General features: G+C 41.7%; 1 protein-coding gene across 1 annotated transcript; it reads right to left on the bottom strand.

The window, feature by feature from the left end:
• Positions 1 to 19,609: 19,609 nt before the first annotated feature.
• LOC126281780 (zinc finger protein 501-like) lies at positions 19,610 to 66,068 on the bottom strand. The gene is made up of 3 exons (XM_049980986.1): positions 65,577 to 66,068; positions 27,849 to 28,235; positions 19,610 to 20,044 (listed from the first exon to the last, which is right to left on the bottom strand). The coding sequence occupies exons 1-3, from the start codon at positions 66,066 to 66,068 to the stop codon at positions 19,610 to 19,612; spliced, it is 1,314 nt and encodes a 437-aa protein (XP_049836943.1).
• Between the last annotated feature and the right edge of the window lie 6,021 nt (positions 66,069 to 72,089).

Below are 72,089 nucleotides of genomic sequence, written 5' to 3'. Positions count from 1 at the left end.
ATAAGCGTTTACCACATTTGCTAATAACGAGTACTCGATGTAAATATTAGCTGCAATTAATCAAAACTACATCCGATTGGCCAGGAATGGAGGAAAAACTCAGTTGCGATCCGGCCAGCATCCCCCCTAAGCTATTTAGTGAAAGCTGGGGAAAATAATCTAGAAAGGTAGAATTTGGGTTCCAGTACTGTCCCTACCAAATATAGGACCAGTTCCACCGACTTCATGAAGAAATTCACTGAGCTCTTTTGACAACCATAATTGAACCACAATTCGCCGAAAAACAGGATGAATTTAACGGTAATAGAATAACAGCAGACATAATTTTTGCTGAAACTTCCTGGCAGATTAAAACTGTGTACCAGACCGAGACTCGAACTCGGGACCTTTGCCTTCCGCATGCAAGTACTTTACCAACTGAGCTACCCACACACGACCCAGATCACGTCGTCACAGCTTTACTTCTGCCAGTACCTCATCTCCTATTTTCCAAAATTTACAGAAGCTCTCCTGCACACAGTTTTAATCTGCCAGGAAGCTTCATATCAACCCACACTCCGCTGCAGAGTGCAAATCTCATTCTGGATAATTTTTGCTGTTTGGATGGTAATCAAGGAGTGTGCCCCGTCACTCAGCCTCCTCTTTTAGGTAAATTTCTTTTCCCCAATTCGATAAGTATTTCCTCATTAGTTATTGAATCTAAGTAGCTAATTTTCAACATTCTTCCCTTGTACCTGGTTCAAAAATTTATATTCTCTTTCTGTCTGAACTGTTTATCATCTATGTGTCAGTTCCATACAAGACAACACTACGGACAAATACTTTCAGAAAATTAGATTCCATGTATCAGAGATTATATGAGAACTTCTAGACACGTTTATTTTCTTAATCCTCTGGTGTCTTCACTATTTCATCTCTCAGGACTACCCATTCGTCTTCTCTTGTATTCCTTACCAGTATTTCAGTCAACCGTTACTTAATACCCACTCTGGAGCTCTCATTAACCTCTTGTTGTTTCAGCTTACCTAAGTCGCATCTCCTTCATAACCTACTTTATTATAATTTCTTCAGTTTTAGTCTGCAGTTCATACCCAATAAATTATGGTCAGAGTCCACATATGAAATGGACATGTTTTTCTTTTCCCCAATTCGATAAGTATTTCCTCATTAGTTATTGAATCTAAGTAGCTAATTTTCAACATTCTTCCCTTGCACCTGGTTCAAAAATTTATATTCTCTTTCTGTCTGAACTGTTTATCATCTATGTGTCAGTTCCATACAAGACAACACTACGGACAAATACTTTCAGAAAATTAGATTCCATGTATCAGAGATTATATGAGAACTTCTAGACACGTTTATTTTCTTAATCCTCTGGTGTCTTCACTATTTCATCTCTCAGGACTACCCATTCGTCTTCTCTTGTATTCCTTACCAGTATTTCAGTCAACCGTTACTTAATACCCACTCTGGAGCTCTCATTAACCTCTTGTTGTTTCAGCTTACCTAAGTCGCATCTCCTTCATAACCTACTTTATTATAATTTCTTCAGTTTTAGTCTGCAGTTCATACCCAATAAATTATGGTCAGAGTCCACATATGAAATGGACATGTTTTGCAGTTTATAATCTCTATCTTATTATTATGTAATCAATTCAATGCCATAGGTCTATCCAGGTCTTTTATATGTGTACAACCTATTTTCATCATTTTTAAACAAAATTTTAAAAACAATGTTCTCATTGTATAATTCTACCAGGCAGTTTCCATTTTCATTCATCTCTCCCCATCCATGTTAACATACTATTTTCCCATCTCTTCGTTTTCTTTCTATCTAGTACCAATGTCCTATCACAGTTAAAAATTTCTCCCCCTTTGAAATTTTTTTTACATCATTATAAATTCTTTCATTCTCTTCATAATATGCGGACCTAGTGAAGATGTAAGATACAAGTACTTGTTGGGTGTTACCTACGTGTCTACCTTTTCTATATGTACAACCTCCTTTTATAATATTTAAACAAAATTTTAAGAAATGTTCTCGTTGTATAATTCTACCAAGCAGTTTCCAATTTCATTCATCTCTCCCCGTCCATGTTAACCTACTATTGTCCCTTCTCTTCCTTTTCTTTATATCGAGTACCAATGACCTATCACAATTAAAAACTACTCCCTTGAAAAATTCTTTCATTCTCTTCATAATATGCGGACCTAGTAGACATGTAAAGTTCAACTACTTTTTGGGTGTTACCTACGTGCCTATCTTGGATGCCATAATTCGAACACTGTACTGTTCACCGTAGCCAACCTGCACTCCTATTTTCTTTTTTGTTATTAGGTCTCCTATTGCATTAACTCTATTTGATTTTGTGGTGATAACCGTGTTCTTCTTGCCTCCATATTTCACTAATTCTCTCAACATCTATTTTCTACTTCTCCATCTCTCTTTTTATAGTCATTCAACTTCCTACAGAGGTCTTACATTCCACACTTAGCTTCATACAATACTAGCTTCTTGCTTATGGAAACGTTATCATCTGTTATTCCCATCGGAAATCCAAATGGGTGTATTTCACCCTCAAAAAATTCCCCCTGTAAGGATTTCATCATCAATAAGCCGAACTGAGTAACTGCATGTCCATGGTAACTACAACGACTGTTGTTTCGCCTTGCTTTCAGCCGTTCACATTATCAATGGATATTAGCTCAGTTACAAGGTTAGATGAATCAGTCATGCAGACCAGCTAATCTGCTTTTACCCAAATGCTGCTGCTCCTTTTCAGAAGCTATTTTATTTGCCTGGCTTCTCTACAGATACCCCTCTGGCATGGTAGCACCTGTTGTGTCTGAATCTAGAGAAGACAAAACACTCCGCCTTGGCAGTGTCTATGGCTCGTGGAGAGATGAATCCACTTAGGACATGTCCACATAGGAGATGGCCATTCTCAGCGGTGTACTGCAAGTAAGCACATGCAACAGAGCAGTACTTTGTAGTATGTAGCCACCAACACGTCTGTTGCAAAGTAAGGCACTTATTTCATCATCAGTGACATCGTTATGAGCCACCAGATTTTCCTCACCCTCCCCATATTATGTCATGTGCTGTAGACAAGTTCATTTCTGGCTTACGAACTTTGGGATAGTCAAACATTGGTGTGAAATTCTAAATAAACCAAAATGTGCTGGAGGGTGTTCTCTCACTCCTATGACATCATTGTTAAAGTAGGGCTGTTGGCATATGAATAAACTGCTGGGAAATTCAAGATGGTCTATTGACCTACTTGTGGAAATAGGTCACTTGTGCGAATTCAAGGTGGCCACTGGGTTTTCCCCGAAATCATTGAGAAAGTAGGCCACTTGTGCTGAGTACGCAATCCATGATACGACGACAAAATAAAGTATCTAGTCTACCGATCTACTTAAAACGTTTTCCAGAAAGCACTTTGTCCTCGAGGGACCAGCAAGGCTATTTATAGCAGACGGATAGTTATAGAATTCCATAGTTTTCCCTAAAAATGTCATCATTTATACAGCCGTCGCCATAAGTTTAAGTTTGATGGAAAATTCGAAAACACTAGCATGTATGCCAAAATACATAATCGCGTTATTTAATTTAAAAAATCGTAAGCTAAGTTTTCCTCGAAGTTTAAACAACTGCCCTTCTAACGTCATAGTTTAAACAAGTTGTTTGGGAACTTACTTGAAAACTACAGAAATCAAAAGAAGTTTTGTATCACCTCGGTTCCGAGAGTTTCGTAACCTGTACAGAAAATTGGAATAGAGATCAACATAAACATTATTTCCGCCGTTTTTACTGCTAATGAAAACCACACACTGCGTGTTGTACTGCCATACAGCGAGACCTTCAGAGGTGGAGGTCCAGGTTTCTGTACACACCGGTACCTCTAATACCCAGTGGCACGTCCTCTTGCATTGATACATGACCGTTTTCGTCGTGGCATACTATCCACAAGTTTATCAAGGTGCTGTTGGTCCAGATTGTCCCACTCCTCAACGGCGATTCGGCGTAGATCCCTCAGTGTGGTTGGTGGGTCACGTCGTCCATAAACATTCCCTTTCAATCGATCCCAGGCATGTTCGATAGGGTTCATGTCTGGAGAACATGCTGGCCACTTTAGTCGAGCGATGTCGTTATCCTGAAGGAAGTTATTCACAAGATGTGCACGAGAGGGCGCGAATTGTCACCCATGAAGCCGAATGTCTCGCCAATAAGCTGCCGATATGGTTGCACTATTGGTCGGTGGATGACATTCACGCATCGTGCGGCCATTACGGCGCTTTCCATGGCCACCAGCGGCGGTCGTCGGCTCACATAATGCCACCCCAAAACATCAGGGAATCTCCACTTTGCTAAACTCGCTGGACAGTGTGTCTACGGCGTTCAGCGTGACTGGGTTGCCTCTAAAGACGTCTCCGACGATAGCCTGGTTGAAGGCATATGTGACACTCATCGGTGAAGAGAGCGTGGTGCCAATCCTGAGCGGTCCATTCGGCATGTTGTTGGGCCCATCTGTACCGCCGGTGCATGGTGTCGTGTTTGCGAAGATAGACCTCGTCATGGACGTCAGGAGTGAAGCTGCGCATCATACAACCTATTGCGCACTGTTTGAGTCGTAACACGACGTCCTGGGGCTGCACGAAAGCATTATTCAATATGATGGTGTTGCTGTCAGAGTTCCTCCAAGCCATAATCCGTAGGTAGCGGTCATCTACTGCAGTAGTAGCCCTCGGGCGGCCTGAGCAAGACCTGTCATGGACCGTTCCTGTCTCCCTGTATCTCCTCGATCTCCGAACAACATCGTTTTGGTTTACTCCGAGACGCCTGGAGACTTCCCTCGTTCAGACCTCTTCCTGGCACAGAGTAGCAATGCTGACATAATCGAACAGTAGTATCGACCGTCTAGGCAAAGTTGAACTACATACAACACGAGCCGTGTACCTCCTTCCTGCTGGAATGACTGGAACTGATCCACTGTCGGACCCCGTCCGTCTAGTAGGCGTTTCCCATGCATGGTTGGGGCCGCGCGTTGTAACTGTGCCGTCTGAGACGCCTAGTCACGGTTCGCGCGGCTCCCCCCGTCTGAGGCTCGAGTGCTCCCTCGGGCATGCGTTTTTTTGTGTGTAGTCCTTAGCGTAAGTTACATTAACCAGTGTGTAATCTTACGGACCGATGACTTCAGCAGTTTGGTCCCATAGTACTTACCTCAATTTTTTCTCATGCTTGGTTGTTTACATCTTTGGGAGGGTTTAGTGACATCTCTGAACAGTGAAAGGAGCTGTGTCTGTGATACAATATCCACAGTCAACGTCTATCTTCAGTTCTGGGACCCTGGGTGATGGAAAACTTTCTTCGATGTGTGTATATGGTTGTCACTATTATGTTGTGTAGTAGGAAGAACTGTATTTTTATTTAACAGCAATGGGCGACATAGCAGCCAGCTATGCACATGACTCTTTGTTGCTCCTTTGCAAACTTTGGTGTGAATAAGCAGTTCACACAGATACTGCTGCCACTGCCGTCACGTGACTGTCATTCAGATGACTGCGTCACCAGTTCTGCCTGCTGCGAGCTGTTGTTCACCTCCGCACTGGACTACTACGATACCTGTGGTCTCCTTACGTGGCGTCACATTAACGACCACTCGCCTCCCCCTGTCTTGATCAGCTTCCTTGCTCTGCTCCCATTCGAACCACATCTGCACACAGCCACCACACAATTACCTCCATATATGTCACTAAATTCACAGGTATTCATGTAGATACAGTAAAGGTGTCACTGAGTTTCCAGCTACATAGATTCAACTACTTTTCAATGTCATGCAATCCCTTCCCTCTCCCCTCCCCCCTCCCCACCCATTCCAAAGACGTACATGTCATCATCATCATCAGCCAATTCAATCATTAAATGATGTGGCCTCTTCGAGTCGTGGGTTCAGGTAGGCTTTCAGCAGTATCCTCCAAGTGGGACGGTCTTGGGCAGTTCTCTGCCAGGTGTTACGAGCGATCTTCTTGATGTCTTTGTCCCATCTGTCTGGTGGTCTTCCTCTAGGCCTCCAGTGCTCTCTCGGACTCCACTCCAGTACTAGCTTCGTCCGTCTGTTCTCATTTCTTCTTGCGACGTGGCCAGCCCACTGCCATTTCAAGGAACCTACTGTCTCTAAGATGTCATTAACCTTCGTCACAGACCAGATGTCATCTGCCCTTTCCCTATCCTTTCTTGTATAGCCCAGCATTGATCTCTCCATGGCTCTCTGTGCTGTCCTAAGTTGCCCTTTTGTAAATGAGTTCAGTGTCCATGTCTCGCAGCCATGCGTCATCACAGGAAGAAAGCATTGATCAAATACTGCTTTCTTCGAATTTACTTGCATTTTTGATGTGAATACTTCTGAATTGTTCCCAAATGCTTGCCAACCAATGTTCATGCGTCGATAGATTTCTGGCCTTATGTCTCCCTTCATATTTATAATCTCGCCAAGGTAGACATATTCAAATGGCTCTGAGCACTATGGGACTTAACATCTATGGTCATCAGTCCTCTAGAACTTAGAACTACTTAAACCTAACTAACCTAAGGACATCACACAACACCCAGCCATCACGAGGCAGAGAAAATCCCTGGCCCCGCCGGGAATCGAACCCGGGAACCCGGGCGTGGGAAGCGAGAACGCTACCGCACGACCACGAGATGCGGGCGTAGACATATTCACTGACCTCTTCTAGAAGACTGTCCTTGACCTTCACATCTCTAGCTGGGAGCCATTTGTTGGACATTACTTTTGTTTCGGAATGGTTCATGTTCAAGCCAACCAGCTGACATTCCGATGCAAGATCTGTAACTAAGTTTTGGAGTTCTGCGAAGTCTTTGACCAGTAAGGCAATATCGTCAGCAAATCTCAAGTTGGTAAGCCTTTTTCCATTAACTCTAGTTCCCTTACCTTCCCACCTCAACTTTGACATGGACATTTGCAATACAGCAGAGAATAGTTTTGGGGAGATGGGATCGCCTTGCTTGACACCCATCATGATGCGGAATTCTTGAGTTGATTCACCGATGTTAACATAAGCTGAAGAATTCTCGTCGATTTTCCTGAGGCTTTCAATGTATGCTGCTCCCACTCCTTGCTCACTCAAAGCTTGGAGGACAGCTACATGGCTAACGGAGTCAAATGCCTTTTCAAAGTCAATAAAGGCAATGCAGAGAGGCAGTTGGTATTCATTCACTCTGCTTATCACTTCACTAACGGTCAGAATGTGGTCAATAGTGCTAAAATTGCTTCGGAATCCTGCTTGTTCTATAGGTTGGGCTGAGTCTAGGGTGGAACTAATTCGGTTTAACAAGATCTTTGTGAAAATTTTGTACAAAATTGAGAGCAAGCTGATAGGACGGTAGTTTTCAATATTGTGAACACTTCCTTTCTTGTGTATCAGTATAATCTTAGCCTGGTTCCACGATAATGGGATTGATGCATAGTGCAGGCAGGAAGTAAATACTTTTGCCAAGTGATTTATTGTTATCTCCCCTGCCAGTTTGAGGATGTCAACGCTGAGCTCATCATCACCCGGCACTGCTCTCTTCTTCATGGTATCTAGAGCACACTTGACTTCTGATGGGAGTATATCTGGAACACTAGGTACATCATTTAATCTAGATACACACAAATGTTCCCTTGGATTGCTATAAAAATTGCTATAAAAGTCTTTGATGAACTTCAAAACCTACTCCTTTTCAGTGATTCGACTGTCATTTCCATCGATTGTGAGTTTGCTTTTGGCTGACTTTAAACTTCTCTTGTTCTCCAAGCTTGCTCGTAAGGTGCCGTCAATGAATTTCTGTATGTCAGTTTTCATATCTCTTCGCACTGCCTTACATAGTTCGGAATACGCTACCATGTCACGATCGGTTTGGATTTTCATTTCCCTCCTCTGTTGTAAAAGGGTTTCAGTTTTGGCACTGAAATTCTTTGGTTGTTTATTTTTTTGGCATAGGCCACCGATTTCTTGTGCACTTGAAACAATCATTTCCACCAAATCATCATCTTTAGTTACGTGGAACTTGCTTTGGAGGACTTCTTGGAATTTCGAGGAATGTTCTTCCAGGTTTTTGAGGTTTATTAACCTTCTCTTCTCTTCCATAAGTTTATTCCTTTCGTTTCTTACATTTAGTTCGACCCTTGCTCTCACAAGACGGTGATCACCGCCAGTGTTGAAATGATTTAGCACTGATATGTCTGTTACAATCTGCAGAATGTTTGACAAAATAGACTCTATATTATTTTTAACACTGAAATTTCGGTGAGGATGCTTCGTAAAGAACGTATTCATGATAGACATACTCAGCGAACTGGACTAATATCTCACCTCTATCGTTTCGGTCGTCAATCCCATAGTTGCCACCACTGTGTCGCCTTGTTTCTTGGTGGCAACTTTTGCATTGAAATCGCCAATGACCATCTGGAAGTGACTATCACTACCTTTTTTACAGGTGCTATCCAGACTTTCATAAAATGATACAATTTCTTCATCAGGGTGACTTGAAGAGGGAGCGTACACCTGAACAATCTGTATTTTGTATCTATTCGACACCTTCAGGGCCATTCGAGCTATCCTGCAGGAAGTTCCTTATAAGACAGATAATCTATCAGCAATATTCTTGTTGATTAAGAACCCAACTCCATTGAGTTTTCCTTCTGGGTTGCCACAAAAGTAAAACAAGTTACCCGACTGCAAACGGAGACAGTCTTCCCCTTTTCGGCGTACTTCGCTTAAACCAACAATACAGTTGATTTTTGTAAGCTCTTTCTCGATCTCTTCTAGTCCGTCGTTGCCTATTAGAGAGCGACAGTTACATGTACGGACTTGAAGAGTCTGTATCTTCTTCTCAGCACCACTTGGTGTTTGGGACATCAAAGTTGCTCCCACCCGGAGATCCGACTGTGAGGCTATTACTCCGGAAAATTTAACATTAAGGTCACACAACATAACTCGAAGGAAGACGTACATGTAGATACTCATAAATATGGCTGTTAGCAGGATAGTGAACAACTTTTGTACATACACTTTTATTACCTCTCCCACCTTATATACACACTTAGAAGTCAACTCCTTTGTTTTTGTTTCATTAATGAGTTCAAGTTTTATTTTTAACATATAACCTAAATCTACATTTGAATCAGGTACATCTTTCGCCAGCCAATAGTTTGACAAATACAAGAAAGGTATATTCTTAATTCTAATATGTATCTAAATTTATGCCTGTAAAATATATGTTTAATGACTTTAAAAATTAGCTCTGTTCCTTCCTCCACATATTTTGGAAGACAACAATTGGAACTTGAAAGTCTGGCTTTTATTTCCTGCATAGCACTACTCTTAAAAGACTTCGCATCTTCCTGTATGTATGATCGCAACTCTGCTGTTCCACTTTATTCCACAATTTCTGTATATAACTTTCAGCTTACAGATTTTGCAAACGCGTGTCTATTATAACTAGTTCTTCCGTCACACTGCAAACGGCTGTTTTATTGTTGATTTTCTGTCCAGATCAGAGAAATAGGGACTATTATTGACTGCGACCGTTTCAACACTAGAAGTCCAGGGGACATATACGACAGTTTCTTGGGGCAGGTGACCGATAACAGTCCATAAAAAGATTCCAGTTCCCACCCTGTTAAAAAACTTGAAATGTTGCCTTTTAAATTATTTTATTGAAAGAAAAACACCTGGGTTCATTACATTTCTTCTTTCCCAGAAGTGTAGAGCGGGTGGCACCACAAACCCCTCCCCCAGCTCACAGCTAGGGGGCCTTCGGCCCTTTGCTAGAAATGGGAGCAAGTTTCGTATTCACTGTTTAAAATCCTATCATTTTTAAGCACAGTGAAACATCCCACAGTTCCATCTTCATCATCGTCACAAACCAGTTCCGAAGGAATTTCTAGGCGCATCGCATCAAGAAAAAAGAAAGCTCTTGTCACCTTCCCTACGAGTAACAGAAGAAAACATGATGCACATACAACATTCATAAATAATTCCATTCACATACGTACAAATTAGTAATTATTGTATTCGACCGTGTGGAACAGGAGGAAAACTTCCACTCACTTCCAGTCATGCACAATAACAACAGAATAACAACACTAGCTTCGGGTTAAGACACATTATGTTGCCGGTTGAAGGCGAGATAATAACACCGACACTGACTCCGATTGTACCATTCCAGACATGTAGACGATAAAACAAAACAATTGTTCCCTTTGCGCGCTATTCTAGGAGAAAAATGCACCCATACAACGGGGACAGGCCCAGTTCATACATAAACTCTCCAGTAGCCCACTCACTCCCAGAACTTTCAGGACGGAACGAAGAAAAAGAAAAAAAATATTTTTATAGCTCGTGCCCCAGAAAGTAGCAAGTTTTGTCGTCCCCATTTTTTATTATTTTTTTTATTTTTTTTTTTTTTTTTTGGATCGCGCGACAGCCTCTGTTGCGCGCCACTAGGCGACAGGGCGGGGGTTGGGGGACGAGACGACGGTGTCAAGCGCCAACCCTTCCCTTCCCTTTCCTTTTCCTCCCTCTTTTACTTCTTCTTCTTGGGCGAAGCCTTCGCCTTAGACGGCGTCGTCGTCGCCTTCTTCGGGCGCGGCGCCTTCGGCTTCTTCGTCGGAACCTTGGCGGCCTTCTTCGCCTTCGACGGCGACTTGGCCTTGGCCGGCTTGGCCGCAGCCGCCTTCTTCGCACCCGCGGGAGCGGCCGACGAGGCAGACGCCTTCTTGGCGGCGCCCGCCTTCCGACCGGTCGCCGCCTTCACGCCGCCAGCCTTCTTTGCGCCGGCCGCACGGGCGCCCTTCTTCTCCTTGCTGGCCGGAGCGGCGCTCTTCTTCTTCGCACCGCCACCACGAGCCTTGCCGCCCTCGGCCGCCCCGCCGCCGGCGCCGGCAAGCTTGAAAGAGCCCGACGCGCCCTTCCCCTTCGTCTGCACCAGCTCGCCAGCCACGACGGCCGACTTGAGGTACTTCTTGATAAAGGGCGCCAGCTTCTCCGCGTCCAGCTTGTAGTGCGCGGCAATGTACTTCTTGATCGCCTGCAGCGACGAGCCGCCGCGCTCCTTCAGGCTCTTGATGGCGGCCGTCACCATCTGAGAGGTGCGCGGGTGCGCAGGCTTGGCGAGCGGCTTCTTCGCAGACCGCATCTTCAGCAGCGCCGACCTCCTCCCCACCCCCTCTTGTTAAAGAACTGCAAACTGGTAGGTCTTATTTAGAGGTACTATTGAAGTTCCGACCGTGTAAGTTAATTTTGTTCAGTGCACTGTGATTCGTGCTGTCTCCTCGACAACTGATGCATCAAAATCGCCTGCCAATCAAAGTCCACTGCAATCAAATATCTAAAACTGTCTGTTTAAAGCAAGCTAGAGTGCTCTCTCAAATTATAGCAACTATTTCAAGTAAATACTGAGCGTTCATTCAGAGAATGATTTGCACGATTCTAGTTGCACTGCTTATAATTCGTTCTGCTTTTTATGATACAGGACGATCAGTGATTCCGTTGAACTACTGGCATAGCACTGTTGGTATCTGAGCAACCAAAATGTCGGTATTATAATTTTCCTCCCAAATATAGCTGTACTAATTCTTGACCATGTTCCAAGTTAGTGTCACTCCAGTTAGTGCTTCAGGATGTACAACACTTCAACAAAGATTTCCACATCGTGATATGTTAAGAGTCTGGTGGTTCAAACCCATGTAGTAACTTACAAATGAAGGATTCCTACTCACCGCTGTAATGATTGGACTAGCATCCTGTGTGTACGGCGTAGAATAGTCACCACCCATGGAAAAAAGTCAAAGTTTTCGATTTTAGTAATATTTACGTGATTGAAAAACTTACAGCGATAGAACTAGGTGCTTACATGACTCGGTAATGCTTGTAATAAACTTATGTGAAAAGATTTCTGATATTAAATTTACAAATCCTAATTCTATACTGTTATCTAACTCAGACGCTGATGATTCATATAAACACCCTCAAATCATGAATCCCCAACTCTCTGGGCTAGTAATATTTGATTCTAAACTAAGAATTTTTAATTTTTAACCATTTCTGATTGCTATTATGCCATTCGTAAGACACGCCTGATACTATAGTATCTGGATGGCTGTAGCAGAGTAACATAAGGCAACGTAACGTAAACGGTGAAATAAAAATTTTTTTTTGGCGACTTCTTTATTGAAACTATTGGTAAAATTCACATAAAAGTAAGTAAAATGAGCTGTTTCACACAAATTGTCAATAATAAATAGAAAGTGACTTGTACAAAAATGTGACCATCAATACACGCAAGCAAAATAGGAACTGGGGATGTGTTCATACCAATATCCTCACCTTTTTGTCTCATATTTTAACTCACGTAGTTAGATCACCGCAATCTAAAAGTAAAAAGTTCTTTAGGATTTCGTGATTACCTGTTTCGTAAGAATATGGTGTATAAGTCTTCATGGTAAATCAGTAGTAGTATACTAATCGTAGGTCAATGATCCACACTCATACACAATACCTATATCAATAAACCACGAATTATCAGCAATGAAAGAAATTGAAAAACAGTATCTTCTTTACCTTTTGAATTTTTCTTATATTAGACATCAACGTGTAGCAAAATTAGCAAGAAACTATTTGGAACCCTTCTGAGATCAATACAATCATTTCAAAAAGTTAATTGTAGTGAACAAGAGATTAAAACCATAAAACATGAAACAAGACTTACTGATATCTGGATAAATGTAAATCATCTTAATATTCTTCTTTATCCACAATACCTATGTCATCTAAGGAATCATCATTTTCGAACAGGAATACGTCGAAAGAGATATAATAGTTACCTTTCCAATACTGAGAAACTTAAGACACCGATTTTATTCCAATAGTTAAGATCACATCCACCAAAAAATTTAGAAAACAGTTCGGATAAATACCTTCTTTAACAAGGATACGACACATGAACTGGTTCGAAAGCATTATCGAAAATCTTGTCTTTGTTTGTAATTTTGCATCTGGGATGGAATGACTCACCTCCGCTGTAACGACAGAACTGTGGTTTCCAAGTAATATCGTGCTACAATCATACAAATGTGTATACTATAAAGCTCTACGTCTTGGTCCTCAGTTTTGCACAATTCAAACTTCTTGTATGTAGCCGTGGATGGCACTTTTCATCCACACCGTAACGTAAGAACTTAGAAGCTACTCTATAGTTTATTTGTTGATAGCCGTTTCAAAGAAACAGTCTCAATACACACGGTTCATTTCTTTGTTCAATATTACTGAGATCACCCAAAGAAACTATAAACATCATGTGTGTTACAGCACCTTCTATTCACTGATGTGAGGATTTCAGTAGGTAAAATTTTTGCTGGCAAGGTGTTTGTAGAGTTAAGCTGGTATTACGTGTACTGTGGACGGCGTAATAAGACAAATGTGAAGTTCGAAAACAAGTTTTTCAAAATAACACAAAAAATTGCTGGGGCGTTAATATTCAGAAAGCAGTCTCATGATGTGATGCTCAGTGAAAAGAAAAATAGAATAAACTCTCGAAGTACCAAATGAAGAAGAAACAGCACAACCTAAAAAAAAAAATCTATGGAGTACTTACATTGTCAGATAGATCGGTCTTCTATGGACTGTCATAAGACATTGTAATCAGGCACCCTCCTCTAACTACGCTTTTTTATAGAAATAACGGACACCATGTATAATATCGACTCTTGTATAAGTGAATATTATATCAGCTGTTTAACTAAATGAATTTCATATGATTTTGTATACGATGTATTATATTTCAGACTAAAATGTATAAAAAGAAATTAATTCGTTACTCACTCTCTGTGCAGTTAAAATTATTCTTCTTTAGGAAATATTTGAAATTACGAAATATCTGGCGTCCTTTAGATTCATATTATTCATTGCACAGTCTAACGCTAATTATTAACTTCATTTCAGGATTCATTTATAAAATAATGTTATATCTTGGAGATGATTCTTCTTTTGTCAAGAAAGTTTGTAAACTCTTTCGCTTTGTTAACTCTTTGGAATATTGTGAGTACCGCAGAATGTAAAGGAGTAGTGGGCATGCCTCTGACGTAAACGCACTTGTTTTTTTAATTTTGTCTACAACAAAGTAATTTATGGTTGTATGAAATGAAGATTGTTAAGTCAGTGTGATATACAATAATGGGAGAATTAAAAGAAAATCATAGAAACAGATAGTACTTCATCAGTTATTTAGTCATCTGGAACCCATTAAGTCGAAATTTCAGCCGAAGAACGTGTCCCTAAACGCAAGACTTGTAGCCAACAACAAGTGAAAGCTTTCAAAACTTGTGCAGAGACACAGAAATTTAATGTCGATGTGTGGGAGGGTAAAATCTGTGAATGGTCACAGGATCATAATCTGTAGGGATCACCAAGGCAGGTACATATAATAGAGATTATTGATCAAGTTCTCTGAAGCAGATATACAGGGTACAGTAAAACTGGTATCTCAGAAAACTCAATGAAATATCTGAAAACCAAGTTAACTTCATGAAAATCAAGTACCTTCCAATTTCCATTTCAGATAATTTACGAAAGGTAGTCCAACGAAAACTTGCAACCTTAAGCCCATTATCCACTCTTCCTTTAAGCATTTTTCAGTTCACAGGAACAGTAAAATATCACAGTTCCTCGAAGATTCCCTTTTTTGAACGTTCTAAATACCATCATAATGAACGCACTCCAAGAGTTGTTAACAAGAAAAGAGGAATATTCAAAGCTGTCCGTTACCTACATCAATCTCAATGTGATCATATATACACGGCTGTCTGAAGATGTGACGGGATCAGCTCATCCAGGTGGAGTACAGAGCAACTTAGTAAGCACAGGTAGAAAACATAGCGGATTTATTCTTCCTCAAAGAAAACCATTCACAGAGATACATCTGGCAAAAATAGTGTAGCTGTTGCTTGTCTGTCGTGGTATCTAGTAACCAGGCATTGAAATTACAGTTCCCGTGTTGTTAAAGCATTCCTCAAGAAATAGGATCCAGCTCATGAAGAGGGGTAGATGACTGAAAGACGGAGAAGAAGGTATGTGCGTATACATTAGGTGTTACACCTTTCGCACATACAAAGAATGGCGGTGAATACTTTTGTCGTGCTTAGTACCACTGACAAAAGTAATTAGGAAGAATATTTAAGGCAGGATGGTAGAACTAGTAAAATGAGTAAAGGAAGCAGAACATAACCATGATACCGTCGTGTCCAAAACTGTGCGAATACGGTTTGGGTATAGGGAAGTTCTGCTTGATGTTGCGAAGACAGTCTTGAGGGGCGATACAGCAGGCTTTGTCTGAGGCAGCTTCACTATTCGTCAACCTGTCTTTGTTCTGATGATCCGGTCTCAGCAAGAACTCGGATCACTGTCAAGAAATGGCCGCGGATGTGAAGAAACTTTTCATCTTGCGTAAAAAGTATTTCTTTACTCTATGTACAAGAACTACACGATGTCTATCAGTTTTACTACTACACTATATCCTGTCGTTATTATTCGCTAACGTTCCGTGGGCACATGCTTCTATAGTATAAGCAGCTACCTGCATTAGATGTTTCGTCCGCACGAGAATGAACTCATCTATTTGTGGTGCCTCTCAGTTTCAAACTCGGCGTCCATTCACAAACCTTACCTAAACCAGGTAATCTGTATCTAGTTCATCTTATAAAAACATCATTACCTATGGCTAGCCACTTTTCTGGAGTGTTCTCATAAACAGCTATCTATGCAGTTTCTTAACTATCCTGTCACAGCATGAAATCAGTCTGTTCTACTCTATAAGAGAATATAGTTCATGATACTTATATGGGCAGAAATTATATTACGATTCAGCAGTAACATCCACATTAAGAAAATTTAGAAAATGATGTTTAGTACCAAAATAATCGTTTTGTGAGGTTGGATATAGAACTGTGTGAATGGATTAATCCTATCGCTCTATTACCGAATTAATGAAAGACAAGCGGATTTATTGGGGATTATAACATTAAAAGACGATAATATACCACCTTATGAAAGCATAGGTGCACGCAGTTACTCCATACGTGACCTACTATAAGCCATAAGCTTTACGTATAGTAGAGAAAGGTCGTACAAAAATTACAGCATGCAAAAGTATACTTTGTCACTACCGACTATAGTGTCTCCTGCTCAAAAACAGACCATCACAGCCTCATTTTCACAGCAGTGCTGGGGTTCATATTTCGTTGATGACAGTGTACTTTTCGATACTTCTGCGGGTGGGTATTACTGTTCTGTATGCGCTAGACACAGTACAAGGCAATTAAATGTTTGGAAGGAAAGTTTTCATTGCCTGCATGACATAATTTTGGAATATTTCTGTTTTGTGCTCTGTTTTAGAACAGTTACAGTAAATTAAAATCTCTGGGTCATTTTCTGTTAAGCATGAGGAAAATCAGCCAGATATGTACAAGAAAGCCAAATGGAAGTGATAACAACAAAAAGTTCGTGGCAAAGAATTGTTGATCAACTCCAGTAACCAGAAAGAATCTGAAAAAGAATGGGGACTAACATACATTACTGCCAACGTTATTTTAGGCCTTCGCTTCCAAATAACATAAAATGTGCCCTGAGACTTTGGGTGTAGGTACATCCAATAAATATAAGAACTGAAAATCAATTACAGTCTAGAAAACATAAAACTTTGTTTATTTTTATGGGGCTAGAAAAGCATGAAGTAAATGGGAGATAAATATATATCAGGAAATAGAACACCATATTAGTTATAAGAAGATATGAATGGATTATGAAATACCATGCCCTTTTACAGAAACTGAATATAAGAATTGAGCAATCCCAAACAACTTGTCGACATGTACTTATAACATGAAATTTCGAATATGGAATATATGCTATCAGTCATCATCAGTACAAAGTAAATTTTCACACTTATTATTTAATTATAGATTACTGTTCTAACATGAATCCCTAATAGGTGAGTAAAAGACACGATAATGTGTAATAGCACGTTATGTAATTCTATGTGGCATTAATGAAGATTACTGAGTCACAGTTTCTGTGAAACAAGTGCTGTACATGAAAATGTAAGAAAATCATTTACTTGGTTTAGCTGGTGGGTCGCCATAGGAAGAACTGGACTAATAAACATATATTTGTATTGACTCAACGTGGTGGATCATGTATCACAATCAATACGGTGGTACAAGAGGGCTAGACTCTTAACATTATAGTTGTAGATAAATAAAGACGAGATGGATATCATTCTTTTGTATGAGTGATGAGATTTGAGGAAGCGAAAATTAGTTCCATAACGTGTTGATATTTATCATATTTCATCGATCTAAAGTGACAGTGTCTTACAGAGCACAGATTTAATGACTGGTAGTCTCTTGCTCGTTGATTTTAGAGATTTCTTTGTCTTAGGATCTATATGTAGGTCACTTAACATAATTGGAGCAATTCTCAATCACACATATGGACCATACAAATTATTTTTAGTTCTCTGTATGTCTTCCTATTCACGTCATTACTTTAGATCACTGAAGGAGCTACCTCATGCAATTAAATACATCCGTCTACTAGAAGCTTCTTAAAATATGTTGTAATATCAAACAGTGATAAAGTTACACTAGATGAAACTTCTGAAGTTATGGGAGCAGTTTCATCTGAAATAAACTCTCTATTTAGCTATTAAAGAGACTGGTTATGATGTGCGTTCGGCAAAACCACAGAAAGAAACCAATATCCACTGAAAAAAATAGTAGCAGTCATTATCACAAGCACCTGTAAAGCAGAACTGAAGACTCGAATGAGTGAAGGGACTGTGCCATTTATGTGGCGAGAATTTGCAGAAAGAGTGAAGCACAGTAGACTGACAGGAACGGAGGATTGTCCATGAAACAATTTATAATTGCTGCTGTTACATATTAACTAGGAGCCGAGAAGCAGATATCTAATTCATTCCGGTATAACTACGTCCTCGTTTGATAGGGAGGTGATCAGTAGAGAACCCAGAGAACAAGAATCTGGAACGTGGTGAAACAAATGGATGAGTGCAGTTAGCAACACAAGACCATTGTTAAATGAAGAGGAATCAGACAGAAACCATGGAGGAAGACTTTTCTACCAAAATCTTCACCAGAATACTGCATTTTCTAAAGCATATTCGTTATTATTGAAGACGTTGGGAGTGCCAGTAAGACAGAGTTCGAAACATGAATCATAATGGTTCTCGTTTCACCAAATCTGTTTCCTATGGTACTGCGTTCGATCAATATTTATAATCAGTTACATAGTGAATGTGGAAATGTGTAAACATATTTTCAGAGATGCCATAGTACTGAATGACAAGCGGTTGATACCACTCTTATTGAAATTTGCATACATCAAAGACTGACAAGAATTCTGCTAAGATTCTAACAGTGTTCATAGAGAAGAAATAATGCAGTGTTCAAAGAGCTCTATACTGAACACCTAAAGATACGTCACGGTGTGTTGGATAATAAAGGAGTCACTCCAACATACTACTGTAAAGCGTAGAAGAATGCGAATTTGTTTGATTCGATCTACCATTTTGACGCAAATAAAAACAAAAATTACTAAAAGTGTAGGAAGATGTAAGACAAAACGGGCAAAGAATTTCTCAAGATGAAACTGCCTTTACGCAAAATCTATGAAGGGTATAACTAGCATCACAGTTTCGCGTAATCTGTTTTCATGGGCTCTGGTTACCAAAATAAATAACCGTTGAACACCTACCTAAAATGTAGAAGAGATGCATACACAGCATTTTTACAGAAACATTTATTATTTATATCCCATCACTAATCTCTATAGTTTCCCTCCTCAGTATGGAATATTCTGTTAAAAGAAACTTGATGTGGTGAAGCGGCAATTTCGCATAGGATGAAATTCACTTTGATGATCTTGCTAACTGGTGACAAAAAGTGTACACCTATTTAAACAAGATACACATCTTATTTTAAAATTATTTGCTTGAGTTTTCAGGGCACATTAGCTGATGAAAATTTAATAGTGTGGAGTAAACAAAAATTAAATTGAATACGGCAATCTGAAGCACGAATTACGTAAAGAAGCATAAAATTACGACTGTCGCTGTCAAAACTATGGGGAACGATGGAAGAGCAGTATTACATAACAAGCATCGTTGGTGAATAAACGTAAAATAACATAACAGTCCTTAATGTGGATGCTGCTACATAATTGTCTCTTAAATTTAGTAACTGGCATTGCCTCGGTATATTGGCTCGCAGCGAATGTTAGTGATTATAACGCGAGAGAGGAGCCTTCTCGTATTATGCTGTGTGCATGGCTCACAAATTTAGCATTGGAGGGCAGCGTGGAGGGTAAAAATCGTAGAGGGAGACCGAGAGATGAGTACACTAAGCAGATTCAGAAGGATGTAGGTTGCAGTAGGTACTGGGAGATGAAGCAGCTTGCACAGGATAGAGTAGCATGGAGAGCTGCATCAAACCAGTCTCAGGACTGAAGACAACAAGAACAACATGGCTCACGGAGCCCCGAGAGACGAAGCGGAGTCGCCAGCGAGCGTGACGTTTCGGCCGCTGCCGGCGGCTTCATCGTCAGAGCGCTGCAGCACGTGCTGCACCAGCTCGCCGGACACGCGCATGATGACGCTGGTGACCGCCGCTCTGACCGCGGGCTCGCCACGCCCTCCACCCCCGTCGCCTCCGCCGCCGAGGAAAGGCCCCAGCGCGGTGCACCTGCCGCGGTGCGTGCGCATGTTGCTGGCCTGGCTGAAGCGCGCGCCGCAGCGGTCGCAGGCGTGCGGCCGCAGCCCCGTGTGGCACGACATGTGCGCCTTGAGGTGGTGCTTCTTGGTGAACGCCTTGCCGCACTCGCCGCAGCTGTACGGCCTGACGCCGGAGTGCAGCCGCAGGTGGAGCATCGTGTTGCTGCGGTCCGCGAACTGCTTTCCACACACCTAAGCCAGTGACAACAAACAGCTATCAGCTCGTGCTCCAGATCCATTCACACCTGATTCCTACACATAATGGCTCACCGATTTTGCTCGCCTTCCACATGACTTTATTGAATAATTGCACTACTGGCCATTAAAAGAACAACTCCAGACGATAAAAGGGTATTAATTGGACAGATGTATTATATTATACTAGAATCGACATGTGATTGCATTTTCACGCAATTTGGGTGCATAGATGCTGAGAAATCAGTACCCAGAACAACCACCTCTGGTCGTAATAACGGCCTTGATACGCCAGGGCATTGAGTTCTTCAACACAATACCTCAGTTCATGAAGAGTAGTGGCTAACGTATTGTGACGAGCCAGTTGCTCGGCCAGCATTGACCAGACGTTTTCAATTGGTGAGAGATCTGGCCAGGGCAGCAGTCGAACATATTCTGTATCCATAAAGGCCCGTACAGGACCTACAACATGTGGTCGTGCATTATCCTGCTCAAATGTAGGGTTTCTCAGGGATCGAATGAAGGGTAGAGCCACTGGTCGTACCACATCTGAAATGTAACGTCCACTGTTCAAATTGCTGTCAACGCGAACAAAAGGTGACCGAGAAGTGTAACCAATGGCACCTCATACCATCACGCCGGGTGATACGCCGGTATGGCGATGACGAATACACGCTTCCAATCTGCGTTCACCGCGATGTCGCCAAACACGGATGTGTCCATCGTGGTGCTGTAAACAGAACGTGGATTCATCCGAAAAAATGACGTTTTGCCATTCATGCACCCGGGTTCGACGTTGAGTACACCATCGCAGGCGCTCCTATCTGTGATGCAGCGTCAACGGTAACCGAAGCCACGATCTCTGAGCTGATAGTCCATGCTGCTGCAAACTTTCGTGCCGGCCGCGGTGGCCGTGCGGTTCTGGCGCTGCAGTCAGGAACCGCGGGGCTGCTACGGTCGCAGGTTCGAATCCTGCCTCGGGCATGGGTATGTGTGCTGTCCTTAGGTTAGTTAGGTTTAAGTAGTTCTAAGTTCTAGGGGACATATGACCCAAGATGTTGAGTCCCATAGTGCTCAGAGCCATTTGAACCATTTTTTTGAAACTCTTCGTGCAGATGGTTGCAATCTTGCAAACGTCCCCATATGATGACTCAGGGATCGAGACGTGGCTGCACGATCCGTTACAGTCATGTGGATACGATGCCTCTCACCTCAACTGCTAGTGATACGAGGCCGCTGGGATCCAGGATGGCGTTCCGTATTACCCTCCTGAACCCACCGATTCCATATTCTGCTAACAGTCATTCGATCTCGACCAACGCGAGCAGCAATGTCGCGATACGATAAACCGCAATCGCGATAGGCTACAATCGGACCTTTATCAATGTCGGAAACGTGATGGTACGCATTTCTCCTCCTTAAAAGAGGCATCACAACAACGTTTCACCAGACAAAGCCGGTCAACTACTGTTTGTGTATGAGAAATCGGTTGGAAACTTTCCTTATGTCTGCACGTTGTAGTTTCCGCCAGCGGCGCCAACCAACCTTGTGTGAATGCTCTGAAAAGTTAATCATTTGGATATCACAGCATGTTCTTCCTCTTGGTTAAGTTTCGCGTCTGTAGCACGTCATCTTCGTGATGTAGCAATTTTACTGGCCAGTAACATAGATGTACTTGATGTAGTAATGATGCATTTCTCAAGCGTTTCGAAAAGTCAACGTCCCAAGTACCAAGATCCCATTAAATATCACAAGAGGGTAGAAGCCGCCATGCAGAGGCTCAACAGAACAGGCTAAGGTGGCAGACTGCAGGTCTTCCTGTACTGCATTCCAGCCACGTTATTTTAGTTTCTTTTTTTTCTAATCTTCCATCAAATACCCGTATCACAACAACGAATCTTGTTTGTCTAGAAAGGAACAGTGATAATAATGGTAATCACCGTGTAACAATCTTTGTATTGTGTTCCTTATATTCCCATCAGCACACTGAGGCCCTTATTGTAATTACCAGGTACTTCTTTCGAATCAGTTATAGCTCGATATGCTTACATTACGACAGCACATGAAATTATTGATAGATTAGTGATCCCTTATCATTTCTTGATTACACCTCACTACAAATGCACCACAATGGTGAGCGTTTTTATTGCTGTTCCTTTCTGAAGAAATATGAGTCGCTGTAGCCATATGAGTATTTGACAGACGACTAGGATAAAAATTATACTCGAACTCCAAAACTGACCGTTGTAGCTCCGCTGGTCGACAGTCTATGCTCTCATGTACTTTTCGAGGGGCTATTGAAACTTCGAATGTCGACTTCTCAAAAACGCTTGAGAAGCACATCACACTAGAGCAGCGTTTGTTACATCTAAGTATTTACCATAATCGAGCGAAAGATGAGCAAAGGCAGTGACCTGGATACTTCCTTCGATAGAACTTTACAGCTTCTCACATTTGTGGTCAACAGTACATAGACGGAAAATATAATACTACAAAAGTCACAAAGTATTTAGTTCGTTAGCTATGTGATATGACAATTAAACCTCCATCATCAGAAGGAAGATGTAATTTACATCGCAGTGTTTCTCACAAGCATCGATGGTTCCTTGTGGCAGTATGACAATAAGCCATGAGATGTTGCATATTGTACAGGTATCGATTGAATGAAATAGTTATAGTATCTATTGACGTCACAGGCAGCCAGTTTCCGTCAAAGTTTTATAGTAAACAAAAGATTCATCAGTACATTAAGTTCATTTCCTGTTTCATTTTCCATTTTAATCAATTGTCCTTGGCATCATAACCCACCCCCATGAACCGTGGAACTTGCCACCGGTGGGGTGGTTCGCGTGCCTCGGCGATATAGATAGCCATACCTTAGGTACAACCATAAAGGTGGGCCCCTCTTGACAGGCCAGACAAACGTGTGGTTCCTGAATAGGGGCAGCAGCATTTTCAGGAGTTACAGGTACAAGAGTCTGGATGATTGACTGATTAGCTTTGTAACAGCAACGAAAACGACCTTAATGTGCTGGTATTGCGAACGGCTGAAAGCAAGAGGAAACTAGAACCATAACTTTTCGCGAAGTTATGCTGTATGGATAAATGATGATGGCGTCCTCTGGGGTAAAGTATTCTGATGGTAAATAGTCCACCATTCTGATCTCTGGGTGGTAACTACTTACGAGGATGCCGTCCTCAGGAGAAACAAAACTGTCATTCTGCGGATTAGAATGGAGAATGTTAGATCCTGTAAATACAGGGCCGAAAGGCTATTTACAACTTTTACATACACAGACTGTACTTATAAGAGTCAAGGAGCATGAAAGGATAGTAGTGGTTGAAAAGGGAGTGAGACAGGATTGTAGCCTATCCCCGACGTTATTAAATCTATACACTGAGCGAGCAGAAAGGAAACCAAACAAAAAAATTGGAATAGGAATTAATGTTCAGGAAGAAGAAATGAAAATTTGAGGTGTGCATATTACATTGTGATTCTTTCAGTAACAGCGAAGGACTTAAAAGGGCAATGGAACGAAATTAACAGTGTTTTGAAAAGACGATGTAATATGAACATGAAGAAAAGCGAAACAAGGCTAACGTAAAGTAGCCGAATTAAATCAGGTGATATTAAGGAAATCCGATTAGGAAACGAGACACTTAAATAGTAGACGACTTTTACTATTTTTGCAACCAAATGATGATTTCCGAGGTAGACAGGATATAAAATGTGAATTGGCCGTGGCAAGCAAAGCCTTTCTGAACAAGAGAGAGCGGTTGACATCGAATATAGATAAAATCTTAGGAAATCTTTCCTGAAGGTATTTGTCGAGAGTGTAGCCAAGTACGGAAGTGAAACATGGACGATAATCAGTTTAGATAAGAAAAGAGCAGAAGCTTCCGAAATGTGGTGCAATAAAACAATGCTGAAGATTAGATGGGTCGATCACGTAACTAATGAGGAAGTACTGATGGGAACTGGGGAGGCCGGCCGGTATGGCCGTGCGGTTCTAGGCGCTTCAGTCTGGAACCGCGTAACCGCTACGGTTGCAGGTTCAAATCCTGCCTCGGGCATGGATGGGTGTGATGTCCTTAGGTTAGTTAGGTTTAAGTAGTTCTAAGTTCTAGGAGACTGATGACCACAGATATTTAGTCCCGTAGTGCTCAGAGCCATTTGAACCATTTGAACTGGGGAGACAAGAAATTTGTGGCACAACTTGAGCAAAAGAAGGGATCGGTTGATAGGACACGTTCTGAGACGTCAAGGAATCACCAGTTTAGTATTTGGGGGAAGTGTGGGGGGTAAAAGTCCTGGAGGGAGACCAAGAGATGAACACAGTAACCAAGTAAAGAAAGATGTAGTTATTCGGAGATGACGACGCTTACACAGCGTAACATTGAGTGATGCCTGAAACCAGTCTTCGGACTGAAGACCATTACGACATTAACAATCATCATAATAGATCGCGTAATGGACTGCCTTGCACCACAGCAGCACAGTCAATGAATCTACATGTCCTATGATTTAAAGAGGCACTTTAAAAATGGAAGAAAACGATATAGGTAGCGTACTGAGTCGATACGATGCAACTACAAGTATTTGAGGCCTTCATTCACGCATGCGATCGAAGCTACCTATTTTACACTTAGGATTTCAACACATCAGTACAGCGCCAGAGGCATGGGTTAAGACACAGCCGTTAGAATTACCCACAGATAATGAATTCCCTTTTTCGTGTGAAATCATCATGGAGACACGAAAAAAGATTTCTGCAAAAATGGTGTTTGCATATGCTTTTTTTATGCATTTCAGGTAGTTGTAAACAGCAATAACGTATTCACAAAAATGCAAAGGATGCTGAAAATTGTCTCACTTCTAAGAATACTGCTTCATTACTTGTTTCAAACAAGGGAGACATACCTGAGGAGGGCACATATTTCAGATAAATACTCATTGTGTCCCAAATCTGTCAATGCTTTTTAGAAATTATTTCACCTTACAATCAGCTGTCACATTATTAAACTCAATCTATTAATTTCTTGGGCATAAAAATATTAAATGCATATTTTCATGCTACTGAGTTACGTTCAGGAAGGGTTATGGTCAATGTTTGCCTGTTATAAAGCAACTGGGATGGTTGCATGCAGTTTCTAAGTATGACGTTTGTCTTTAAATATTTAAATTCATGGATTTAGGATATGCATAATATGAAATGCCCAAAGACTGGAAGCTTCTCTTAGATCACTGGGATTTTCCACCATAGGACAACTGCTTAATGTATTCTTGACGATTCTCTCCAACGTTTCACAAATCTGGGAACACATATTAGAGTAATGGAAGGACTTTTCGATTCTATAGGCTGGAATATAACGAAACTGAACGGAACAATTTTATCTCACTGTTTTATTTAAAAGATGAAACGAAAAGAACGAATCTAGAAATGGCGTTCTGTCGGTTGTGTGCGTGACGTACTGAGATTCATCACGCTGCAGCAAGTGGTTTTGCTGAGAATAGTAATGGAGAAATAAGAGCTTCGCACTGAGACTTAAAATCGTGAAAGGCGATACAACTGCTGAAATTCACCACCAGTACGTTACGGTTGATAGCTAAGATGTAATGAAATGGAAAAACATTCCAATTTCATATCAGGAACTTAAAACACCGAAAGCATAAAAGAAATCCACTAGTTAGTTTACCTGCTACACTGAAGAACTGATTCAACCAAATCAACCGTTATGGAACAGAAGAGGACGAAGACTCATTAAATTTTTGATTCAGTTGCAGACTCGTTACCGGTGCTTACCTCTCCTGAGACACGTTAGCAAATAGGTTCTGTGCTACTCAAAACAAATGGTGAGGAATGTTACCCCCTCTAGAGAATCGGTTTACTGTACACCAGTACTTGTGTGGGAACTGTGTAGCCCAACGAAACCGACATAATCTTTAAGGAGAAAATCGGAGCCCATTTATTATCTTATACTACTAGTAGCTTCTCAGCATAAACGGGAAACATGTTTATCAAATGTATCGACATCATTAATTACTAGGTGCTTACATAAACAGGGAATAAGGTTATAGTCCATGCGGTATTTCAGTTCAAGAAGGATGAAAGTGGAAAGCAATAGTGATGTTGTTTCAGCAACCATTCCAGAATTCACTGAAGTAATTTATGGAGACCAATGAAAACTTAATGCAAGATTTTAGGATTGAGATGTGAATACCTCCCCCATATATAACACCTATCTCTTACGCAAAACAAATTTCATCGCAGAGAAAAGTTAAAAATAAAAATATTTAGCGCCATAAAATATACATCTACATCTATATTCTGAAAGCCCCTTTGAGTATGTAAATATTTACAGTTATTTACAAGCCAGATAATTCACATAACAAGAAATACAGCAAAATGGATAGAAATCAATCTAAATCGTTTTAAAAGCATTAGGTTTAAGCATGAGTTCCAAGTGGTGGTGCTGAGGTGCGCACTGAGATCCGATTTAAAATCGTGAAAGGCAATATAGTTGCTGAAGTTCATCACCAGTACGTTCCGAATTATAGCTGAAATGTAATGAATTGGAAAAACATTCTAGCTTTTAACAGGAACTTAAATGATACCGGAATAAGGTTACAACACATGAGGTATTTCAGTTCATGAATGATAGAAGTGGGAAGTAATAGTAATGTTAAGGATATTGCACTGGCACGCGAAAGGCAAAGGTCCCGATCTCGAGTCTGGGTCCGCCACAATGTTTTAATCCACCGGGAAGTTCCATATCAGCGCACACAGTGGAAATCTCATTCTGTAAACATCCACCAGGCTATGGCTAAGACACGTCTCAGCTATGTCCTTTCTTCTGGTAGTACTAGTTCTGCAAGGTTCGCAGGAGAAATTCTGTGAAGTTTGGAAGGTAGGAAACGAGGTACTGGCAGAATTGAAGCTGTGAGGACGGGTCGTGAGTCCTTTTTGAGTAGCTCAGTTGGTAGAGCACTTGACCACGAAAGGCACACAGCTTTAATCTGCCAGAAAGTTTCATATCCGCGCACACTCAGCTGCAGAGTGAAAATCTCATTCTGGAACAATGATCTCGTTTCACCATCCATTCCAGAATTCACTGAAGTGATTTTAGGAGACTGATGAAACTTTAAACCACGATGAACGGATTTGGATTTGAGTACCTGTCCCATACATCATACCAGTACATTGCTCAAACTAATTTTGTTACAGAGAAGTGATAAATATTTAGCGGAAGAAACCTAGAGCTATAGCTATACACTGTATATTTTTTCAGTGATTTACATGCTAATTAATCAACTTAACTAGAAATACAACAAAATGAATAGATATCAATCTAAATGGTGTTAAAAGGTAATCTATTCTCTTTTTTTCCCATCTAGTACAGTGTCCACTCTTTCAGAATTTGGAAAATATTTTTTTTATTAAGTAACTTGGTGGTCTGATGTCCTTCCTGAAGCCACAGTTGCTAAGGTAACGTAAGACAGGAAAATCCTGTGTCCCATCTGTCTGTGCATCATGTCAACTTTGTTCCATGAGTTATCGTATCTTGTCTCGTTGTTACCATATTCTTTGAGGCTGAATCTAGGCTCCAGCCCAGCATTGGCCTAAACGGGCGTGGGAAACTACTTGATAGATGTTAACCCGCTGTGAGGACTAGATTCGAGTTTGGCTCACATACGTTGCCCGTAGACTAGCTCATTGCACATTTCCCTATACGAACAGATCTGGTTTGGAAAGGTACACGAAAAGAGAAAAAGAAGTAAATCATGTTCCCGAAAACGTACCTCACAGGTGAAGGGCTTCTCGCCGGTGTGCGTACGCATGTGCTGCTTGAGTAGTATCGAGCGCGTGAAGGTCTTGTCGCAGACCGTGCAGACGTATGGCCGCTCGCCCGTGTGTATGCGCACGTGCGTCGTGTAGGCAACCCGCTGGTTGAATCGCCGGCCGCAGTCGGCGCAGGCGTACTCCTTGCGGTTGCGGTGGATCTTCATGTGCGTGCTGAGGTAGCCGCGGTTGTTGAACACCTTGCCGCACTCGGGGCAGGCGGCGGCGAACTCCCGCGTGCCCGCGTGCACCGACACGTGGTACTTGTAGTTGCGCAGCTGGCTGAACGACTTCCCGCACTCGGCGCACTGGTACGGCTTCTCTCCCGTGTGCGTGCGAGAGTGCATCTGCAAAGGCGTACAGCATCCGAAACAGAAACTTGTGTGCACAGAGCGAAAAAAGAAGAAGAGATGAGCTGAGAATGGGGTAGTTGCCGAATAGGCTAGAGGTACTAATGTTGCAAAAGATGGAAATGGAGAAGTGATGATACTGATGTTCTAATCTGTTGCCATGGAAAGATGAATGCAGTAGAAGGAGTCAGAGGAAAGGACTAGTAGATGCAATGGTAGTGGAGGATGAAGAGAAAGATGCAGCCAAGGAAGAGGGAGGAAGGAAATGACGAAGACGAAGGACAAGAGGAAGAGGAAAATGAAGCAAAGGAGTTTGCAGTGGAGAGATCAGTATTAGCAGAGAATTTTGTGATCGAGCTTACCTTTCAGAAGAAAAAATATCCAGTAAGCAAGCTATGTATTGGGAGGCAGAGTGATGAAGGAACCGTTACAGTGCACAAGTCAGGCGCAGCAGAAAACGTAGTTAATAAATGTATACTTTTGCAGGAACGGAGGTTTATATACGTACAGTATGTCGGAAGGCAAGAAGAGACAATAGATACTTCAGCGAAAATCTCAACACCTGTAAGAAGATTTGCCAGCGAATATTTATGTAGAAAGAGTCAAGACATCATAGAAACATCTTACTCGAAGTTGAAGAATTCAGCTTTTGTATTGGCATTTACAGAAAGGGCAAGAATTCTTTTTCTGATTGAATGAAACGAAACAGGAGAAAGAGGTGTGGAAGATAATGCTCACACGAAGGAAAAGGTGCCACTGTATATAGCTACACAAAGAGCGAAAAATCGCCATGAAAAGAGTTAACTAATAAGCAAGAAAGGTCAATCAAGAAGGCCCATTTACTGCGGGAGGACAGTGTATCTGGAGATTTTATTTAAAGAGCGTAGTTTTGCTGTATTGTGGGTATACATTATGTTACGTCAGCCTATTTCTACGTTTACGTTTAATATGAAAGTTGCGTGATGTATGAATGTAGTTAAGTGTACTTAAGATTGTACATTACATTTACGACAGTCCGCCAGTGTCGTAGAAGAGTGTTTAATATTGGAGTAGATTTTGATTGTTGAAGAGGAACAGTCCATTGTTTACGCCAGTGGTTCCCATTTTTTCGGAGACTTTTATCCCTGAGTGCGATCAGATATTGGCCAGCATCCCCCTGCCCCCTCTCCCCACCCCAAACCAACAACAACGTTAGCGCCTAACTAAACTTTACAATAAAAAGAATTTTCTTTGAAGGCTTTTATTTCTTAAATGATATTCAGTTTTCGTAGGTGTCTTATTAATCCCCGAAATAATTAGTTAATAAGCCCTTTGGTTTGATTCTAACAACATTTTATTTATATTTACAGAAAGATGAAGTAATTCTCGTGCATCGCGAGTGTTACCTACAACTTCTTCTCAGGCAAGGAAGCTAATAATCTACGTTGATGATAGATAGTTATTAAAAAACACGTCCCTCTAATGACACTGACTTCACTCAAATCCTGCAACCCTATTCTAAAATAGATCAAGTCAGAGTGTGCATATTATACCTACTACTCGTTATGCACTAGATTCCTGGTCCCCCTTACCACTGAAATGGTAGAAATCGGAAGACTTCAAGCTGCCAGTACTTTGCGTCTGACCACTGCCGCAACGCAAGGTAGCAGATAATATATAATGATTGCTGTGTTGTGATTTTTATTAGATAGTTCACTGTAGTGAAGTGAATAATGAAGCAGTTGCTGGTCCATTGTGGGAACTACAGCCAACTCGAAGAAGGAATTCTCATGTGGTATTTAATCATATATGTATCGGTTCTGCTGTCACAGACGGATCATACAAAGTGTAAGTATAGAAGCTGGACTATGTGAGGAACAAGGACGATGTTCTTTATACATTTGTTTCACAAGCTGTAACCTCCACCAACTGTCTCATGTGTTAATGCTAGTATTTGAAACAAAAAAATGTAATTATTGCTACCTTACGTAATCAGTATGACAGTTTCACAAAATACTGATGATAACAATAAAAATCTTTCGAAAATAGTCGCATTTCTAGACTCAAACTATAATGAAACTTCCTTTTCACCCCTTATAAAATTTCATTTTACCCCTCAAGAGGTAATTACGCCACGGTTAGGAACGACTGATCTATGCGCTGTTGTACCGGAAGCTGCTGCAGAGACTTGTTTATAAACAAGTGCAATTGGTCCTACGCGGCCCGTGAACAGTGCGCGAGACGCGAGGGAGATTGGTAGTTGCCTCGCCGCGTAGTGTTTGTAAATATAGGCAGCAGGCAGCTAATTATGAAGTGGACATGGGCCATGGATTAAATAGACGACAGGAATGGAAGAGAGGGAGTGAATACGTTAGCATCTGTAGATCGGACTAGAGGTCTGTAAATAATCTCATGTATCAAACTTTCTGTCAGATTAAAACTGTGTATCTGACAGAGACTCCAACTATGGACCTCTGCCTTTCGCGCTCACCCAAATGAGCTGTTCAGGTATGACTTACGGCTCGTTCCCAAAGATGTACTTTCTCCACTATCTCGTCTCCTACCTTCATTCTGGAATATCGTATATGTAATTAGGTAGCTATAGGAAATGCTAAATAACAACAAATAATTCTTAATTCTGGAAGGCGTGTGTGACGGACAAACGTTGATCATTCTTTGGTATTCTGTATCACTATTTCGTCAATTCAATATCGTTTAGGAAGCAAAATGAAATTATTAGTATCTTTACTCCTTTATTCTAACTTTATTGAGTCATTTGGTGATATTATGTATGGAAATGAAACGAAAAATTGTTATGTATGTTGACGTTGTTATTTATGTTGTAAAATTATCTCAATGTAAAATTTATTTTTTTGTCTTTGTACCTCTACAAGCTCGGCCCGATGGGATGTAATTTCTCTATTAATTATTGACGAGCAAAGAAAGGAAGGAGAGAAAAGTGATGAACGGGAGAGGACTGGATACACTCCGTCTTGGGTGGGGTAAAAGTCGGACAAAGTATTGAGGATTGTCCTCGCAGTGGCAGGCCTCGTACTGCACACACTCCAGACAACGTGCAGAGAGTTGACAAATCGGTGACTGCTGACAGACGCATCACAGTGAACGAATTCTCACGCTACGCTACGTTGGGATACGGGAAGGAAGTGTTTGTAGAATACTGAAAGTGTTGGTGTTAAAAAGGTTTGTGCCAGTTGGGTTCCCAAGATGCTGACAGTGGCTCACAAAGAAACAAGAAAAACGGTATGCAGCAAACTTTTGGAACAGTACGAGAATGGTGGAGATGAATTTCTTGGAAGAATTGTGGCCGGTGATAAAACATAGCTCCATCATTTTTTACCAGAGACGAAGAGGCATCATGCAAATTCACCCAATAAAAAAAACCTCAAAAGCATACCTTCTGCTGAAAAAGTTATGGATAAGGTGGTTTTCGATTCCAAATGATTCTTGCTTGTGGACATCATGCCAAGTGGAACCACCATAAATTCTGATGCATATGTGACGACACTGAAGAAATTTCAAACTCGACTGAGTCGTGTTCGAACACATCGGCAAAAGCAGGACGTTTTGATGTTGCACGACAATGAACGGCACACGTCAGTCAAAAAACCATGGGAGCGAACAGAAAACTCGGACGGACAACAGCGGAACACCCGCCTTATTGTCCTGACCTGGCTTCATGTGACTATCATCTGTTTGGGAAACTGAAAGACTCTCTTCGTGGAACAAGGTTCGAAGATGATGACACCCTTGTCCACGCTGCCAAACAGTGGCTGCAACAGGTTGGTCCAGAATTTTACCGTGCGGGTATACAGGCGCTGGTTCCAAGATGGCGTAAGGCAGTTGAGAGAGATGGAAAGTATGTGGAGAAATGAAAATATGGTTCCTAAAGGAGCACTGTAAAACTTTCAGATATGTAGAATAAAAGGTGGATTTAAAAAAAAATGTGCATTTGTTTTGGAGGGACCCCCGCTTTATTATGATAGGTCTGAATACTTACAACACATGTCTGTTAATGCACGTCAACAATTACACATTCTGTATGAACAACGAAATAAAGAAAAATATAAAAAATGTTAAGAAAGAGAAACACGTCGCACCAGGCAATAATTATCCGAATCAGACCGTTTTGGTAGATGTGATGTACATGTAAAGACAAACAGATGATTACAGTTTCAGAAATAACTCGATGATTTGTTGAAGAGAAAGATCTTTACAAACTGACAACGTTGGCCCTTATGCAAGCAGTTATTCGGCGTGGCACCGATTGATAGTACTTTTGTTTGTCCTTCTGAGGGAGATGGATAATATAAAATGTACAATTTATTGTATAAGTTTAAATTCGCCCCATCTATTTCTCTCCGCCCAGCCAAGAGTAATTCATTTAATCTCAAACACGCAACTGGACATTGCTCGTTTTTGAAACCAGTGATTGTTGGCTTTCTCTCATTATCATAGTTACTGTTGGGCCTTTAAATAATTGAAGAAAAATACTGACAGATCTCTCTCCTACAGGTAGTTCAGAAATGCAAATCAGAGGTGCATTAGACAAACAAATCGGACGACATATCGAGAGGAACGGATACTTCATACATGTCTACACAGAACTGATGTAGGGTATGCAAAACATGCTTCTGTGTTGTCAGACCTTCGCCGTCCTCGTCTTCAGAGATTGTTGTTGCCTGTGTTGTGGTGGTCTTCAGTCCTGAGACTGGTTTGATACAGCTCTCCATGCTACTCTATCTTGTGCAAGCTTCTTCATCTCCCAGTACGTACTGCAACCTACATCCTTCTGAATCTACTTAGTGTAGTCATCTCTTGGTCTCCCTCTACGATTTTTACCCTCCACGCTGCCATCTAATACTAAACTGGTGATCCCTTGATGCCTCAGAACATGTCCTACCAACCGATTCCTTCTTCTGGTCACGTTGTGCCACAAACTTCTCTTCTCTCCAATCCTTTTCAATACCTCCTCATTAGTTATGTGATCTACCCATCTAATCTTCTGCATTCTTCTGTAGCACCACATTTCCAAAACTCCTATTCTCTTCTTGTCCAAACTAGTTATCGTCAATGTTTCACTTCCATACATGGCTACACTCCATACAAATACTTTTCAGAAATGACTTCCTGACACTTAAATCTATACTTGATGTTAACAAATTTCTCTTCTTCAGAAACGCTTTCCTTGCCATTGCCAGTCTACATTTTATATCGTCTCTACTTCGACCATCATCAGTTATTTTGCTCCCCAAGTAGCAAAACTCCTTTACTAATTTAAGTGTCTCATTTCCTAATTTAATTCCCTCAGCATCACCCGACTTAATTCGACTACATTCCATTATCCCCGTTTTGCTTTTGTTGATGTCCATCTTATATCCTCCTTTCAAGACATTATCCATTCCGTTCCACTGCTCTTCCAAGTACTTTGCTGTCTCTGACAGAATTACGATGTCATCGGCGAATCTCAACATTTTTATTTCTTCTCCACTGATTTTAATACCCACTCCGAATTTTTCTTTTGTTTCCTTCACTGCTTGTTCTATATACAGATTGAATAACATCGGGGAGAGACTACAACCCTGTCTCACTCCCTTCCCAACCACTGCTTCCCTTTCATGTCACTCGACTCTTATAACTGCCATCTGGTTTCTGTACAAATTGTAAATAGCCTTTCGTTCCCTGTATTTTACCCCTGCTACCTTCAGAATTTGAAAGAGAGTATTCCAATCAACATTGTCATAAGCTTTTTGTAAGTCTACAAATGCTAGAAACGTAGGTTTGCCCTTCCTTAATCTAGCTTCTAAGATAAGTCGTAGGGACAGTATTGCCTCACGTGTTCAAACATTTCTACGGAATCCAAACTGATCTTCCCCGAGGTCGGCTTCTACTAGTTTTTCCATTCGTCTGTAAAGAATTCGCGTTAGTATTTTGCAGCTGTGACTTATTAAACTGATAGTTCGGAATTTTCACATCTGTCAACACCTGCTTTCTTTGGGATTGGAATTATTATATTCTTCTTGAAGTCTGAGGGTATTTCGCCTGTTTCATACATCTTGCTCACCGGATGGTAGTATTATCAGGACTGGCTCTCCCAAGGCCGTCAGTAGTTCCAATGGAATGTTGTCTACTCCTGGGGCCTTGTTTCGACTCAGGTCTTTCAGTGCTCTGTCAAACTCTTCACGCAGTATCGTATCTCCCATTTCATCTTCATCTACATCCTCTTCCATCTCCATAATATTGTCCTCAAGTACATCGCCGTTGTATAGACTCTCTATATAGTCCTTCCACCTTTCTGCTTTCCCTTCTTTGCTTAGAACTGGGTTTCCATCTGAGCACTTGATGTTCATACAAGTGGTTCTCTTATCTCCAAAGGTCTCTTTAATTTTACTGTAGGAAGTATCTATCTTACCCCTATTGAGATAAGCCTCTACATCCTTACATTTGTCCTCTAGCAGTCCCTGCTTAGCCATTTTGCACTTCCAGTGGATCTCATTTTTGAGAAGTTTGTATTCCTTTTTGCCTGCTTCATTTACTGCATTTTTACATTTTCTCCTTTCATCAATTAAATTCAATATTTCTTCTGTTACCCAAGGGTTTCTATTAGCCCTCCTCTTTTTACCTACTTTATCGTCTGCTGCCTTCACTACTTCATCCCTCAAAGCTACCCATTGTTCTTCTACCGTATTTCTTTCCCCCATTCCTGTCAATTGCTCCCTTATGCTCTCCCTGAAACTCTGTACAACCTCTGGTTCTTTTAGTTTCTCCAGATCCCATCTCCTTAAATTCCCACCTTTTTGCAGTTTTTCAGTTTTAATCTACAGGTCATAAACAATAGATTGTGTTCAGAGTCCACATCTGCCCCTGGAAATGTCTTCCAATTTAAAACCTGGTTCCTAAATCTCTGTCTTACCATTATATAATCTATCTGAAACCTGTCAGTATCTCCAGGCTTCATCCATGTATACAGCCTTCTTTTATGGTTCTTGAACCAAGTGTTAGCTATGATTAAGTTGTGCTCTGTGCAAAATTCTACCAGGCGGTTTCCTCTTTCATTTCTTTGCCCCAGTCCATATTCACCTACTACTTTTCCTTCTCTCCCTTTTCCTACTACCGAATTCCAGTCACCCATGACTATTAAATTTTCGTCACCCTTCACTATCTGAATAATTTCTTTTATTTGATCATACATTTCTTCAATTTCTCCGTCATCTGCAGATCTAGTTGGCATATAAACTTGTACTAATGTAGTAGGTGTGGGCTTCGTATCTATCTTGGCCGCAATAATGCGTTCACTATTCTGTTTGTAGTAGCTTACCCGCATTCCTATTTTCCTATTCATTATTAAACCTACTCATGCATTACCCATCTTTGATTTTGTGTTTATAACCCTGTAGTCACCTGACCCCAAAGTCTTGTTCCTCCTGCCACCGCACTTCACTAATTCCCACTATATCTAACTTTAACCTATCCATTTCCCTTTTTAAATTTTCTAACCTACCTGCCCGATTAAGGGATCTGACGCTCCGATTCGTAGAACGCCAGTTTTCTTTCTCCTGATAATGACATCCTGTTGAGTAGTCCCGCCCGGAGATCCGAATGGGGGACTATTTTACCTCCGGAATATTTTACCCAAGAGGACGCCATCATCATTTAATCATACAGTAAAGCTGCATGCCATCGGGAAGGATTACGGCTGTAGTTTCCCCTTGCTTTTAGCCGTTCGCAGTACAAACACAGCAAGGCCGTTTTGGTTATTGTTACAAGGCCAGATCAGTCAATCATCCAGACTGTTGCCCCTATAACTACTGAAAAGGCTGCTGCCCCTCTTCAGGAACCACATGTTTGTCTGGCCTCTCAACAGATACCCTTCCGTTGTGGTTGCACCTACGGTACGGGTATCTGTATCTCTGAGGCATGCAAGCCTCCCCACCAACGGCAAGGTCCATGGTTCATGGGGGAAGATATGACACACGTTTTCGACAGCGAGACTGATGCCGAATCATATGAATATAGAAAAGTCAATTAACCTGCTATCAAGGAACGTGCTCCGGATGGCATCATTGACCCTTTCATTTCACTCTTATTCAACCGTAACAATTTACACTCCTGACGTCTGAAGTCTATAGGGGTGACTGGTGAGCACTTTCATGAAGGACACAAAAGAGAGAGTAGTAAAATTTTTGTGTCCTCCAGAATTTCCGCAGTATGTCAGCGCAGAATAGTATCAACATTTGTCGAAGCCTTGGCGTTACCAGTTGAACCCACAGTTCTGCACTGGAGGCGTGCAGTGAAATTTCACGAAGACTACGAACCCACACTTCCGGATTACATCATCTAGGGAGAAATCCTCCAAGTATGACAGTCAGCATCCAGGGCGATAGAAACAGCCCGCGACCTGATGGAGAAATAGAAACATTGTAGAGAGAGGTGACCATTCAAATCTGGCACAACTCAATTAGTCTTTCTCCTCACTTGTTTCTAGTACACGCCGATACTCTCTCTTTCTTCTATTCCTTCCCGTGCAACGGCATTCCAATCCCCCATGACTATTATATTTTGACCTCCCTTTACATACTGAATTCCACATTCTTGCATACCTTCTCTGTCTCTTCGTCTTCAGCTTAGGACGTCGGCTCGTACACTTGAACTGTTGTTGTCGGTGTTGGATTGCTTTCGATTCTGATGTGAGCAACTCCACGTGTGAACGTCTCACAGTAACCCACTCTCTGCCCTAGCCTTCCATTCATAACGAGTCCTACTCATGTTTTACCATTTTCTGCTGCTATACTCGCCTGATCTTAAATCCCTGTCTTCCTTTCATTTCACTTCACTGACCCATCCATAGCTAGAGTGAGCCTTACAGTTTCCCTTTTCAGATTTTCTCGCATCCACGTCACGTTCAACCTTCTGACATCCCACGTCTAGGCTTGTAAAACGTTTTGTCAGTTATTCAGTCTTTTTCTCACGTTTACCTCCTATTTCGCAATCCCCTCCCAGAGGTCCGAATAGGGGACTAGGTCGGAACCCTTTGCCAATGGAGAGGTCATCATGACATTATTTCGATTACATGGGACGTGTCCTGTGGGTACTCATTATGCATCCTTAATGCAGTGGTTACCATCACCTTCAGCATGCCATTTGTCATTGCTGATTCCTTCATTTTTATGGGCACTTTCCCACTCCAAGTTCACACCTAGAACTCTGTTTGCTCCTCCACCTTCTTTGGCCAGACCTTTGGATGATTAAGTGTGACTTCTCGAGCCACAAGTCTTAGGCCTCCTTTGTAGATGATATTTATTCAAATTTTAAGCAATGGTGGGATTTGAACCCTGGTACTAAGACGGTTTGACTACTGATCAAAGACGATACCCCTAGGTGCGACAGAACACTTGAATTCTTCCTGCTAATAAGCGTGCCATGTTTGGTGTAATTGTGTAACTTATACTACGAATATCAGTTAGAAGACTGTTCACGTTCTCTAGCAGTAGCCACAACCCAAGCGTTCGTCCTTTGGTCCCTTCTTCGTCCCTAAAAGTTAACCCATGTTTAGCGCATTGGAAGAAAACATGATAATAATTTCCACTACCACAGAAACGTGCTTTTACACTCTCAAGATCAAAGATGTCGGTACTTCACGTGACTTCCGCTCATTCCTTCTAAACTTGCTTGTACTTGAAGTCGAATTGTAAGTTCCTAGCTCAACTGTGTGTATGTGTGTCAGTTTCTGGCAGTGCTGTAAGGTGGGCGTCATACAGCAAGCGTTAGGTGTCAGGCGTCATGCATAAGACATTATGCGTTATCCGTCAGGCTCTAGGCGTCATATGGCGTGCGCTGGACATCAGATTTAGTGGGCCTTATGCGTCGGATGACTGTACTGGCGTCAGGCAACCAGCGCACCCGCTCGAATCTATGCTCTGTTAATGGTGGATACTAATGCAACACCTCATCCAGGCATGCTGGTACAGCACGTTATAACCAACATAGGTGTAGTGGGATGAGAAGCAAAGCATCCAATCTCTTTCACTGGTAGGTAGAACCACGTACGGAATTTCAAGTTAATGATCACGTGATCAATGGAGTAGTAGATACAATGCAGTTTCTAGCGGTCGAGACATAGTTGCAGGCATCTGTCTGCAACGTATCTTTACACAACAATATTTTTTTGTCGATGAGTGCCGCGACCCTCCCTCCACTAACGGCACAGAAGTCGTCAGAGGCAGCAGCAGTAGATATGTATTTACAATCTACATCATACTAACACAGTTACCTTTTCATACACTGCCTTTCATGCAGGATCACCCTAAATTTTCGTCTGTATCGGACATCATAAATTTCCTTGTTTTAGTTATAAGCTGAAAGCCATACTGAGAGTTATTCCAGCAGTCCTCACATGTGGTAACAAATTCACTGAATAACGTGTCAGTTTCTAAATGTGCTTGAAAAATATACTTGAATTTAGATTGTCCTGTCTGAAAGGTCGACATCATCCTGGCCGCTGCTATGACATTTTTGAGTACACCTGGCTGTAATAAAATATACTGATTTGCATGTAGCTACCAAAGTAGAAATATCTGCGGATCTCATCCTCATTTTCCACTTCGGTATTGTGAAATATGAATATGCTATATTCATCATTTGGATTTGCAGCTCCTTTTCTTTACCGTTTTTGCAATTAAAATTGTTGGATGTAAAGTCTGCCAGTTATGCAAAACACCGTTTTTTCCAAGTTCCTAAACGTGTTTCAGCACCTCTGTGACATCGTCAGTGGTTTTCTGTTTTATTTAATCTATAGTGTGAACATTTTACTTAATGATTACAAATTTATGTAGATATTTAGTGCAAACAAAATTCGTTTCTTTTTGTTAGTACCTTCACAATCGGTTTGCATGGTTTTTCAGGATCACTTTTGCATTTTTTATTACAAGTAGCTTGTCATCTGCAGCCAACCGATGTTGATGAGAAATTTTGTTTGGAACTAACCTATCATTTTAAGCTCTAACCGTTATTTAGTTCGTCGCGATATTTCGCGCGTATATATGATTTTACTAAAGTTTTTGTGTGGCAAGCCTATTCTCAGCATCATGGTGAGATGTTGTGAAGCACACGTAGACATAACACGTATTTTCACAAAATAAGGTCGTAAGAGCTCTTTGCACTTCACCAAAACCGACTTTAGTCGTGGTTGTCGTGTGTCCCAGACCGGTCAGTGTTCATTTGTTCACCAGCGAGTTTGGCGCGCAATTTGAATTTTGTTTGCATTTTAACTTTGTGTGTGTATTCTGTACGCCGATAGCTGTGTGTGTAGACTTTTTAGCTGTTTGTGTTGTCTTTCTCGTTAAGTTCCTTTAATGTGTTAAATTGTGTGCGGATGCAGAGTGTAGTGTATCATTTACGACCGTTTTCCTTCTGCTACTTCCTTCTGTATATGGCAGTTTTCCTCAATGGTCAGTTTGCTGTATAGGTTGTGGCTGGGTTTTAGTACTCTTTAAGTCTGTTTCTACTGCAGCTGGATAGTTATTGTGGGCTATTGGGCCGTCAGAAAATGTGCTATGGGAGCTGTTGCTTTTTAAATCTCCGAGATGTTCTGAACATCTGGTTTTGAAGTCGTCTACCGTCTGTTCACAGACAGGCAAGTGTTCCATGTGAGTTCATTTACTCCTGATTTGTTAAATTTATTTGTGGGTGTTTCTTGTGTTCTGATCATTTTCTGTGTTGTGTTCCCTGTCCTGTATTCTATATGTACTCACTGTTTCTTTAATATGTTGCCTATACTGTGAACAATCTTGTTATTGTAGTTCAGTATGTACCATTTCGTTCTGTGTGTGTGTTGTTGCTCTATTGGTCTTGTGTGTGGTCACTGTTTGTGTTTTTGCGTTGTTCTGTGTTGGGTGAGGACTGGTGTGTGTGTGGTATGTTCATTTTTTTTACTGTTTATATGTTTTTTGGTTAAATTTGTCGACGTATCAAGCCCGCAATTTGATTTTCTACTGCTATTTGATTTATTGTGTTTAGTTGTTGTGTGTAGTTCTATTTGATCATGGGTGTTCTGTTTAATTTGTGGAGAATGAATCAGCAATTTGTTTGCTTATGTGTCAATGGGTGGTTCGATAGGTTGTGAGTGGTGGTGCTTGTGATTGTCAGTTTCCTGAATACTGTGAAGTTGTGTGTCTTGTTTGATTCATGTATTGTGACATTTGGAAAATGTAGTGTGTAGCTAGTTTCTGTTTCTAATGTGAAATTTATTTTTGGTGTAAGTTGTTTATTTCATTGTGTAGCTGCTACGCAATACTAGATAACGCTGCCATAGGTCAAACGGAAATCAACTGCGTTTTTTTTAAATAGGAACCCCAAGGGAGAGCAAGAGATGAATAGACTAAGCAGATTCAGAAGGACGTAGGTTGCAGTAAGTACTGGGGGATGAAGAAGCTTGCACAGGATAGAGTAGCATGGAGAGCTGCATCAAACCAGTCTCAGGACTGAAGACCAACAACAACAACAACAACAACAACAACATTATTACATTTTCGTGTACTTCATCTACATCTACATGATTACTGTGCAATTCACATTTAAGTGCTTGGCAGAGGGTTCATCGAACCACAATCATATTATCTCTCTACCATTCCACTCCCAAACAGCGTGCGGGAAAAACGAACACCTAAACCTTTCTGTTCAAGCTCTGATTACTCTTATTTTATTTTGATGGTCATTCCTACCTATGTAGGATGGGCTCAACAAAATATTTTCGCATTCGGAAGAGAAAGTTGGTGACTGAAATTTCGTAAATAGATCTCGCCGCGACGAAACACCTCTTTGCTTTAATTACTTCCACCCCAACTCGGGTATCATATCTGTCACACTCTCTCCCCTATTGCGTGATAATACAAAACTGTCCTTTTTTGCACCCTTTCGATGTCATCCGTCAATCCCACCTGGTAAGTATCCCACACCGCACAGCAATATTCTAACAGAGAACGAAAGAGTGTAGTGTAAGCTGCCTCTTTAGTGGACTTGTTGCAACTTCTAAGTGTCCTGCCAATGAAACGCAACCTTTGGTTCTCCTTCCCCACAATATTATCTATCTAGTCTTTCCAACTGAAGTTGTCCCTAATTCGAACACCCAGGTTCTTAGTTGAATTGACAGCCTTGAGAATTGTATATCGAGTAATCAAATTTCAACGGATTTATTTTGGAACTCATGTGGATCACCTCACACTTTTCGTTATTTAGCGTCAACTGCCTCCTGCCACTTGCCACACCATCACTTTGCAACTGATTCTGGTCTTCGGATGACCTTACTAGACGGTAAATTACAGCATCATCTGCAAAACAATCTGCTCAGATTGTAACCCAGGTCATTTATATAGATCAGGAACACCAGATGGCCCAGGGCGCTTCCCTGGGGAACACTTGATATAACTAATCGATTATTTGCCGTCTATTACTAAGAACTGCAACCTTCCTGACAGGAAATCACGAATCTAGTTGTACAACTGAGACGATACCCCATAGGCCCGCAGCTTGATTAGAAATCGCTTTTGGGGAGCGGTGTCAAAAGCTTTCCGTAAATCTAGAAATACGGAAACAACTTGAGATTCCCTGTCGACTGCGACCATTATTTCGTGCGAATAAAGAGCAAGCTGCGTTGCATAAGAACCATGTTTTCTGAAAGCATGCTGATTACGTATCAATAGTTCGTTCCCTTCGAGGTGATTCATAATGTTTGAATACAGTATATGCTCCAAATCCCTACTGCAAACCGACGTCTACGATATAGGTCTGTAGTTTGATGGATTACTCCTACTACCCTTCTTAAACACTGGTGCAAACAGCGCAATTATCCAATATGTAGGTACAGATCTATCGGTGAGCGAGCGGTTGTATATGATTGCTAAGTAGGGAGCTATTGTATCAGCGTAATCTGAAAGGAACCTAATAGGTACACAATCTGGACCTGAAGACTTGCCCGTATGAAGCGATTTTAGTTGCTTCGCAACCCCTAATGTATCTACTTCTAAGAAACTCAAGCTAGCAGCTGTTTGTGTTTCAAATTCTGGAATATGCCATTCTTCTTCCCTACTAAAGGAATTTCGGAAAGAAATATGAATGTTTCAGTTAGACCACTTTCTTCGCTTTGTAATTAATGGCGCTGCAATAGTCACAAACATATGGCTCACAATTTTAGACAAACAGTTGGTAACAGGTAGATTTTTTTGAATTAAAATACAGAACGTAGGGACGTTTGAACATTTCATTTCGGTTGTTCCAATGTGATACTTGTACCTTTGTGAACTTATCATTTCAGAGAACGCAAGCTGTTTTTGCGTGATTACCTGTAAATACCACATTAATGCTATAAATGGTCAAAATGATGTCCGTCAACCTGAATGCATTTGGCAGTACGTGTAACTACATTCCTCTCAACAGCCAGTAGTTTGCTTTCCGCAATGTTCGCACATGCATTGACAACGCGCTGACTCATGTAGTCAGGCGTTGTCTGTGGGTCACGGTAGCAAATATCCTTCAACTTTCCCCACAGAAAGAAATCCGGAGACGTCAGATCCGGTGAATGTGCGGTGCTTCGACGACCAATCCACCTGTCATGAAATATGCTAATCAATTCCGCTTCAAACGCACTCGAGCTATGTGCCGGACACCCATCGTGTTCGAAGTGCATCGCCATTCTGTCATGCAGTGAAACATCTTGTAGTAACATCGCTAGAACATTACGTAGGAAATCAGCATACACTGCACCATTTAGATTGCCATCGATAAAATGGGGGCCAATTATCCCTCCTCCCATTATGCCGCACCATACATTAACCTGCCAAGGACACCGATGTTCCATTTGTCGCAGCAATCGTGGATTTTCCGTTACCCAATAGTGCATATTATGCCGGTTTACGTTGCCGCTGTTGGTGAATGACGCATCCTCGCTAAATAGAACGCGTGCAAAAAATCTGTCATCGTCCCGTAATTTCTCTTGTGCCCAGTGACAGAACTGTACAAGACGTTCAAAGTCGTCGCCACGCAATTCCTGGTGCATAAAAATATGGTACGGTTGCAATCGATGTTGATGTAGCATTATCAGCACCGACGATTTTGAGATCCCCGATTCTCGCGCAATTTGTCTGCTACTGATTTGCGGATTAGCATCTACAGCAGCTGAAACGCCTACCCACTTGGGCACCATCATTTGTTGCAGGTCGTGGTTGACGTTTCACACGTGGCTGAACACTTCCTGTATCGTTAAATAACGTAACTATCCGGCGAATGTTCCGGACACTTGGATGATGTAGTCCAGGATACCGAGCTGCATACATAGCACACGCTCGTTGGGCATTTTGATCACAATAGCCATACGTTAAAGCGATATCGACCTTTTCCGCAACTTGTAAACGGTCCATTTTAACACGGGTAATGTATCACGAAGGAAATAGCGTCCGCACTGGCGGAATGTTACGTGATACAACGTACCTATACGTACAGCGCCATCTGTCCAAAGCGAAAAAAGTGGTCCAACTGAAACATTCATATTTCTTTACGTTCCTGTTTTAAAAAACCCTGTTGATATCCGTTTGACCTATGGCAGCGTTGTGGAGTCACCGCTAGACACCACACTTGCTAGGTGGTAGCCTTTAAATCGGCCGCGGTCCGGTAGTACACGTCGGACCGCGTGTCGCCACTATCAGTGATTGCAGACCGAGCACCGCCACACAGCAGGACTAGAGAGACTTCCTAGCACTCGACCCAGTTGTACAGCCGACTTTGCTAGCGATGGTTCACTGACTGCTACGCTCTCATTTGCCGAGACGATAGTTAGCATAGCCTTCAGCTACGTTATTTGCTGCGACCTAGCAAGGCGCCAGTACGTCCGTTTTTCTCAATTCTAATTCCCTTGTCATGTTCCAGACCTCACGCCAGCCTGCGTGAGCTGAGACGCGTGCATTTCGGCCTCCTTTAGAAAAACGCGGTTGGCTCTCCTGCCAACCACAACATTGGCGACGAGGCAATACCACGTTCTTTTCTAAATATCCCTGATTTACATGTGTAATGGCTTCGCCACAATCTCCAGATGTACTGTCCGAATTTTATCGCTTATAGAATCAGCAGACGCAGGCCTTACTGGATGCCCTTGGACAGCTCGTCCAGGGTCAACGTGCGATGCAAAACGATGCGGCAGCAGCCGCTTCACCGCTAACGCAGCCACAACACGCTGTTGCACCCACTTTTCGACCTTTTGATAATGCAGTGGAAGGTTGGACGGAGTGGTCACGCCAATTTGGATTCAATCTCCCCGCCTAAAGAATTCAAGATAACGAGCAGCAGCCTTTTCTCCTTTCCTCAGTCGGGATTCAAACGTATCGTGTGATAGTCAAATTATTTCCCCGACACAACGAAGCAACTCTGTCCTACGAAGGAATTTTGTCTGCATTAGATGCATATTTTAAAGAATCAATCAATGTACTTGCAAAAGGTATACCTTCTTTCGTACAAAACGCACGGCAGGTCACACTAATCGAGAGTGGGTTGCAACCTTTCAAGGCCCTACTAGGGATTGTGCTTTTGAATGTCAATGTGGCCTCCCTTATTCAGATACTATGGTACGTGATGCAATTGCACAGAACGTTTCTGATGTTCGTATAAGGGAACAGATTTTGAAACTAGTAAATCCCTCCCTGCAACAAGTGATGGACATATTGGATCGACAGGACACACTTGACTTTGCTCAGGAATCATTTGAAACTTCGCCAGCAGTATGTCAGGTTAGTCGGCCCGCCGGGCGAGCTGCACGGAGCAGTAAACAGCCCTCGCGCCCGGCTGCGCCGCTGCCGCCAGGCTCTCAGCCACGTGTGCCGCGTCGGCAAGCTAATGCAGTGATCAAATCATGCCCGCGATGTGCTACTAGACATTCGCGTGAGAATTGTCCGTCACGCCAAGCTATTTGCTTTTAATGTAATAAAAAAGGACATGTTTTGAGTGTATGCCAGAAAAAGCTCCGATCGGAAACTCAAAACCGTTCCAGGCCCTTTGCTTCGCGCCGGAGTCGGAATCGAACCAGGGATATTCCGGCTCGCGAAACTTCGCCCATAGAAACTCATGTCATTCATTCCACTCCGCCCAGTGCCACTCTCTTTAACAGTGACTGTGTTCGTTCCAAAAATAGTGTGCGTTGACATCGCCGGAACTCCCGTCAAGTCGCAAGTGATTCTGTACCAGTGTCAGTTCACGTTGTACGAGACAGTTGCTCTTGTCGTCAGCAGGACAATAAACTTTTTGTAGACTTGGACATTAACGGCAAAGTGATACCATTCCTTCTCGATACCGGAGCTGCAGTTTCCATGATCACTCAAGACACTTACAAACTACTGGGAACACCTCCGTTGCGTGCCGCAAATGTTAAATTAAGTAGTTATGCAGGTGAACAGATCCCTGTGTTAGGACATTGCAGCCTTCTTGCAACATACAAAGGACAAACAAAACCTGTGTCATTTTACGACCTTCGTTCTTCTTCTGCAGTGAACTTGTTTGGTTTCGAATTATTTTTGTTGTTCAACTTGTCTATAGTAAATCAGGTCCTATCAGTGAACCAGACTCTCCCTTTAGACTGTGTTTCTCGTCTATATGAAGAATTTGCAGACATTTTTGCACCGGGCCTCGGTTGCGCTAACAACTATGAAGCACATTTGGAACTGAAAGTAAACGCGCAACCGAAATTTTTCAGATCGCCCAATGTACCCCACGCATTGCGTGATGAGGTCGCTAAAACATTAAACGATTTGGAATCACTAGGTGTAATTGAACGTGTGCAGGCTTCTCTCTGGGCATCACCCTTAGTAATTTTGCCAAAACCGTCCGGAAAATTGAGTCTTTGTGTGGACTTCAAGGCAACAGTGAATCCACAACTGGTGGTTGCAACTTTTCCTTTACCCCGCCCGGAAGATTTTCTTGACAAACTGTGCCCGGGTAAATATTTTTTAAAATTGGACCTCGCCGAAGCGTACTTGCAAATTCCGGTGGACGAATAATCCCAGCGCGTTTTGGTGGTTAACACGCATCTTGGTTTGTATCGATTCAAACGAGTGCCATTCGAGTGTGCATCCGCCCCTGCATTGTTTCAGCAATATCTACAAACTGTTTGTGCGTCGGTCCCTACTGCAACAAATTATCTGGACGATATTGTGATCTCCGGAAAGGCGGAAGAAGAACATTTGGCCAATCTCAGAACATTATTTCAGGTCTTGTGACAACATGGTCTTCGCTTGCGGAAGGACAAATGTGGGTTTTTTGCTCGGGACTTGCCATATTTGAGACATGTACTCAATGCCCAAGGCATACATCCCAGTCCAACGCACCTCCGTGCCATACAAGACTTGCCGTCGCCGCAGAATTTGAAGCCGCTACAGAGTGTGCTGGGAAAAATCAACTATTATCATAAATATGTTCCACACGCCTCTTCCGTTTCAGCTCCGTTTCATCGCTTACGCCGTAAAGGTGTTCCGTTCGTCTGGACGACGGAATGCGAACGCGCCTTTCGCCAGCTGAAATCGGCGTTGCTTTCCAATACTTGCCTTACGCCATTCGATCCCCGGAAGCCCCTTTTGTTGATGGTGGATGCGTCTGATTTCGGGATCGGTGCTGTGCTTGCTCACAAAGAAGGATCGCACGATCGCCCTATTGCCTTTGCGTCCAAATCGCTTTCGTCTGCGCAAAGAAATTTTTCACAGATCGAGAAAGAAGCATTGGCTCTCGTATTTGGTGTTACAAAGTTTCATGGTTTCTTGTATGGTCGTCACTTTACCATAATCACAGACCACAAACCTTTGAGATTGCTTTTTCATCCGACCAAGCTTGTACCTCCACGTACAGCGCAAAATTCATTCGCTGGTCTATTTTCCTCTTGCAGTACCGCCACGATATCTTGTATCGGTCCACTGCTAAGCACAGAAACGCAGATGCGTTGTTCCGCTTGCCTGTTGCTGAGGATTGGGCATTCGATTCCTCCGAACTTGCTTGCATGTTCATTGATGCGGAAACCGATGACCAAACCACATATGTTGTCGAACGTCCTGCAATAGTAACGGTAATTCCTGTTCCAAAAACATTCGGTATTTGCGTAAATTCAATATGCCGCCGATAAAATACGGACCAATGAGTTTGTTCCCCATGGTGGCACACCAAACATGAAACCACTAAAGAAGTTGATGGCGTCCGGCCGGAGTGGCCGAGCGGTTCTAGGCGCTACAGTCTGGAACCGTGTGACCGCTACGGTCGCAGATTCAAATCCTGCCTCGGGTATCCATGTGTGTGTCGTCCTTGGTTAGGTTTAAGTAGTTCTAAGTTCTAGGGGACTGATGACCTCAGATGTTAAGTCCCATAGTGCTAAGCGCCAATTGAACCATTTTTGAAGTTGATCCCAAACTTGCTATAATCATTCGGGATCGTCTACACTCTAGTAATGTACTTTCTGCCGGTTATGCTACCATGATTTTTGAATGTAGAATCATCAGAAAGGTGAAAGAAAGATGCAATGAAAATGGGGATCGTTTGCACTTGCTGATGTGCCCATTTACAAAACACAAACTGTTTATTGAAACCGGTGCTTGAAGTTTCTGAGGTAGTTATACATGGTCTGGATGACGCTTATGACGATGTAGGATTGTGACAACATTACCTTCACACATACCAGAATAGTGGTGTAATTGGTGGGCGCTTACCAGTGGTTTTGGTGCTCTGGTACTACTACAGCTATTCGATAAGGTTCTCCTGTAACAGGTTTACTTCGTTTCCTTTTGCCAGTTTTTATGCCACCATAAGGGCTTTCATAACCTCATAAAAGAACGAACGAGAGCCAGCTTTCTCTGGGAAACGACTGGCATACAAGGAACAGCAGCTTCAACATTTCTTCTACATCCTCCACAAACCAGGATTTCAGTCAGTTCCAACTCGCAATTCTCGCAAAGCAGAAGCTACAATGGTGGGCTCTTCTTTTTACAGAATCGCCCCTCTCCTAAGCGTGCCAACATGCATGCTCTTTTTCACCTCCATGTTGACCCGCATTTCACATTCGATGAGTCTTCTGCTTCTTGTTGCTACAGTGATTCACACAACACAGCTTGCATAGCTTTCTGCTTCATCACCCGAAAATTGCCCTGGCCACAGTGGCAGATCCTTATTTTCTGATTCTGTTGCACTACATCGACACTGATTCACTACGTTCAGCGAGACCTATCAGTAGGTCTCTAGTTTGCCTACATTTAGCCTATTGGCACACACTTGCAGTTCACCAACGTGTCATCTTGATTTGCACCAGTAATGACTAGTCACTTGTTGTGGTTCCCCAGGATCTTGAACTTGGTGTGCTTCGTTTGCTACACCAAGATCACCAGGGCATCATTCGCATCAAGCAGTAAGTGCGATGTCTTTGCACATGGCACACTCTTTATGTGCAAACCGAATAGTTGACTTATCAGTGCCAAGCCTGTGGTGAACGTAAGTCAGCCCACCTCAGCAGTTCTTTGCATGGTCTAAATCTCAAGTACCTTGATAACATTTGCTCTTTGATTTCGTGGGTGCTTACTGGACTACATTGTCGTTGATGCTTTCAGCAAAATTTTCCTTCCTGGTTCTTATGGAGTGTCGTTGATATTTTGTCTTGACGCACTGCCTGAAGTCATTGTGACTAAAGACGGAACTTAATTTGTTGGCGCAAAGTTTGAATAGGTTTGCACCACATCTGGCATCCGGCAGATCACGAGTGCACCATTCCGTCCAGAAACCAAAGGTGAAGCTGAACGTTTTGCAGGAAATTTAAGCAACACGTGGATAAATGTCGTACCTCCAACACGCAGGACCAAGTTCTCTTTCTAGTCTTCTATTCTTGTATTCCTACCAATTTCAGCTATGTGATGGACCATCACCTGGCAGAGTTGTTACATGGTCAGCGCCAGCTTACCTTGTTTCAGCTTCCGCCCCCGCCTCGGGTGCCGGCGCCCACTCCACCCAGACAGGCAATGCATTGCACTAAAGATTTGGTCTTTCACAGATTGTATGGTGAATGAAGGCGCTAGGAGTGGGGCACCACTTTACTCTTCCTTACATGTTTCTGCTGCAGGGACCGAAAGGATTGCTTAGATGTCCTCCAATTTAAATTCATTCATGTTAACTGTATGATCCTGCCACAGTCTTTGTGCTTTCAGATTCCGTGCCTGCTTGGACGCAACAGCCCTCATTGCTTCTGACTCCCACAGGACCTGCTCCATGTGCGCCGGTCCCAGAGCCAATGGAAGTCGACAGTCTTTCAAAGTCGTCTGTGTATCGACATGGTCCCCTCTCCCCAGTTGCGGTTCCATGTGCCATCTTGGATCCGTCTACAGTCGTTGAGATGCCCTCTGCCCAGTTTTTCGGCTGCAGTTCTCGGCAGTCTCAGTGCATATACTGGGATGTAGCAGCAGCGAAGCACCGGCCTTAGTTTCAACTCTCACCTCCTCATTGCCACCTACGTCCATCCCTCCAATTCCATCGTCTTTGGCTCATCTACACAACACAATGAGAGTGAGAAGGTGCACCCCATGTGCATTCAAGTTGGCAACAGAATTGCAAGTTTCCATCAGACACCAACATCGGGCATGCACATCTTGTGATCCAACTGAGAGAGTAAGCAAAACCACACCTCAAGTGACTCAGTACAGCAAGCACCCTCTGCCGCCGTAATATGGGACTGCCAGTGGCAGCCAGATAACCCACTTGCACTTGGAGGCTCTTCGCTATGTGGTGCTACACAGACACTATCTAGTCATGGCTCTGACACCATCATTCATGTTCAGAGAGCCTCTTCCTTGTTAACACTGAAAGCTGGACTCTATTCTTTGCTGCAGTACTTGTAACGAGTGTTTGTACATGAGGACAAATATAAGTTAAGTCAATATTCTGTTGTGTTATCTCTTATGCTAATCATTTCTGCTCCTGCCCAGTTTTTCTACAACAACAGTTGCCACACCATTCTGTAGCCCCTCTCTCCTTGTCATTGTATGTGAAGTCGTACACAAAACAAAATATGTGCATTTCGAATGAGTGACAAGGATCTCTGCTATGGTAGCATCAAGTGGATTACCAATAGCTAAGACATTTGGTAGAGTTTGTCGTTAAAGATAAAGGCATTGAAAGACAATGACATTTCTATTAATTCATTTAATTTGTCAACATCACCACAGGAAAGTATAATGTAGCCAATAAATTCTTTTTAAATAGACCAAGAGATTCAGTAATTGGTATAAGTGAGTACAAGCTGAAAACATCCAGTGAAGGTAAACCAGTATCATTTCTTACATGAAAGATTTTGATTATGTCCATCGATTCACAGTAATTTTTTACACAAAACGTATTTGGAAAAGTATAAGCTTCTTGCAATTTTTTTCCACTATCTGCTATGTTTATAATTAGGGATGGAACAATTATTAACTATTGATACCTTATGATGCAAATTTAATGCTATGTAAATTTTATCTAATGCCACCATGAGTTTCCTCTCTCCATAAGAGTATTAATATCTCTCTGTTCAGTTCTCCATGACGTTCTGACACGTAGTATGTCACTCTACATGGTTTCTTCGCTGAGTTTCTCATCGACTTCATGTCTATGGCCAATGTTAGCGCCATCTATTGGCCTTCGTTTACTTCTTACAAGCGATAATTGCCACAATCAATTTGGCAATAGTTCACTTTAAGTAGACAACAACGCTGTCATATGTGTGAGATGAAATCTGTATTATATTCAGTCTATGTGCATATTTTCGTGAGCCTTTTACTCAAGTTTAACTAAAATGTAAGTAAGATACAAACTGAAAATTTTGTGTATGGATCAGTAACATGCAGACTTACGTTAGTATGTGCCTTGTTGCTATCGTTAATTCCTTTTTACACCTTATCCTGTAGCTTGCGACTAGTGATGAAATTTGGAAATGCGTAATGCTTGATTAAAAAGCGTTATATCCATCACGTAATGTAATTGGTGCGTCTATGAATTAGGTGATGTTGTGGTATCTTTCTAGGCTGAATACTACTCAGGAAAGGGTATCTCGAAAGGAAATGTTTATCTTATAGTGTTACATCTAAATGTGCAAAAATTTAATTTGAAATTCGTTCAGCAAATTTTCGGAAGATAATTCACGGGTGTCAAGTGGCAGTTATCAGAAGTGAGCTTCGTGATACAAGATAAACGTCATTCTGATTCAAAAAGCGTTCCATCTTCAATGTTCTTTAGTGCAGTTAAATCCTCAGGGAGACTACTCTGTGGTTAATTATGTGTTATCTTATGTTACTGAATATGAGAAAGATTATGTTTTTCTACCACTGGAACTTAAATTGTACAGATTGTGTGCTTACTATATATATATATATATATATATATATATATATATATATATATATATATATATATATATATATATATATATATAATGCTCGCCACAGTTCAAGTGTTCATAATTCTGCAGTTTGTGTGGTTACTCTTTAAAATGTTAGATTTCCGCCAGATGAATGAAATGCCTTGAATAAAGGCCTCGAGCACAATCTTCCTACTCGTATCAATGAACAGGTTGTAAAGAATACAATTGTAGAGGTTAAACCAGTGTGTAAGTATGTTTAGCTTTCAAAATGCCAATTAACCAAAGTTGCGGTAGTGTCGGGTGGTGCAGACAGAAGTCTTAGCACTTTACCCAAGAAAACTACAGACAGGGCTGAAGTGGCAGTGGCAGTGGCACTCACAGTGCTGTTTATCCACTGCACACAGGTTGGAAACATATCTGTTTCGCTTAGCCAGTGGGCTGATTCTTTGACTTAACTAATGAGAGATGAGAGCAGAGGCCATGTATTCCTATCGGCGTAATTGAAACCATTCTCTTGGTTACTGTTTTTAGTGTATTAATGAGTTTCGAGAGAAATACTTTGTAATTACGGTAGCGAGTGCTATAAAGTGGACTGATTTAAATGATTTAGCTCTGAGCGGCGACGTAGTCCGTTGCTGCGTGTCTCGTGGGTTCATTGTAGAGACACAAAAATTTGTCAAATTTGGTGGCGAAATGACTAATCAATTGATACTCTAAAGTACACTGAGTAACATGATCGAAGTTTTGTAATAAAATCATTGGAGAAAGTAGGAGGATCAAAGTTCATTCATAATAGAGTAGCACGGTTGATATATTAATAAACACAGGTCATCCTACCTTCTCCCATGATTGAATTAAAAAACAGTGTTCCACATATATACTCCCATGATTTAATTAAGAAACATAGATCCAATTACTCAGTGAGCTGACGCATACCGATTGCGTAACAACACGAACCTGAGAAATATTTCACTGCCTTTTCAAATATATTGTGGGATATGACGCAGTCTTTGGTTTGCACCGACCAGCACAGTTTCAGTGGCTACAACTTAAATAAGCAACAATTAAATCTGTAATCCTAGTTTATAGCGATGCTCACACTTTCTTCCAAAAGTATCCATTCGAAACACGCCGTCCACCTGCTGCTCTCTCTCTGGTTGTGTAACATACGAAGTTAACTCACCATTTGTTCCCGCCTTACCATACGGCAAGAGCTGACAACTTTCCTGCACAGAACACCTAAGTACGCCACTGGCCCTATTCTAGACTTCTCTTACCTATTTAAAGCAATGACATTTTAAAGTAGCTTAATAAGAGCTCTATGACGAGCATATTATTGTCACGAAATCATATAAACGTAATTCTGTGGTTCTTCTTTCTGACACAGATTACATAACAAAAACTAAAAATTTCTTCAAAGCCACACCAGTAGTTGAGATCTGGTGAAAAAGTTTGACAATGACCTGAAGGTATTTTTCAAAAACTGTAGCTTCTTATTTCAATTTGCTGTTGATACGAAAAGTGTTACTGTGATGAATCCAAAAATACCAGATCTTGGACCTCAAGGGAGTTACATAAGAAATTATTGTGTATTAGGACGATTTCTAATAACTGTACCAGTCCTAATCATAAACTAATAGACTTTTTAAAGAAAAAAGTAAAAACAAGTATACGTTTCTCAGGACGATTTGTATATATAGCTGCTATTAACCAGTGGAACAAATCAGAACCCTTCATGTACAGGTCATACCTGTTCAGCTTCACTGGATATTGTCATCTGTTACTCATGTATACCAATTAATCAAACTCTTCCTTTAATTATAGAATACATGTTGGCCCTAATAAGCTTTTCCATGGTGAGATTTTAAAATTAACTACGTTACCACAACTGTCAATGTCTTTCAGTGCCTTTCCCTTTAATGACGAATTCCACTCACAGGCAAATGGGTTAGCTATGGATAATTCATTTTCTGGTATCCTGACGGAGATTTTAGTCACTCACTTGGAATGTACAGCTTACCGGAGTGGCCGAGCGGTTCTAGGCGCTACAGTCTGGTAACGCGCGACTGCTACGGTCGCAGGTTCGAATCCTGCCTCGAGGATGGATGTGTGTGATGTCCTTAGGTTAGTTAGTTTTAAGTAGTTCTAAGTTCTAGGGGACTGATGACTTCAGAAGTTAAGTCCCATTGTGCTCAGAGCTATTTGAATCATTTTTTGGAATGTACATTTTTTAATCCTATTGAGTAATGGCATCAAAAATTAAATCGTATCACCCTTATATCACTGAAATGTTATTATGGTAAGAAGAATATGATGAGGACATATCTGATTTCGTGACTACATCAACTCTGGACACCGTAGCATTAAATTTACTTTTAAAGTGGACATGAAAGATTCACTAAAATACTTGGATCCCTCTATTACTAGGGAAGAAAATAATCTGTTTTTTCGGACTATTTCGTAAACCTACTTGCACCGATGTTATAATTTAGGAAGATTCATGTGAACAGAACTAATACAAATGGGTGTCTTTTCACTCAGTGATCGACAGAATTTTGACCTTAGATCTAAGTTAGGAGGAAACGTATAAGGAGTTGGAGACGATTTTTAAGTTGGTGGAGCAAGTGGGATTAACAGTAAAATTATTACTACATTATTTTGTTCTGTACAGAAGAAGAAATTCAAAGCAGAAACGAAGAGGATGTAGTTGGTTGATTTGTTTGTGTGACATACAAAGGTCCATACTATGACAAATTTTCGGAAGTTTTATAAATGGCTAATGTTAATTACCAGAGGCAATTTACAGCCTAGATTAAGGAAGGACGAAGGTCAGAAACCAAGAAGTATTTTCAGTAAGCCCACGTCCATAACATACAATTTGGTGATTGCGATATTTTCTATATAGATAACATGGGGAGGGATTTCATTGCTAGATATGGGGAGCATTAATATCCCAGTGGCCCTTGAGCTCTGGGACAACATTTAAAATCGAAAAAAACGTAGGATGTTGCCTACAGATGATGAGCTAGAGGTTTTGCACGTCTCCCCACACATTCGTCACTTAGACGGTTTGAAATACATACTCATCGAATTTCTCAGTCGCATCGGTTACTTAATGAGCAAGAGTCTTCAAGTAGGAACTGGGTCTTATATCTATTTTTGAAGAAACAACAGAAAATGTATGTTGGAATCGACCTGTTCTAAGATTACTCAGAGTAGCCATAGTTATCTAGCCTTCATGAGAAACATCCGACGAAACCATAACAGCTGAATTTTCGTTAGTTATCTTTCGCTCTGTTAACTGATGCCACCATTTTCATGGGCCGTTCTGATGTGGCTTCCTCTGTAGATTCAATTTACCCTAAGAGATGGGAACACCGTTCTCGCAGGGCTTCACTGTAATGTACCTGACTTGCAAGATAGCTCCATTAATTGCAAACGCTAAGTATCGCATGAGTATTTTGCATTTCACTAACGTTAGTGCTTCCACAGTGTTTATCACAACAGGTATATACTCCCATTTCATGGGTTTCACATTATGTGCACTGCAGATTTATCTTCTCATCTGGAATATAGTTGGATTACATGTACAGTACATTGGGTGACATTATGAATGGTTGGTGCTCACTCCGTACCCAATATTTATTTTTGCTACATGTATTTCGGAATTGTTATACTGTTACATATGTTCGCATTACGTTATGCATAGCAACATATGCAGACGGACTTCATTACATCGGAAATAGTGTAACCACTGTTTCGTCATTACGCATGCATCCTGAGCCACTATACGCGCGGCTGTTGTTTGATATCCTCTCATATTAACTTCAAGCTAGTGTTTTACATGGTCCAGTATTATACAAATACGATTGAACTGTAATATTAGTTCCTAATTTTATTTAAGTTGGTACCAGTCATCAAGGTTTACCAAAAGATTCTGCTATATGTCAGCTACTACATGATCGATTATTGTAATATTACTACTGTTTATCATACTCGTGTAACATTTTAGCTTGTGATCATTGTACACTTATAACAACTAGCCTGTTTTTACTGTTCAATATTATATCATTACTGTTAAAAACGAGAGATCCTTCCCATTCTAATATTAATTTCCGTTTTATTGTTGCCATTCAAGTAGGCTTACCTCAATGGTTCTGTTGTATTTCAGTTGCCATTCAAGTAGGCTTACCTCAATTGTTCTGTTGTATTTCAGTTACCATATGTTCGACCACCGCAGCATAATTACATTTGGTCACACTAATGCAACATCTTAGCTTGTGATGTTGGTTCATCTTTTCTTTCGCACTCATGTATTATGTTATTTTGTGGTATACGTAGGTTTTTTGTCTATATTGCACTATATAAGTTAAAGGTCTCGAATGCTGACACAGAACAAGTTATTCCGTCTCATTACCTTATCAATTAGAGAATAGTAGTTTTGTAGTCTCAATAGCGTAAATTGTCATTTAGTTTTATTTCCTATCATGCTTCGAAATTTCAGGGAATCAAGGGAGGTCACTCTGTATCTTTATTATAAATAACATTATGTACCCCATATCCTTTTCGCTCTTTGTTCCTATGTATTAATATTTGTTGAGTTGGTATGTGGGAAAGACAGACTGCTGGGCGATAATCTATCAAAGACAGACCAATCTAAATGCTTGTGTGACTTCAGTCAAACACCTGTTTCGGTTCAGGCTTCAAGGGCTGGCAGCAATCCCCCTCACCTTCAGGGCAAACAGAACGGCCGTTGCGGGTATGTCGGCAGCATTTGGTTACTCATTTCCAGGACTGTACAGGATGAATTTATGTGTCTAATACATTCTCTTACAGGCGAACCACAGTTAAATTTTCGTTACGACAACCATTTGTTGTAATTTTCAAAATTAAAATCAACAAGTAGGATTTTGGGCTTCAGGCGCAAGCATGGAGCTTACCGTCATCCGTTGGAATGAAGTCAATCTTCTGGTGCCTTAAGCACAACTGATCTTAGATGAGCTCTAAATTCAGTTCACTTTCTCACTATTAACATTTGCAGTTTTGATAAATATTTGAGATTTTTATTAGTAAGTTGCGCCTCATCCATTGTTTGAAGTAACCAAGTGGCCGTAACTTGAATAATTTGTATGTTTCACAGAACTCATGTGCAGCTGGTTAGGAGAAACGTGTGATTTATATGAAATATTTAAGAAATATAATCATGTGAAATAATATGCTATTTAATGGACTTTTATACAGTCGGTCGGTCATTGTCTCTAATCTGTCCTCATCGACACCCCAGCGGGAGAATTTGATTAATAGTCACTAGTTCTTAGTGTGAAAAGCCTGTACACACATATGGCAAAGGTTATATTTTGTCTAAATATTTTCTCATCAAATAAGAATTCTTTTGAGCTTAAGATCTGTTACATCCTGAATCACAGGACTGGCATATTAAACTCATTTTTCGCTCACGATGGAATGCTAAAAGCATGGACTTCCTCTGTCACAAGATGTCTCCTCACTTTCGAACACTCGTAATGGCGTCACATGTCTCATCATCACCTATGAAGTCTGTTACGGTACTCAGGTTAATATTACATATCACTTTATAAATATGGTAATATAGCTGATATTATTATGGCAGCAATCTCTCCCCATTTAGATAGGAGATTGTAATTTCGTTAACAGAACATTGCAAAACGAAAAACTGCCTGATTGCCGCTCAGATTGCGAGTTATATGCGTGGCACTCACACCTTCGTTTCCACTCGCCTAGTGGCACGTCATTCATATGAAACTTTGATTAAGTAATTAAACTGATCTTGAGAGTCCCTTTGCATGATGAATCATTTCTTTCCTTCAGTCAGATTACAGTCAGTAGGTAACCATTATATATATTTCTATTACGTCTCTGGGGACTTCCCACAGGCTAAGAAGTTACCTCCTCGGATACAAAAATGGGTGGTAACAGTTGTCTAGGAGAACAGTTACTTGTTAAAAGAGATATTTTACAGAAAAAAGTTAATATATATTAAAATTCCTTGCTTGTACCTGGCTGGAGAACGAAACAACTGACTGAGATATGGGCTTAAGTTATAAGTCACAAATTAAGGTAGATGTTATTAAAACTACATTTAACAAACAAAAAGAAAGAGTTGTCTTCTGTGTGTAAACGTATATGCAGAAATTAACTGAGACTTTGTGTAAGAATATTTGCATGTGTTATTCGCAAACCTTTCAAAAATCCTATGACTTTTCGTAACTACAATTATTTATGTGCTCTTATTTTGGATGAAGGAAGTGTGTAGTTTGATGACCTTGAAAAGTAGACGAAAGTAGGTAGCTGAAAGTGTAGCAGGCCCCTTTTCATACCTATAAGTGATGACTGTAAGGTGCCAGCCTAGCGTTGACGTACATAGACCCATTTGTGCTTAGATGATATGTACCAGTGAAGAGTAACATCGGTATGACAGCTCAGCATTGCATACATGCTCTGCACCAGTAACGTAAGCCTACATCTGGCTCACCCATGAAGCAAAAGCGTCATGCTAGGGTCGTATAGGTTGGCATAATCCGTTTGGATAAGGAACAGAAAAAAATGATCTGTGAAAAGTGACTTATTTCTCCTGGAAACATAAGGCTGGATAGGATGTGTGTGGACATATCAGAGTGTGAGATTGGAATGGAAGGGTAATCGGTAATACTGGTATGAAGTGCCTCCTCATTAAGCGTTATACAGCGACTTTCGGCGTATTTGTTCCATATGTAGAATGTTTCCAGGTGATAGAGTTGTCTACAAGCAGGAGGGAAGATCCATGGTGACAATGGTAGTTGACATGAATATAATTAAATATATAGCAAACTGATAGGATTAGAAGTCCGATAAACTGTCATTGCAAATGTTAAGTGCAGTAAAATACCTGGCAGCAAGAATCTAGAGCAAGTTGGGTTCCGATTCATTTGCTGGAATCTTACGAGAAGCAGACCCAAGCACTATGTACTGACAAGCCGGTGAGCTAAGGCCCAAATTCATTTGCATGGATTTTTAAGGAAGTATTATACACCCACTAATAAGTGACACTGTCGGAGGCGAGTGTCCTCAGATCCCGTCCGTATGTCACCTAGAGACTGCGGCAATATAATTCAGATCGACATGTAAGGAGTACTAAGGTTATTGCTGTTGCTGGAGGACACACTGATATTGATTTGGTCGGGCTTGTACTTGGTAGTTATTGATTGTGAATGGACAATGGATGGACAAACGTGTCAATACTGGGCTTACCTGCAAATAGGTAACTACCACTATGCATGTGTGTACTACCCATGAGAATATGCTGTGCTCTAGATGGAATATATTCTCATAGCTGGTCCACTACCGGGCAGTGGATAAAAATGAGTGATGAAGAAACTCCACCTACTCTCGCAGTAGCTCTCATCTATGTAAGCAGGTGTGAGGCTGTTGCACCAATGTAAGCGATGGTGTACTAGAACGTCTGTGATACTAATAGATTCATATTATAAATTAGCACTGTTTCAAAAATAGGCGATGAATTTGTTATGAAACAATGTTGTCTATGAAGACTGAAACCATTACTCTGTCGTAACTCTAGCGTAGTAATCATAGCACATAATGCATTACCCCTTCATTCCAATGCCCAATAAAGTATATGAGGACATGTGTAGGGAGATATTTATGGTCATTCATTCCATACCGATGAATTTAAGAACTGTGCTTCTAAATTCATTTGTTCAGTGTTCATACAGTCCGCATGGTTGTGAATTTCTTACTGTACGTTACTGTGCTACTTTTCTCGTTGTGATAGCTCTCTACCTAGTCATTTACGGGTGGGGGACGAGAAAGGCTAACTAATGAAACAGTGGCTTCGGGAGGTGATGGAGTTTCGAGAGAATTAGCAGGAGACTGAATTGGCGGAGGGCATCCCTTACTTGTCACAATCAGGTGTTTTCAAATGCTATGCATTAAAACTGAAAGATTCGTGATAATGTGATGGGTAAACAATACTCTGACAGAAGGGGAGTTGAGAGAGCATTGTACCACATCTTCTAAGTGTTGTGTACAAGCATATTACAGCCTCTCAAATATCTCGCGAAGTGACTGTAATGAAAAAAAATTAGAGGCTAATACAACAGTTTTTACTGATACAATCAGCAATATAAGTTCTGTCTTTTATTTTCTCACTTAATAAAAGACACCAGTCCTCAGTTCTGTGTGCCTATAAATGGATGAACTGATATCTTAATAGGTAAACTAAATCTACACCTGCATCTATGTGCATAGTTCGCAACTTTTTCGTCTTGAGGTGCCATGATGAATATAAAGAAGGTTATACTCGTAAAAAATATCATGTGATTTCTGTTGGTGTGGATGGAACTTGCGACTCGTAAATAGCTATAACTATGCTTCATTCCCAAATGTTGCTGGTACATGATTCCTGTGTATAGGGGACATGGATTTATAGCAGCACCGGCCCCAAGACTCTATCCTTTCCCCTCTCCTTTATGTCCTACATACTGCAGATATGTCCAAACGTCCTCCACCTGTTCACCTCCTCCAATTTGCTGATGACTCCGCCTTACTGGTCCTCTATCCTATCCTTCAATGGTCCCAATGTACTCTTCAAACCCACTTCGACTGTTTCACGGCTAGATGCTACCAGTGGTTCTTTCCCATCAACCCTTCCAAGACTCAGGCAATCATCATAGCTCTTACCACCTCTTCCTTCCAGCTACCCGATTTTTGGCTTAACAATTACGGTCATCCTATCCACTTCACTCCTACCCTGAAATACCTTGGCCTCACTCCTGTCACCTCACCTAGACTCCCGATCTTATGACCCAACACAAAGACCACAATAGACTCTACCTCCTGGAACTTCTGTCCAGCTGCACATGGGGACTGTATCTTTCCACCATCCATCACATCTACAAATCCTTGATCCATTCCATTCTTTGTTATGCCTGCGCCACCTTGATTTGCACCCCACCCAGATTCTATAAAGCCCTCCAAATCCTCAAACACCGTGCACTCTGCCTCACTTTCCATATCTACCCCCATCCAGACATGAAGCCTCTATGACCTCGCCCCTTTCCACAACTCATTTTTCTGAAACACATTCACACCCCATATAGCATCAACAGACTCAATTTCCCCTGCTATCCTCTCTACCCTCAACCAATTGAGGCACCATCTCTCCACCTCCAGCCCTCCACTCCTTTACCAGTTAACCTCCCAACGCCTACCACTTGCAGATGATGAACTTCGCCCTGTTATCTCCACTCCTTCCAAGTCTAACACTACTGCCCCCCCCCCCCACTTTCTCATAGCTCCCTCTCACCTCCTTTTCCATTCCCCTGAGCTGTTTTTTCTTCCCTCCTGCGCTCCCTCCAATTCCAGTGCACCCTCTCCATGCCTCTGCGCTCCTTCCTGACTTGCCTTCCCTGTCCCTCTCTCATCCCACCCATCTTCTGTCCATGGGTGCACCCCAAACCCCTTTCTTGTCATTGTACCCTCTCCAGCCCCCTCTCCCTGTTTGTCCTCTCCTCGCCCCTCTTTACCCTCCTTTTAGGTCTCCCCTCCCTTAGCAGGTCCCTCCCAGCAGTTTTTACTCCTCAGTGTCTGTGCCCTGTCTCGTGCAATGGTTATTAAAGTGTTGTTGTTCTGCTGTGTTTTAATACTAAGGCCAACTTTTAACCTGTGTGGGTGACTTCAGTGTATTTTATTACACACACTGCCATCTGTGTTTTTTCTTTATATGGACTTTTTTGATTGTCCTTCAACGAACGTCTCTGAGTAAGTGTATATTGTAACCTCCATGTCCCCCTTTCCATGCCTTTTACGCATCTTTTTACTCGTGCTGCCACTTTGTTTTAGAGCGGCTGATTGTGGCGCCGCTAGCGCTCCTTGGCCCAGATGGGTCAAGGGAATGCAGTCACAATAAAGAAGAAGAATTGTATCAGCACTGCAACAGTGGGTTGCTATCGAAAATTATTGACAACCTTAAGTCCCTCCCATAAACTCTTTACTTGTAGATTCTTTGCTATCTTATTATTATTATTATTATTAATATATTTTATTATCACTCATCCTTCCAATATAGGACTGTTGGCTAGACGCTCGCATCTCGTGGTCGTGCGGTAGCGTTCTCGCTTCCAGCGCCCGGGTTCCTGGGTTCGATTCCCGGCGGGGTCAGGGATTTTCTCTGCCTCGTGATGGCTGGGTGTTGTGTGTTGTCTTTAGGTTAGTTAGGTTTAAGTAGTTATAAGTTCTAGGGGACCGATGAACATAGATGTTAAGTCCCATAGTGCTCAGAGCCATTTGAAACATTTTTTTTTTGTTGGCTAGACTAACAGCGAAAACATACTCTCTGTATCCAGCAGTTATTGATGAGACTCGCTACAGCTATTGTCTAGTGCTTGATCAATGGCAACTACACCTCCCCAACTCCCATGCTTCACAGACAGAGAAAAAGTTTTTAGTTTTCCCACTTCTTTAAATTTACCGCCAAAATGGGGGCAGCAGGAGGTGAACACACAGGATAACAAAAAGATAAATAAAATGAGCAACAATGTTAGGTCTTTCCAGTCCAACAGCTCAGCACAGACTGAGACTTTTTTCTACAACTTCCAAATGGGGGTGGGAAGTGAAGATTTTCCTGCCAGTTTCTAGGTGGGGAAGTGGAGGTTACATTTCTCAGCGCTCTCTGTTGGCGGTATTGGGAACTACACCACACCTATAGGAACATTTTATGGAGCATTTTCCAATATTATAACTCCTGTACATCTAACAATTATTAAATAAGATCTGTAGCGGAATAACTACATAATTGCGACATGTAGCTGCCATGCATGATAATATTAGCACCTTCCTGAGCTTTTCCCACAGATTCCAAGTGGTATTGGACAATTTTTCCAACAATGTGACAGACAAAATAATAAAAATAAAATACCCTATGTCATTCCACATTAACAGCTCAGGACAGATTGATCGATTTTTCCCGCCGACTTCCAAGTGGGTGAGAAGAGGGGATTTGAGGAGCGTGGAGTTGGGGTGGGGGGTGGGGGGACGATAATGTCATCAGTGCGACCTTACCACATCTACCCCGGGGGCAGAGGTGTTAGGATGGTCCACTATCTTGAAGTAATTTGGTAACAATGCAGACTGTCCATTTACTCCGCTACTGACTGTTGCTTTCAACTGTGTCCGTCTACAATTGGAGAGTTGCTACACAATCGACAGAAACGTGACACGTGACCAACTGTAAGAGGGTGGCCCAGAAACAGACGTTAGAACAAAAATTACTGCTTCGTGGGGATGCTTATGACGATATCTTAGCATTCCTATAAAAGAGACGGTAAATTGTGGGCCTATGAACTCTGTACATAATCATAGGAAGAGGCAGTATCCGAATTATGATACGAACATTGAAGATTAAATACGGCTCCGCCTGTCATAGTGGACAAAATTAACCTGATAATGGGGTGAATACATTTTCCTGGAGCCTGTGACGGACAATATTAAGCATAAAACATGACGACTTACGTGTCACACGTTCCTGTTGTCAAAAGCGGCATACCGACACACTGCTGTCATTTGCTCTATGGCGGACAAAGAGAACAAGGTCATAGACATGGCATAAAGTTAAACGTGGGAGACTGGACTGACTGATCTTATCGCACATCGAAAGCCTCAATTTTCGCAATATAACCAGTCGTCCATTGCAATAAGACTGAATGAATGTGGCTGTCACAGGGAGTAGAAAATTTTTTGTTATTAAGATGTCGTAAGAAGACTTCACTTATCCCCAGCCAATAAACCAATACTACTAGAGCACTGTTGCAGGGATGCTAGGAATGCTGGTACTTCATCATGAAAAGAAAAATCTAATCGTTTTTTTGTGGTAAGACAGCATCTGCTGAAAGTATTCTGTCTCACCAGCAAATTTCAGTGAGTAAACAACGAACAGGTAAAATGCTAACCAACTTTATGTCCAACTCATTGTTGAAAAGCCGGAGCCAAAACACAAAAAAACTGGAAGACCTCATAGACCTTCCGCAGTTTGTACCACCGATACACTGCCAGTTTTATCCCCAGCCAAACCAACGAAATGATCAATGAACCATCATCACTTGGTACACATGCAAGTGATGATGTCGCTGCTGACTTGGGTAACAACAACTATGACGCTAATGATGATTTTCATAGAGTTTAAATATGTTAGCTTCAAATTTTTTGTTTAGCAAACAAACAAGTAAAATTCAATGCAGTCCTCTACTTTTTCATATCGGTTAAAGCCTGTTATCTACATTACATACCATGAGCCTTATCACTTTGGTTATTTTAAGTGTTAGAGAGGTACATGAGCCTTATTTTCCACTTTTATACAAATGAAACACAAAGCGGATGCTCCCTCTACTTATTAAGATTGGTAATAAAAAGCTAAGAACCCTAGTGTTCGCCCGATATGGTTGAAATGGTGAAATTCTAATTTTCACTGTTACCAAAGTGTCAACTGTGACTTGATTTGTCTAGAAACTATGATTTTGTTACTTAGACCCCTTGTTTTCTGCCGTCCTCATAGGTTTTCTTTTGAATAGGTGCTGCGCCCAAAGAGATTAGTATCTGCATAAACCCCGAGAGATAGAGAGAAGAGAATGGAATGCATGAAAAGAATGGAATGTATCGAAATGAGCATCTGAATGACTCAAGGACTAGCGGATGGAGAAAATGGTGTATGAAAGAGGCATAAATCACGTGCTACTCAGAGTGATGAAAACTGAGATTCACCAGGAGCGTGTGGGAGCTGATGTGTGAGCTATAAATGGCAGAGGAATGTAATATTTTACTGAATTACCGCTAGAAATTATTCATTACTAAGGAATTATATCGGTCGCTGCGATCGGTTATCAATGAAAATCGGCGATTGTGAGTAAATCATTCATTTTGGACTTCTTTTAAATCGGCACACGCAGACCTCCGTCCCAGATTACGCAAGACTTGCCATGTGAGTCGATGCTGCTATCACAAAGCTACAAATCTCCTGACAGTCAAAAAGTAATTAAACTTTGGACTCCAGCCAATGTTCCAAACTACAATAGAGCTGTGGGATAACAAAGTTATGTATGAAGCTATCATTACTGTAAATATTGTAAATAAATATGTTCACGTTTTTAACATTTAATAAATGTTTATGTATTTTGGCAACTCGTTCACCCATATACACAACATATACCACGGGCTATTCCTTCCTATACTGCTTTGAATTTCTTGGTACGTCTCTGAAAAGCTGTTTGATCCAAATTAATTTCTAGCCGAAAAGCGTCACAATCATTTTATTGTATACTCGCGTTAAATCAACAAAGGACCCACGCGATCTTAGAAAAGCTACAGAGGCAGATGTTCCATCATCACTGTCTGTCTTCTTATATCACAATTTAGGAGGAGAGACATTTTTGCAAATACCTCTGTGCGTAGAAAAACATTAACAGCAAAGTCGACGTAGTTGTGTTTGCGTAACAGGAAACAATATGACGTTTAAAGAAATCGATGTCTTACGTAGGAAGAAAACAGAAGTACATTTGAAGGAGAAATTAACTCGCAGCTGATATATGTACTTGATGATGGAGTCAAGGGTTTTAAAAAGAGATTTCATAATTCATAACTTTCAAGATATCTTGTAACTAGCGAAATGAATCAGTAATAAACACTTCTACGACGTGCAGCATGTCAGTTCTACAAGCAATAACTGTACAAATTTATGAAAACTTTACAGGCTTCCGGTGTTAAGCGTATGCAGAAAATTTTATATGTACGTTATTAATGCAACTTTGTCAACCAAGCAAAGCTAAGTAGTGGGAGTCGATTAGTAGGGAAGAAAATAAATATAAAAGAAAAAACAATTACAGGTACAAGCCCTTATTACAGATACCCGCAATATGTCGAAGACATACCTTGAGAGCCGTCTTGGTGCCAAAGAACTTGCCGCAGTTTTCACACTTATGTTTCCTCTGCAAGTCGGTGGCTGCAGCAGAGACTAAAGTTCGATTTGCTGCCAGTTCTTCAGCTTTCCATGAAGTTTCTGGCACGTCTGGAGGACGCTGCTGGCGAGAGCGAGGAGGCTGCGACGGTGGTGGCTGTGGCTGATGGAGTTCCTGGAAGTGCGCTGGAAGCTTTGGTGGTGATACTGGGTGTGACGGTGGCGTTGGGAGCGGTGGTGATGGCGGAAGAGGCGGCATCGCGCGCGTAAGATGGCGGACATGGTGTGGAGAAACACTAAGAGGTGGTGGAGGAGGCGGCTGATGCTGAACTGCGTCAACGCACTGGCGCTGCTGCAGAGTTTGAGGTGACGTCACGGCCTTCGGCTCGCAGCGTTGGCTGGAACTTCTTCTGCTGCTGCTGTTGATGTAGGTTTTTGGGCATATCGCCTTGTCTGAAGGTCCCATGCCCAACAACCGCTTCAGGCGAAGGCTATCCTCCTCCTGCACTGGCTGCCATGTTGACGGTGCCCCAGAGCCTTCACCCTGCTGTACATGGAGAGTGTTACATGAGCTGCAGCAGAAACAATGGACCTACTATTTAGAGAGAACGAGATTGGCAAAGATTGTTAGTCAGAAGTTGGAACATGTCAGTGAAAGGCGGAAAAGCTCAATTTTGAGACTGATCAGTTACAGTTAGGTCTCATGGAGTTAAGTAGAAGCACTTAAATCTGGAAAGTGAGAGGTCGTGGGATCGAATCGTGGCTGGACCACAGATCTTTTCAGTGTGCCTTTAACCTAGCCTTCACTCCTCTATGTGAAGATTCGCGAGGAGCGAGATGTGCTTAGGATTCATGTTGTACCGCAGGTCCCTTATGTAGAAGTATTATTAGGGTAGGTTAAGGACCTGCAAATCACCTAAATGGTGTACAATTCAGCGACCTTCACCAGCCCATTCAGCTACGCGAAGCTATTACGTTATTATACAATCAATATACTATAGTAGAAAGAATGGAGACTGATTTAGAGAATCTGAGGGATAGTTAAAAGCCTCGTGAATTCATTGCGTCATTATAACATGCAGTGGACTTAAACTGTGGTAGAACTATACAGGAACACGTCGCGTTAATGGCAAGAAAAATGAGATCCCTTGACGTGCCTATACCAGTCAAGTGACCAGAGGCCTCGGAACAACAGTTGTCGTCTTGTGTGCGTTGTAGCGGATCAGAGTAGCAACGCAGCTGCATTGTTGGGTGACATTACAGGTGGCATACTAGAGGCTAACCACTGGGTGGAATTAAGAGTCACCTACAGCTATCATTTGGGGGAGGGAACAGGAAATGTCCTATACAGATGGCACCCTGCAAAGGAATGTGTGCATCTTTTTGCTTTCGTATTGTGGGCCTGGCTTCATATAATGGTTGGCAATGCTTACATACATAGGAATGACCAAATGCCCTGGAACAAGAGGACGTCGCTGCTCCGGAATAGGCATTCTGCAACAAATCTTCACATTTTGTGGTTCACTGGAGTCTGTAACGTGGCAATAAATTTCGGAGCTTAATTATGTTATACCGATGATCAAACACGTCTGTTAATTTCGTTACCAGTCTAGTTTGTGTCTTTACATCCGATTAAGGATCCAGAAACGTCGCTGTCGTAGATCCTGTTGATGAGTTGGAATTTATTTTACATATTTTATAAAACTAAAAAGACAGGAAGAGACGAAATACGAAATGAACTGCTTCGAGAACAAATGGGAGTTACAAAGGATATTGTGGACAAAATTAAAAATTAACCGCTACCAAGATATGAACGACTTAGAAAAATGCCAGAGGAAACATGCCCTTGAAAAATATGGCGCTGGAGACCTCTATGACAGAGAAAACGAGGAAAACCCATCCTACATTGAAACGATGGAGTGAAGGTGTGCGATTGAGGACAAGGTCCTTAAAGAAGAGGACTGGGAAAATAGGGGATGGAAACTTGGATGCGACAGACGTTATATTGCATAGAAAACTCGCAGAAAGAAGCAGATTAAACTGTATCTAATGAAGTCTGTCCCGTTGTTTCAGTGGACACTTAAGTTTCCTTTGTACTTTCCAGCTCTCCCGTCAACTGACATAAAGCAAAATGGTTACTTTTGTATCTGTGGCTCCAAGAGCAGCCATTCAGATTACATTTATGTTTGATTTATCTTCACATGCTTCTATAATCCCACGTACAGCGAAAGCTAGCGCCCCAAAACGAAGTGAAGACGAAGTTACTTACGAGATGGAACATCAGCATAGTTGGATACGAATGGAGGAGAAAATCGGAATGTCAGCACGTACCACACCGTTATAGTAGAAATCAGGAGGGAATCTACGTCATGATGCCTAGATGGGAATATGAGGTGAATACGGCTACCATATCGCAACGACTGCAGCTGTTCGTAGACATTTAGAGGGGTTTCTCAAAGAAGCCCGCCTTTTAATATGCAAGACGTCCCTATAACGATGTTCTGAGCCTCCAACAGTCAAGAGCATGTAGACCAATAGTGAGGCGACCACTCACAACCCTGTCACAACCCATGCCACCACCACCATCTCTGCTACCGCTACGACGCCGACGCCGCAGTACGGCGGGCGCAGCCACAACAACACAGCCCATAACACCGCCACCGCTGCCACCTCCGCTGTTGCAGTCAAGTATGCCGCCACAGTAGACGAGTCACTGTTTGCTCCCAGCTTGGGATGCTACATACAGTCCTCAACACCGCCAGATGTACATAAAAATAAACGGCAAGTACCACTCCGTAAACAGGTATTGTCAGAGTGACGTATGTTGAGCCAGCTGATGACAGTCATACAGCGTATAAATTAAATTCGAGACTGGATCATCATATCAAAGACTTAAAAAGTACCTATAATGTGTTCGTGATTGTCCTCCGGAATCACCATGACAAGGTTTCAGGCCCTAAGATTGAAGGCCAGGGTGAGGTAATCGCCAATTTTCTCAGGGAAAAAGATGGCTTGTTAGCTAAAATCGATAAACAATTGTTGATATCAAGAGCAAAGCTGCTGAAGTAGATGCGCAGGTTTTTAATATCCACAACAATTAGATGTCTAGTATGCAACTTCGGAGTCGCTGAGTAGGCAGTGAGTTTGGATCACACAGAGGTTTAGTGTGATACACAAACAAGGGTCCTCATATCATAGGGATCTTATGGTAGGAACAGCAAAACAAGATTCTGTACTTTATGAGTTTCACGAGAAAGAATTACTAGAAAGTAAGTTAGAAAATAGAGGATAAGCTAGTATGTAAGGAGCTGAGTACTTCGGCAGGTGGCAAATGTCAGAATTTCTTGTGACCTCGCCTGCAAAGACATTTTCTCAGATATTTTGTCCCCAGTCAGGGATACCACAGCTTGTGGCAGTAAAGAGAGGGCAGGCATAGTGTTAGAACTCATGGCCTCACTCCTAATACCCGATTAGCCTTTGTAGCAAGCTCTGAGCCGGCCCACCCTGCCACTGTTATACCTGCAACAACAGCTGTCCATATTATTGTAAACACTGAGTGTGGGGACTGTGAGGACTGGCTCATTTACGTGAACTAGAAGAGCCATTATGCTGCACACCGGCTTAAACATGAAATTCTTTGAGTGCGGAGATATGTCACCCTTCAGTGAGAGTAGTTAACCTCACCTGCGGTATGCGCACACCAAAATAACCCTACCTAACTGGCAGGTATTTAGTGGATTGCCTCGCATATTCATTCAGCTGATTTTTTTCAAGGACTTTCAGGACTGCTATGATACCAAGCGAGTGAGACCTAAACAACAAATGAATGTTTCCAATCATCATTGGCTTTCAAAGTGGACTTGTGGTGGCAAATCACAGGGTGGTACTGCCCTTACTTTACTTATAGAGTTGCGAATTCCCGGCCCAGCACTGGAATCATGCCAGATGGCAGATACTAAGACGCTCACTGATGATCAGGCTCCGTGTACAGTCCGTGTGGAGCAGCTTTATGTGAATTCTTATTATGCGTTATGTTAGCAGGAAGTCACCCAGACCCATTCATGGGAGCCGAGGGGTTGATACCACAGAAGTATCTGTACATATTCGAGTGGAAGAGAAGACAATTACTAAACGACATCCGTTGTGAGACTGCACAGTAGTGAAGAGTACTGGCCGTGTTAGATGACTTCTAGGAGTAAGGAGACTGTCACCAAGCCAGCTTCGGTGATCAGAACCGGGTGCAAGTAAACCACAACACTCTGGGAACGTTAAGGAGGGCAGCTCTGGGCAAACGACTAATTACATTGGGAGAAATATAGGAGGGTACTAGCAGCAGAATCCACAAGGAAATAGGAATGTAATGTCTCGCGAAATGGAAATACGATCGTGAGGAACCGCTAATGAAGCAACTGGTAGCGTGATTCTCCACAAAAAGTAACACATATGTTCCCCACACGGAGCCGGCTACAATGGCCATAACCACCACCACAACCATTTGCCGAACAAGTGTTTACCACGCAGCCACAACCCAGTTCAACGGTACTTTCGTAAGGTAGACAAACTCGCCAGAATTCACCGTTCGGAAAATCCCACTATACGATCTAAATATGTATCAATTTCAGGAAGTAATAAATAAATGGATTCGCAACACGACTGGCTACTCCCCGACAGAACTGCTGTTGGATGACGCAGTATAGATGCCACTAAAGACAGCATCACAACTATCCCCTCGACCTGTTGCTGAATGCGCTGAGAAGGATTAGGAGAAAATGATTTTAAAGAAAGGAACGACACGACCGTACTGCGAAAACGCCCTTAGTAAAGGAAGGAAGAGTGATTTCAGGTGTGCCGCAGGGGAGTGTCATAGGACCGTTACTATTCACAATATACATAAATGACCTGGTGGATGACATCGGAAATTCACTGAGGCGTTTTGCAGATGATGCTGTGGTGTATCGAGAGGTTGCAACAATGAAAAAATGAACGGAAATACAGGAGGATCTGCAGCGAATTGACGCATGGTGCAGGGAATGGCAATTGAATCTCAATGTAGACAAGTGTAATGTGCTGCGAATACATAGAAAGATAGATCCCTTATCATTTAGCTACAAAATAGCAGGTCAGCAACTGGAAGCAGTTAAGTCCATGGATTATCTGGGAGTACGCATTAGGAGTGACTTGAAATGGAATGATCATATAAAGTTGTTCGTCGGTGAAGCAGATGCCAGATTGAGATTCAGTGGAAGAATCCTAAGGAAATGCAATCCGAAAACAAAGGAAGTAGGTTACAGTACGCTTGTTCGCCCATTATTTGAATACTGCTCAACAGTGTGGGATCCGTACCACATAGGGTTGATAGAAGAGATAGAGAAGATCCAACGGAGAGCAGAGCGCTTCGTTACAGGATCATTTAGTAATCGCGAAAGCGATACGGAGATGATAGATAAACTCCAGTGGAAGACTCTGCAGGAGAGACGCTCAGTAGCTCGGTACGGGCTTTTCTTAAAGTTTCGAGAACATACCTTCACCGAAGAGTCAAGCAGTATATTGCTCCCTCCTACGTATATCTCGCTAAGAGACCATGAGGATAAAATCACAGAAATTAGAGCCCACACAGAAGCATACAGACAATCCTTCTTTCCACGAACAATACGAGACTGGAATAGAAGGGAGAACCGATAGAGGTACTCAGGGTACCCTCCGCCACACACCATCAGGTGGCTTGCGGAGTATGGATGTAGATGTAGAAGGGGAACTGATGTTAGTTCGCATCCGCCTACGGTTAGATGTAGTAGACAAAAAGATATCAAAGTAATTCATGTTATACGATGATGTTTCAAAATGAGAAATGTTCCAAAGTTGGTTCCTTGGTCGTATAGAAGACAATAAAAACTCACACAACATAACACTATACTCGCCTCTGTAAGCTGAACCGTTTGAGATATGAATCTGTTCAACAGCACGACCTAGGAAATGGATGTGAAACGGGTAATGAAGAGCCATGATACGCGTACAGACCGACGAAAAACCGGGTCAGGAATGTTATGTTATGTGACTTGAGAAAATTGCTTAAAACAGGGGATTCAAGGCCGGATTAAAAACCGAACAGCCGATCATTAGCGTCTATAGCTGTCTTAGATCCATTCAACGACTCTTAACGTTTGGCACAGTTAAAATAAAAGCATTGTCGAAAAAAGACTACTGGAACAGGAAAGAAACGACTAGTAGAGGTGCATGGCACCCTCACCGTATGGTGCTCTACGGAGTATCTGTGTAGAGGTAGATTTAGATGTTGAATATGCGGTATGCGGCTTATTTTCCTGTATGATTACGACTAACATAGGAGTTAAGGAATGGGGACTCCCCCGCCAACAGAAAGAGTAAAAGGAAAGAAAAGCTCCCAAGTAGAACTTCAGAAATAAATTGGTTTTGTGCTGTTTAAGGCTGAAGTGGACTTTAAAGAGAAAAAGAGACTATATGTACGATT

Source organism: Schistocerca gregaria, chromosome 7 (assembly GCF_023897955.1).
Source record: "Schistocerca gregaria isolate iqSchGreg1 chromosome 7, iqSchGreg1.2, whole genome shotgun sequence".
In the NCBI taxonomy this organism is placed as follows: Eukaryota; Metazoa; Arthropoda; class Insecta; order Orthoptera; family Acrididae; genus Schistocerca; species Schistocerca gregaria.
The sequence above is the reverse complement of the archived record's forward strand: the minus strand, read 5'-3'. Positions and strand labels throughout refer to the sequence as shown.

What these genes read in the sequence shown, in the direction of transcription:
- LOC126281780 (XM_049980986.1), bottom strand. Translation starts at nt 66,068, where the DNA reads ATGGGACCTTCAGACAAGGCGATATGCCCAAAAACCTACATCAACAGC. An exon ending in GCACCAAGACGGCTCTCAAG is followed by an intron (nt 28,236 to 65,576) that starts GTATGTCTTCGA and finishes ACGCCTTTGCAG; the next exon opens with ATGCACTCTCGCACGCACAC. An exon ending in AGAAGCCCTTCACCTGTGAG is followed by an intron (nt 20,045 to 27,848) that starts GTACGTTTTCGG and finishes TCACTGGCTTAG; the next exon opens with GTGTGTGGAAAGCAGTTCGC.